Source organism: Thalassophryne amazonica, chromosome 2, assembly GCF_902500255.1.
Source record: "Thalassophryne amazonica chromosome 2, fThaAma1.1, whole genome shotgun sequence".
Taxonomy (NCBI): domain Eukaryota; kingdom Metazoa; phylum Chordata; class Actinopteri; order Batrachoidiformes; family Batrachoididae; genus Thalassophryne; species Thalassophryne amazonica.
In genome coordinates, this window is record NC_047104.1 from 139,997,746 (window position 1) to 140,057,425 (window position 59,680).

At 43.9% G+C, this 59,680-nt stretch overlaps 1 protein-coding gene and 1 pseudogene across 1 annotated transcript; both read right to left on the minus strand.

Annotated features, from left to right (window-relative positions):
• Positions 1–10,966: 10,966 nt before the first annotated feature.
• Positions 10,967–20,762, minus strand: LOC117531600 (retinoschisin-like). The gene is made up of 3 exons (XM_034194742.1): positions 20,489–20,762; positions 11,782–11,977; positions 10,967–11,583 (listed from the first exon to the last, which is right to left on the minus strand). Exons 2-3 carry the CDS (start codon positions 11,920–11,922, stop codon positions 11,431–11,433), a joined length of 294 nt encoding a protein of 97 aa, XP_034050633.1. The 5' UTR covers positions 11,923–11,977; positions 20,489–20,762; the 3' UTR covers positions 10,967–11,430.
• Positions 20,763–25,183: 4,421 nt separating this feature from the next.
• LOC117531594 lies at positions 25,184–52,634 on the minus strand (annotated as a pseudogene).
• Between the last annotated feature and the right edge of the window lie 7,046 nt (positions 52,635–59,680).

Sequence of the window (59,680 nt, forward strand, 5' to 3'; positions counted from 1 at the left end):
GTGAGAGGTTGTACAGCCTGCTGGACGGGAACTCAGCGCCTGGAACCAAATCAATGGCACAATCGTACGGACGGTGCGGGGGAAGGGTGAGTGCCAGATCCTTGCTGAAGACGTCAGCAAGATCGTGGTACTCAACCGGCACTGCCGTCAAATTGGGAGGGACTTTGACCTCCTCCTTAGCCTGGGAACCGGGAGGAACCGAGGATCCTAAACACACCCGATGGCAGGTTTCGCTCCACTGAACCACCACCCCAGACGGCCAATCGATCCGGGGATTGTGCTTTAACATCCATGGGATGCCCAAAATCACGCGGGAGGTAGAAGGAGTTACAAAAAACTCAATCTCCTCCCGGTGGTTTCCAGACACCACCAGAGTTACTGGTGGTGTCTTGTGTGTGAGTAAAGGGAGGAGGGTGCCATCTAGTGCCCGCACCTGCAATGGCATAGGAAGCGCCACCAGAGGGAGCCCTACCTCCTTTGCCCATCTGCTGTCTAGCAAATTCCCTTCTGACCCCGTGTCCACCAGTGCTCGGGCTTGAAGGGTTAAATCCCCGCTCAGGATTGTGACTGGGAGTCGTGTGGCAATTTGTGTGCGTCTCACTTGAATGTCTTGACCCCCTCTTAGCCCAGTCTCTAAGGGCGAGTGTTGACGTTTTGGCCGTTTGGGGCAGTCTCTCTCTGTGTGCTCTGTTGAGCTGCAGAGAAAACACTCTCCACGGATCAGCCTCCCCATTTTGGCCCTGTGCGTTTCCCTAACAACGTCAACAGGGGGAGCTGTTGCCCCACAAAGCGCTGCGGCTGTGGAGCGTGGGGAGGGCGGCCCCTTTTCGAACCCGGAAGGGAGAGGGGCGGCGCGTATCCGGTCACGTCCTTCGCCTCGCTCCCGACGGCGTTCCTCTAACCGATTGTCTAATCGTATAACGAGATCAATAAGCCCGTCTAAATCCCGCGGTTCGTCCTTGGCCACCAGGAGCTCCTTCAGGACCAACGACAGTCCGTTTACGAAGGCGGCGCGGAGGGCAGCGTTATTCCAGCCGGACCTCGCAGCCGCGATGCGGAAGTCGACTGCATAAACAGCTGCGCTCCGGCGCCCCTGTCTCATTGACAACAGCACGGCTGAAGCGGTCTCTCCTCTATTTGGATGATCGAACACTGTTCTGAACTCCCTCACAAACCCATCATATGTCAGAAGGAGCCGTGAATTTTGCTCCCAAAGCGCTGTAGCCCAAGCGCGTGCCTTGCCGCGAAGCAGATTAATTACATAAGCTATCTTACTAGCATCAGTCGCGTACATGACGGGACATTGTGCGAAGACGAGCGAACACTGCATAAGAAAGCCCGCGCATGTCTCCACACAACCCCCGTACGGCTCTGGAGGGCTTATGTATGCTTCAGGGGAAGGTAGGAGGGGTCGTTGAACGACCTGTGGAACGTCACTGTTACGCACAGGGTCGACAGGAGGGAGAGCCGCAGCAGCGCCCTGAGGGCGCGCTTCCACCTGCGCGGCGAGAGCCTCCACCCTGCGGTTAAGGAGGACGTTCTGCTCGGTCATTAAATCCAACCGAGCTGTGAAAGCGGTGAGGATCCGCTGCAACTCACCGATCATTCCTCCTGCGGACGCCAGTGCGCCCTGTTCTTCCATTGGCCGTTCAACAGCCGGTTGACGCCCCACGGGGTCCATGACGTTGGCCGAGATATCCTGTTGTGAAAGTGTAAGTACACGGACCCACAACAGGGGGCGCAAATGAACGGACAGTGGAGTAGGTCAAATAACACACTTTACTGTTGTGAATATGCACAACAAGTACAACAGATTACAATAATGGACAAAGTCAAATTCACACAGGTGTCGTGTGGGCAGGCTCGAAGATAGGAGACGCCTCTCCAAAGTAGAACCGGAACCACACGGTTTCCTCCGCCACCAGACCCCGGGAATACTGGAGCCGCCAAGTCCCGAATTCCCAGGTGGCCACTGCCTCCGCGTGTCGGACCTGGTACTGCTGGCGAGGAATAAAGAACAATTAAAGGAGGGCGCGTTCGCACCCAGGAATCCGAACGGCAGGTAAGCTGCCTCCACCTCTCGTTGGAAAGTTCTGCAATCACTCACAAAAATCACAAAAGTTACTGTCAAGCAGTCAGCTGAGATTATTACCTTCTCGGTAGAAACGATATCTCGGCAAAGAGGTGGAGACGTCGTCCTGCTGATATACTCCTGCCGATCAGATGATTGGTAACAGCTGTTGCAGGTGATGCGTGACAGCTGTCACCCTGGCTGCTCCTGTGAGGCGGCTGCGCCCTCTGGTGGTGGGCCAGCAGTACCTCCTCTTCTGGCGGCCCACACAACAGTATCTCCAAAACCATACATTTTTAGTTGAGGCCAACATGTACAGTAGTGTTCATAGTAGTGCTATGTGACTAAAAAGATTAATCCAGGTTTTGAGTATATTTCTTATTGTTACATGGGAAACAAGGTACCAGTAGATTCAGTAGATTCTCACAAATCCAACAAGACCAAGCATTCATGATATGCACACTCTTAAGGCTATGAAACTGGGCTATTAGTAAAAAAGTAGAAAAGGTGTTCACAATAATAGTAGTGTGGCATTCAGTCAGTGAGTTCGTCAATTTTGTGGAACAAACAGGTGTGAATCAGGTGTCCCCTATTTAAGGATGAAGCCAGCACCTGTTGAACATGCTTTTCTCTTTGAAAGCCTGAGGAAAATGGGACGTTCAAGACATTGTTCAGAAGAACAGTGTAGTTTGATTAAAAAGTTGATTGGAGAGGGGAAAACTTATACCAGGTGCAAAAAATTATAGGCTGTTCATCTACAATGATCTCCAATGCTTTAAAATGGACACAAAAAAAAAAAAAAAAACAGACGCGTGGAAGAAAATGTAAAATAACCATCAAAATGGATAGAAGAATAACCCGAATGGCAAAGGCTCACCCAATGATCAGCTCCAGGATGATCAAAGACAGTCTGGAGTTACCTGTAAGTGCAGTGACAGACACTTGTGTGAAGCTAATTTATTTGCAAGAATCCCCGGTAAAGTCCCTCTGTTAAATAAAAGACGTGCAGAAGAGGTTACAATTTGCCAAAGAACACATCAACTGGCCTAAAGAGAAATGGAGGAATATTTTGTGGACTGATGAGAGTAAAATTGTTCTTTTTGGGTCCAAGAGCCGCAGACAGTTTGTGAGATGACCCCCAAACTCTGAATTCAAGCCACAGTTCACAGTGAAGACAGTGAAGCATGGTGGTGCAAGCATCATGATATGGGCATGTTTCTCCTACTATGGTGTTGGGTCTATATATTGCATACCAGGTATCATGGATCAGTTTGGATATGTCAAAATACTTGAAGAGGTGATGTTGCCTTATGCTGAAGAGGACATGCCCTTGAAACGGGTGTTTCAACAAGACAATGACCCCAAGACAATGACCCCAAGCACACTAGTAAATGAGCAAAATCTTGGTTCCAAACCAACAAAATTAATGCCTCGCAGATGTGAAGAAATCATGAAAAACTGTGGTTATACAACTAAATACTAGTTTAGTGATTCACAGGATTGCTAAAAAAGCAGTTTTAACATAATAGTTTTGAGTTTGTAGCGTCAACAGCAGATGCTACTATTATTGTGAACTCCCCCTTTTCTACTTGTTTTTACTAATAGCCTAGTTTCATAGCCTTAAGAGTGTGCATATCATGAATGCTTGGTCTTGTTGGATTTGTGAGAATCTACTGAATCTACTGGTACCTTCTTTCCCATGTAACAATAAAAAATATACTCAAAACCTGGATTAATCTTTTTAGTCACATAGCACTACTGTTATTCTGAACACTACTGTACCTGGCTGTCAGGGGGACCATCAGTGTGCAAAATATGAAAGAATTTAAACAAACTGTTTTCATTTTATTGATGAAAGTCTGTGCATTTCCGAATATGGTTTCCTTTAAAACTCCACTGCAATTTTCTCCATTTAAAGAGAAGAATACTTACTGGGTTTTGCATGTGAACTCTTCATATGCATGTGAGAAGATGTGTGTACTTGAGACAAAGATTTATGCACATATATATAAATGACAGTATATGGATATGGGAGAAGGAATATGCAGTATGAGTAAGAATGTATTGCTGGGTGACAAATGAAAAGAAAACCATCACAAAGAGTACTATCTTACACCCGGCACAAAGCAGCACACAGCACATACAGCAAGTGTCATTACTAGTTGTTGACTGATATAGTTGTCATTTTCAAGAACAAATCACAGTGAGTAGGAACAACAAAACACAAACAACATAAAGGAAAAAGACACGGACATGGGGGAGAACAAAAGGGGAGACGGGAGCGCATTGAAACCCAAAGTAAGCACAGAGAGACACCTGTACGTTGCTCCACATGAAAATAGACAACACAGAGAAACCACTGGAGTGCTTTGTGGAAAAAAAACATAGTATTCAGGCATTACAGTGAGGGTCAAGAGAGAGATACAGAGTGTAGAAGGTGCAGAGGAAAATACAGTGATGCAGGGGAGAACACCAAACAAAAGAACCCAGTACCATGGCAAACAAAATAGCAAAACCAGATGTTGTGTGTGCGCCCGTCACCCATGTTTGTGCCTTAGGTTTGTGTGTTTGTATTCAGAGCTCTGTCTCCTTCTGCGACTACATTTATATGTTTATTGTCTTCTGCCCACGTCCCTTTTTTATTCAGTGTGTGCACGCCCTTGTCAGTCATCCTTGTGGGTCCCTCTTGTGGTTTTTCCTCTGTCTATGTCCTGGGTCTGTCTCTCTTGTGTCTTTGTGATCAGTCCTCTGTATGGGTTGTCGTTATGTCTCCCTTGTCTCAAGTTCACCTTGTCTTTAGGTGGCACGGTGGCTTAGTGGTTAGCACTGTTGCCTCACAGCAAGGTCATGGGAGCAATTCCCACCTGTGGCCTTTCTGTGTGCAGTTTGCATGTTCTCCCCGTGTCTGTGTGGGTTTCCTCCAGGCACTCCGGTTTCCTCCCACAATCAAAAAGATGCTTATTTAGGGTCTGCTCCTTTCTCTGCCCCTGATCAAGGCAGCAGCATTTCTACATCTGGAGTTGGTCCCCAGGTGCCGGACTGTGGCTGCCCACTGCCGCTAGTGGTTGGATTGTGTCTAGCTGTAATTAGGATGGGTTAAATGCAGAGGACAACATTCGTTGTATTTATACATATGTGTACAATGACAATAAAGGCTTTTGCTCATTAGGTTTCATTATGTGTCCTTAGGTTTTTCATGTTGCACTCTGTTTACTTTTGAGTTCCATGTTTATTTTCTGCATGTGTTCTTTGATTTAGTTTCTAATGATTGTTTATAGTTCACCTGCCTCACACCCTATAACTACTGGGATAGGCTCCAGCTGCCCCCCACCCCCCAGCACCATGACCCTTAATTGCTTAATTGGAGTAAGTGGGTGTAGAAAATGGATGGATGGATGGATGTCAGTTTTTCCACTGTTGCACTTGATATTTTAATTTATTTTAATTTTGTGAATCTCTCTGTTACGTTTTGTTATTGTAATGTTTTTGTTGTGTGTGGGCCGCCAGAAGAGGAGGTACTGCTGGCCCACCACCAGAGGGCGCCCTGCCTGAAGTGCGGGCTTCAGGCACGAGAGGGCGCTGCCGCCATGGACACAGCCGGGGGTGACAGCTGTCACTCATTACCTCTTGACAGCTGTCACCCATCTACTCAACGTCCTCTCACTCCATAAAGACCAGACGTCATCTCCACCTCGTTGCCGAGATATCATACTTCATTGGAGGTAATATCCTCAGCCGTTTGTGATTGTAATATTTGTATATTGTGAGTGTCTGCAGGAGTACTGGTACCTCCGTCGGTGAAAGCTGAGAGAGCGTTGAAGGCACTCTTTTCCCCTGAGGAATCTACAGTACTCTGCAGTTATTGAGTGAGAGGTGGAGGTGGCATTCCCACCGCTGTTGTTACTGGGTGTACACACACCCACACTTGACTGTCTTTGTTCTTCGCCAGCAGTACCAGATCCGACAGTTGGGGACGGTGATCACCTGAGAATTCGGGACTTGGCGGCTCCAGTATTCACCAGGTTCTGTGGCGGCGGAAATCGTGTGGTTCCGGCTCTTCTCAGGACAGATGTCTTCTATCCTCGAGCCTGCCCACACGTCACCTTTGTGGATTGACTGTAATTATATTCTGAGATTGTCTGTATGTTCGTTGTGCACATTTCACAACATTAAATTGTTACTTTTGGCTCATCTATTGGCCGTTCATTTGCGCCCCCTGTTGTGGGTCCGTGTCACTACACTTTCACAACAGTTTTATTTTCTACTCACCTTCAGATGTCTGTTTACTTTTTAGTCACCTCTCCCTGATTTCACACACCTGTTGTTTATTATTTTGTTATGGTATTTAAGCGTTCACCTGTCCTCTGTTCAGTTGCCAACTGTTTCACGCTGTTTGTGAGTATTTAAAGATTGCCTGTTTTCTTCATGTGCTTCTGTGTTATTCCTCGTGTTTTTGATTCATTCCTAGTGATTTTGTTTGGACTGTTTGTCTCTGGTTGGGATTGTTTGCTGCTGTTGGGATTAATAAATCACCTGTTTTTTCATTTAACTGCTGCCTCATTGCTGCCTGCATTTTGGGTTCAATTCGACCTTGCTAATTGTAACACCAGAGAAACTTAGTTACTACCAAGAAGGACATGGAGGGAGAACAAATGACCATCCAGTTGCTTCACATTTCAAAATACCGCAACATCTCAAGTGTGTGATTTTGTTCAAGATCCATGAGGGACACTTTGCAGTTTGCTCTGAGAATTGTAATCTTTGTGGGTCTTTGTGTGGGAATCTGTAGTATAATCTCTTGATCACAAGCACCTTAATCTTCTCAAATAAGTGCTGCACAATGGAGCAGCACAAAAGCTACTTGTATGAACCACTTTCCTTCTTTTCAGACCAGTTATTCTGGGTAAGTTTTTTTTTTACTCAAAAAATATTGCTGCTCTCATCTTTACCAGAAACTGTTTTTCACTGCAAAAATTGTAGTGCCTTTTTGGAAAATTACAGTGCATTTATTGGAAATCCAAAGCCACTGGATACATAAGCCACACTCGTGGTCCTGACCCGTCATAAATGCAACCCCCGTTGCATCCTATGCCAGAGTGGATTTGGACACACCCTAAATGTATTTGTTTTAGATTGTGCACTACTAATTGTCAGAATAGGGCTCTTTGTCTCCTTTGGAATACTCCATGTGGTTGGACAGAAATGAGTGAAATTAGTGGTCCTTGGAGACTTAAACCGAAGGCTGTGACCATAAATAATCCTTTAGGGTTTTTCTTACAGTCTACAGCACCAGCATAGTGATTTAGAACACATGATTTATCATGGCAGAATGTGTTTACAATAAGTGTACAAACGGTTGATAATTGCAACATCGATGAGATAAGAAATGAGATGAGATTTATTGTCATTGTCATTACACGAGTGCAACAACAACGAAATTACATTTACACTTACAACAATTAATCCACAATTATTACTTGTTTACCGTAATAATGACACACATCAGAATTAAAGACAACACATATACATTTGACATTGTTTATGTGTACTAAACTTGAAGCAGTCTGTCATCCAAATTGAGGCAAAGTGGGTGAAGGCTGCAGCAGGAGGGGCCTGCACCGCCCAGCTTGGGGAGTTGAAGGCTGCAGCAGTAAAAAATGCACTGCCTTCGAGGTGGCAGGGAGGAAGCCAGGGTGAGGGGAGTGGAGAGACACGTGGGGGGGTAATAGGGCTGGAGGGAGGAGGGAGGGAGTCATGCATCGTGTGCAGATGAGTTAAGTTTTTCTCAGTTTCTGTCCGTGTGTGTGTAAAGTCTGACATTGCTAGGTAACAGCAGGCTGGGGGGGGGGGGGGGGGGGGGGGAGTGGATAGATGAGAAGGGGGAGCCAAATTCCTTCACCAAGGCCGTAGATCCTTCCAACATCGAGTGTGTGTGTGTGTGTGTGTGTGCATACATTTTAAATTTTCTTAAATTGAGTTAATTTAGAAGTTACATTGTCATTTCTGGTACCATCACTGGTCACAACAGTGAGGTAGAATTGTTAAACTCCTTGTGCACCACCATTAAGGTGGCACCATCGTGCAGCAGTATGATAGTATGTAGTCTGGGGGACACACTCACATGGTCTGTGGGAAACACACAGACTGTTCAGCATTACGGTGCTCCTGCTAAGCCTCCAGGTGGAGGGGGGCGTGATGAGCAACAGCTTCTTTGCATTCAAAGCAGCTGGCACAAAACAGATTTGTAGTCTCAAAAAGTCTTATATGACTCCTTTATTAAGCTGAAAAATAAACATCCAACTCTCTCTATCCATAAATTTCAGTCAGTTTTCCCAAGCTCAGTTTTTAGCTCAGCATTTAATACCATCCTTCCAAGCAGGCTGGTGATTAAGTTGCTGGACCTGGGGGTGTCCCACTCCATTGGCCGGTGGATCTTGGACTTCCTCACAGACCGCTCTCAGAGGGTGAGAGTTGGCCCTCACATCTCTTCGGCCATTAACCTCAGCACTGGCTCCCCTCAGGGCTGCGTGCTGAGTCCTTTGCTCTACACCCTCTACACTTATGACTGCACCCCCTCTCACTTCAGCAACAATATCATTAAGTTTGCTGATGATACTACTGTGGTGGGACTCATTTCTGGTGAGGATGAGTCCGCCTATAGAAAGGAGGTGCAGCGGTTGTCGGTCTGGTGTAGGAAGAACAATGATCCTCAACACCTCAAAGACAAAGGAGATGGTGGTGGACTATAGAAGGAGGAAAACAGTCATCACTGGTCATCGATGGGGACTGTGTGGAGTGGGTCTCTGAATTTTGTTTTCTGGGCGTGTATTTGAGAGACGGCCTGACTTGGAACACAAATACTATGGCTACCATCAATAAGGCACAGCAGAGACTCTATTTCCTGAGGGTTCTCAGGAATAACCATCTGCCACAGAGACTGCTGGTGTCCTTCTATCGCTGCTCCATAGAGAGCATTTTGACCTACTGTCTATGTGTGGTTTTCCAGCTGCACAGTCACAGACAGGAAAGCTCTCCAGAGGGTCGTCACCACAGCCCAGAAGATCACTGGTTGTCTCTTGCCTTCATTAGAGGAACTGTATACAAGTTGTTGTCTCAGGAAGGCAAGAACTATAATCAGAGACCCCTCCCATCCTGGACAATATTTGTTTGAATTATTGCCATCAGGCAGACGATACAGGGCACTTAAGGCCAGAACAAACAGACTTAAAAATAGCTTTGTGGGAAGAGCTATTTGTGCACTGAATGCTGCTGGACCTGCCATTTTATGATTATGATTGAGTGTAGACCTGCAAAATACATTTTATTATATATATATATATATATATATATATATATATATATATATATATATACATGAAAAAAATATATGTCTTCAAAAATGCCTTCATCTCTCCAAGAACCAAATGAAAACATACATGATTTAAGTATTTATTTCATGAAGGAGACAGGTTGAAGGTACAATAAAGAACTACCATGAATAAAATTGATATGCTTTCACAAAGCACCATGGGAAATCAAAACGTTGTCCAAAAATATGAAGAAGAAGGGAAAAAAGGCATTGGATTAAGAATGTTCACTTCTGCAAGTGTATATAGATGACTGACGTTTCATTTTTGAAAATATCAGAAAAGTAGGGTTGGGATGACTAACACTGGTCAACACAAATTGAAACGAAAGCTGCAGTCTCGCACACCTCTTCAGTGCCATAAACGATATTACGGCTCTTGTTCACATTTCAAGAACCTGCTTTCAAAGCTGCTTTTGCGCCAAATTAGTGGCATCAAACTCCTGAGTGAATGAGCAACTTTTGTGTAATCAGTCAATATGGAATGTGCAGATTGCCAAAAAAAATGTGATTCACATTCGGCACCCTGAAATAACCCTAAATCAGTTCTCAGAGTCCATACATTTTTTTTCACTCACTCACTCATCTTCAACTGCTTATCTGGGTTTGGGTCGCGGGGGCAACAGCTCCAGCAGGGGACCCCAGACTTCCCTTTCCCGTGCCACATTGACCACCTCTGAGTGGGGGATCCTGGGGCATTCCCAGGAGGGGTGGAGATATAATCTCTCCACCTAGTCCTGGGTCTTCCCCGGGGTCTCCTCCCAGATGGACGTGCCTGGAACACCTCCCTTGGGAGGCACCCAGGAGGCATCTTTACCAGATACCCGAACCACCTCAGCTGGTTCCTTTTAACGCGAAGGAGCAGTGACTCTACTCTGAGCTCCCCACTGATGGCCGAGCTTCTCACCTTATCTCTAAGGTGAGAAGCCACCCTCCTGAGGAAACCCATTTTGGCCGCCACTTTTTTTTTTGTTTGTTTGTTTCATTAGTTCACTAGTTGGGCACCATTAGTCCTCAGTGACACAGTCTCTGCATGTCTCTGCTTTTGAGAGCTGTGCCTGAAAATCTAATTAACCAACCAGTCGAAAAGAAGAAGATAGTTGTAGTCGACTATGACGTGTACTCACACCAACCCTACTGAAAAACATGAAAGCATCATGAATGTGACTAAACTGTTGGACACCTGGCCTACAATCTGTGACAAAGATGACAATAATAATTCATCATGTTCACTGCAAAACTTCAGTTTCATTCTCCCTCTATTTATTTATGTATTTTGTTATCTAAATTTGATTTGTCTGCAAATATTTTTAAAATGTGCTAAATTGTAATATCTGGACGGGCATTCATTCAAGGGCACCTAGACCCAAAACCCAACTGGGAACATAACAACAAACAATAAAATTCATATGACTGGCTTCTTCCTCTGAAGTAGAAATGCCCCCAACATGTTGACACCGTCTCTATTTCTGGTTGGACGCCACATTTTGATGAACATTTGCAAAAATCCACTCATGGCGAAGATCTCACAGTCTCATTTTTAAAGCTGTGCCTAAAGTACGTAGAGTCGAAAAAACTGAGAGGAGCACAGACTCTGTTGACCGTTAAATATCAGTGAACATTCAAAAACTGTCAGAGAAAGAAACAGATGGCTTGGAAGAGAACCTGTGGATACAACCTCCATAGCAACGCTCCCTCTCCACAGCTAAGCTAATTACCGCTTTGAAATTATGCCATTTTCATCACAAATGGAACAACCTATTGAGAACTCTCCAAATTGAAGCCTGCAGTGCGAGGCCGGTTTGGCAGAGACAATGAAGGACAGAGCTTGTGAGTGTGAATGCAAAAGCTTCAAACAAGCTGAATGCATTCACCACCAAACTGACTCACATTTATTCTATAAACGGTTTAAAGGTTACGCGGAGGCCACACAGATCTTGGGGTCTAAAGAACAGGGTCAGGTGTGGTTTAAGGACAAGGGGGGAGGATGAAGTCACACGCATTTGTTCATGCAGAGCAGCAGCTCGAGGCGCAGAGCGATGCGCGTGTGCCATCCGAGGGGGAGCAGGCGGATATAGCGCGCCGCGATGGGCGGCCGTAGGAGGGTCTGCACAGAGGAGGAGCGGTCAGAGTTTCCGTAAAATACCTAAAGAGGAAAAAGGTGGATGATGAGATTTAACATTTTTATGAATAAACTAATAAACCTAAATCATTTGTGTCTTTTATAGTAATAAATATTGCAATTTAATATTAGGATACATGGCAAGGGTGTGTTTTATGTTGCTGTAATTGTGTATTCCAATCAGTTCTTTGAAAAATGCAACTTTTACTTCAAGTTACTGACCCTGTTGTTTCCGCTCTGGTCTTTGTAATAGATCCAGTTGAGTCTTTCGTCGGTGCGGTACTGAATGCTGTACTTGGTGACCCATTCGTCAGCGTCACAGCGGCCTTGGGTGAGGACCCCAGACACCACCATCACCTCCATCAGGTCAATCTGCAGCCACTGATTGCTGTCCTGGAACTTAGACAGCCACGCACACCTGGAGAGTAACACAACAGTGGCAATTAGATTTTACACACACACACACACGATACCAGATTAGATTAGACAGAATTTTATTGATCCCTTGGGAAGACTCCCTCAGGGAAATTGAGGTTCCAGCCACATTGTATAGCAGCACATAGGGTAAGAAGCACACAGAGTATCAATATAAATATAATATAAATACCAGACATACTGGTTTACTGACTACTACTGTTCCTCTCCTTCCCATCCCCTGTCTTCCTATTAATCCTCCTCCCCCTGAGTGAGGACTTGATAGTCTGATAGTCTGAGGGACAAAGATGTTTTTCCGTCTGTTGGTCCTGCACTTGGGAAGGAGCAGTCTCTGGCTGAAGAGGCTCCTCTGGTTGCTGACGACGGTGTGCAGGCATCATCTGTAATGTCCAGTAGTTAAATATCAGTGACCATCAGTGGAACAGCTACTCTTTTAATGCTGGTACCAACAGGATGCCAGAGTTTTATTGCCATCAGTAACAAAGTTGTTCACTTTAGGAAGTGTCTGAATTTCTTTAAATTAAATTTATTCATAAAGTGACAAAATGCAACATACATCACCCCAAGCCATTTCACATGAGTAAGGCTTAACCCTTACCCCTACCCTGAGCAAGCAGGAGAAATAGGTGAAGTCTGAAGGTCAAAGGACATATAGTGAGTGCTTATAGTGTCTGTATTTTGTGAATTTGAAACGTCAGCATTAGGGGTGGTATCTCACTGGGCTGCAAACAGACTGCAAATGGAATGCGCGAGGGAGCCCCCAAAATTTTGCCAGTGTTTGCATTCTCTTTGCGTGAGTAACGGGTATGCTACTCTCACAACAGAAAAATTACCACAAAACATTTTCTGTGAGTCAGAGAGTGCACAGCATGTGAGAAGTTGATGGCACACTCTTCCATTTACAGTGAGGAAAATAAGTATTTGAACACCCTGTGATCTTGCAAGTTCTCTCACTTAGAAATCATGGAGGAGTCCGAAATTTTCATCTTAGGTGCATGTCCACTGTGAGAGACATAATCCAAAAAAAAAAAAAAAAATCCGGAAATCACAATGTATGATTTGCAAATAAGTATTTGAACACCTGCCAATCACCAAAAATTCTGGCCCTCAAAGACCCGTTAGTTTGCCTCTAAAAAGTTCACATCCACTCCACTTATTCCAAATTAGAAGCACCTATTTGATGTCTTTAGCTGCATAAAGACACCTGTCCACCCCACACAATCAGTAAGACTCCAACTACTAACATGGCTAAGACCAAAGAGCTGTCCAAAGACACCAGAGATAAAATTGTAGACCTCCACAAGGCTGGAAAGGGCTACAGGGCACTTGACAAGCATCTTGGTGAAAAAAAAGATGAACTGTTGGAGCAATTATTAGAAAATGGAAGAAGCTAAACATGACTGTCAATCTCCCTCGGACTGGGGCTCCATGCAAGATCCCACCTTGTGGCGTATCAATGATCCTAAGAAAGGTGAGGAATCAGCCCAGAACTGCACGGAGGAGCTGGTCAATGACCTGAAGAGAGCTGGCACCACTGTTTCCAAGGTTGCTGTGGGTAATACACTAAGACGTCATGGGTTAAAATTATGCATGGCACGGAAGGTTCCCCTGCTTAAATCAGCACACGTCCAGGCCCGTCTTAAGTTTGCCCATGACCATTTGGATGATCCAGAGGAGTCATTGGAGAAAGTTATGTGGACAGATGAGACCAAAATAGAACTTTTTGGTCTTAATTCCACTTGCCGTGTTTGGAGGAAGAAGAATGTTGAGTACCATCCCAAAAACACCGTCCCTACTGTGAAGCATGGGGGTGGAAGCATCATGCTTTGGGGTGTTTTTCTGCACATGGGACAGAACGATTGCACTGTATTAAGGAGAGGATGACCGGGGCCATGTATTGCGAGATTTTGAGGAACAACCTCCTTCCCTCAGTTAGAGCATTGAAGATGGGTCGTGGATGGGTCTTCCAACATGACAATGACCCGAAGCACACAGCCAGGATAACCAAGGAATGGCTCCGTAAGAAGCATATCAAGGTTCTGGAGTGGCCTAGCCAGTCTCCAGACCTAAATCCAATAGAAAATCTTTGGAGGGAGCTCAAACTCTGTGTTTCTCAGCGACAGCCCAATAACCTGGCTGATCTAGAGATCTGTATGGAGGAGTGGACCAAAATCCCTGCGGCAGTGTGTGCAAACCTGGTGAAAAAATACAGGAAACATTTGACCTCTGTACTTGCAAACAAAGGCTACTGTACCAAATATTAACATTGATTTTCACAAGTGTTGAATCACTTATTTGCAGCAGTAACATGCAAATAAATTATTTTAAAAAATGATACATTGTGATTTCCGGATTTTTTTTTTTTTTTTTTTTTTTTTTTGGATTATATCTCTCACAGTGGACATGCACCTAAGATGAAAATTTCAGACCCCTCCATGATTTCTAAGGGGGAGAACTTGCAAAATCGCAGGGTGTTCAAATACTTATTTTTCCTCACTGTACATGACTGGAGAGTAGAGGATGACATTTTTCGGGAATTCCCGTGGGTCACGTGATTCCTGCGGGATTCCCGCGGGATGGGAGTCAAATTTTATCAATCCCGTGATTGGGATGGGACGGGAATAAAAATGAACGGGAGCAGGCAGGAGCAGGAATGGCAAAAATAGATGATGATTTTCATCAAAACGCGTTCACACCGGGTGCTATGAGACGCTACAAATTCACGGGGGTTGCGTGGCGACGGACGCTCTGCTTTTGCTGCGAAAATTCGCCCCAGGGCATCATCAAATGGGAGGAGCTTCCATTCCGCTCACCGGCTCCGGCTGTCAGTCAAGTTAACATGACGGACCTTGATCACACAGAGCGAGCTGTTGTGGAAAGCTCCCAATACAGGGGGTATCATTATTTGCTCCAGGATGAGACCTGTGTGAAGGCTGATAAGGAGGGACAGGATCCGGACTTTTTTTTTTTCTTTTTTTTTTTTCCAGGACCACAATGGAAATAAGTTTGTTTTTTGTGTTATCCTCTGTAATTTGATATACTGTGTTGTGTATTTTCAACCCAGTCTCGCGGCAAGTCATGATTCAACAGCATGAAATATACATTAATGTATTGGTTCGTGATATTGTGATGAAAAGCGCCTCATTTTCATCACAGCAGCACAAATTCATTCTAATTCATTCCGTGATGGCTGCACAAAATTAAAAGTGAAGCGGGGGGTCGGGGGAGTAGGAGTATGGTTAGGTTATGGTTAAGGTTAGGGGTAGGAGTAAGGTTAGTAATAGTTTTAAATCACGAAAATTTGACTCATTTCATGACAGAAAGACGAAAAAAACGTGAGACGGGCTGCGCAGAGAAGTTGCTGTTCCAGGATGTCGAGAAACGCTTCGAGACGATCCAAGAGTCAGCCAGTGGAGGTTCGTATACTGGTCATTCCTGAGACGTGAGAAGGCTATCTGTATCTACTCCTCCTTCTGTGACGGAGGGAAGAGTAGATCTAACGGGACAATAATATTGACAAGACACTGCAGGATGTCACTCTCCTGGACATCATTCTGCAAGTCAGTGAGTGCGCTGCCATCCACACAACATTCTGCCTTTTTTTCTTCTCTGTGGAGTCACTCTAGGCTTTTTATTATTATTTCGTTCTTATAATTTTATTCTTTAATTTACTTATTATTATTTGCAGGGCTTTTCCTTCTGTGGCTACCGTCTGGGGTATTTCCACAGCCTCTTTTCAAATAATAACAGCATAATAGTAGTCCACAGACATCCTGAGCAATTTGTTCACAAACGTGTTGTCATTTCAGTAAGATTCCAAGTAAAAACTCGAAGCACTCGAAGAGCGCAAACCTCCGCCAAGGCCATAGGGTCACTGACGTCACATGGAATACCAATTTCAATTTATTGCAGATATTACGATATGCAGATACGCACTTCACACAGGTAAGGTCTAACCTTACCAACCCCCAGAGCAACAGTGGTAAGGAAAAACTCCCTCTAAGGAAGAAGCCTCAAGCAGACCAGACTCAAAGCGGTGACCCTCTGCTTGGGCCATGATACAAACATAAATTACAGAACAATTCACAGAACAATTCACGGACGAATATACAAGAAATGCTATTGGCGCAGAGGACAGGAGGATCGCCAACACAAATACAGCTCCCATCTCTGGATGGAGCTGCACCTTAAACAGACAGAGAAAAAAAAAAAACAGAATCAGGCATCAGAAAGACAAAAAATACTGTATAATTTGTCAGCATTAAACAACAAGAAACAGAGAAATACTAAGGTGATCGTCGGCCACTAGCCCTAAACGTCACTAAAAGACCCAGAATTTAGGTAAAGTTGAGGCCGCGGCCCGCTCCAATTACTAATAAATGAATTAAAGAGTAAAAAGTGTAAAACAAACCTGTACCAGTATGCTAGCCATATGAAAGGGAAAATAAGTGCGTCTTAAGTCTGGACTTGAAAGTCTCCACAGAATCTGACTGTTTTATTGATGCAGGGAGATCATTCCACAGAACAGGGGCACGATAAGAGAAAGCTCTGTGACCCGCAGACAGCTAGGTAGGGAGGTGCCAGTCCATGAATGATTTTATAGGTTAGTAGCAGAACCTTAAAATCTGATCTCAGTGGGACAGGAAGCCAGTGAAGGGATGCTAAAATTGGTGTAATGTGGTTGAACTTTCTGCTTCATGTCAAAAGTCTGGCTGCAGCATTTTTAACCAATTGGAGACCCCTAATGCCAGAAAATAGAGCATTGCAGTAGTTCCTATTTAGAAGAGATAAATGCATGGATCAGGGTCTCGGCATCAGCCATAGACAGGAAGGGACAAATCTTCGCTATATTTCGCAGGTGGAAGAAAGCAATCCTAGTAATATTTCTAATGTGGAGGCCAAAGGACAACAAAGGATCAAAAATTGCCCCAAGGTTCCTCACTTGTCAGTGTGATGTGTGACACACGAGCCGAGGCTGAGCGTTAACTGGTCAAATTGATGCCGATGTCTCACTGGACCAAGAACCATCATTTCAGTCTTATCAGAGTTTAAAAGTAGGAAGTTTCTAGACATCCAACTTCTCACTGCTGCAAGGCAAGCTTCCAAGGATTTTATGTGAACGAGATTACCAGCAGTTATCGGCATGTATAACTGAGTATCATCTGCATAGCAGTGAAAGGTAATCCCAAACGCCGCAATATGTGCCCAAGAGGTGCTATATAAAGGGAGGAAAAGCAGGGGGCCTAAGACAGACCCCTGTGGAACCCCAAATTTCATGTCACTAAGGTTAGAGGTAGTGTTACTGTACAAAACACAGTGAGAACGACTGGTCAAGTATGACGTCAGCCATGCAAGGGCACTCCCAGTAATCCCAAATGATTTTCCAGCCCTATCAAGTAGAATATGATGATCCACTGTATCAAATGCAGCACTGAGATCTAACAGCAACAGAACAGTAGTGGTGTCCGAATCAATTGTAAGCAGAAGATCATTCACCACTTAGTGAGAGCTGTCTCTGTGGAATGATATTTTCTAAAAGCAGACTGCAGTGGCTCAAAGAGATATTCTCAGTAAGATAGTCTATGAGCTGCTTTTTCCAGAATTTTAGAGAGCAATGATAGATTTGATATCAGCCGATAGGTTTGTCAATACACTAGAGTCAAGATTAGGTTTCTTAAGTAATGGTTTAATCACTGCAGATTTAGGAACAGATCCAGAAGTTAAAGAAAGATTAATCATTTCCACCACAGTCGGCCCAAGAGTGGGCCACAGGTCCTTAAACAGTTTTGTTGGTATAGGATCAAATAAACAGGTTGTGCTTTTTGCTGACATTACGCGTTTTGTCAGCATGCCTAGTGAGACACTGTCAAATTCTGTAACTCTAGGTAATACCTCAGTAGTGACGCCCACATCAATAGCAGGGTGTAGTGGCTGGATTAAGGCATGCCGGGATATGTTTAACCTGATGTCTTCTATTTTCTTCTCAAGTAATCCAGGAAATCTTGTGCTGTAAAAGGAGAGCGAATACAGGTGGTTGTCCATGCAAACAGTGTTGCCACCGTGTCAAAGAAGAAACTTTGAGTTATGCTAGTTTTTGTGATCAAATCAGAGTAGTAAGTCCGCTTTGTAGCCAGTAATGCATGCTTATAGTCTAAGATAGCATCACGCCACGCAAGGTGAATATTTCAAATTTTGAACGGCGCCATTCCCATTCTCGAGCTCTTGCTTTATGCTTGAGGTTCACGCAGATAATCATTGAACCAAGGTGGACTGTGATTTGGGGGGAGCGCGGTTTTAACACAGGTGGTGCAATCATGTCGAGTGTAGTTTTGAGCACTGAGTTTAAAATATCCACAAGTCTGTCTACTGACTGGGTATTTGTCAAATGTGAAGCTAAGACATCAGGCATTCTAGCTTCGAGTTCAGTCTTAGTTGAGGAGTTGATACATCGCCGTAATGATATATAAGGTTGTTGTTCCACTAAACACAGCAGCGAAACTGTAAACTTAATAAGGTGAGTGATCAGGACAACACTGATGTAAGAGGCATGATGTCAATATTCGTGACAGCAATACCACGTGCGGAGAACCAGATCCAGGGTATTCCACTAATGTGCGTCGAATCCCGAATGCATTGCCGAAATCCTAATGCATCCACAATTTCCGTAAACTGATTTGCAGAGGGGATCAGAAGGCTTATTTATATGAATGTTAAAGTCACCAATGATCAGAACCTTATCTACACTAGTTGGACAAGTTAGAGATGAACGCACCCAATTCATCTAAGAATTCAGAATATGGGCCAGGAGGCCTATATACAGTGACAAAGTAATACGACTGATTTTTATTCTTCTGACCATGGCAATGTATAATATCCTGAGCAGAGCGGAAAATCAGATGCTCAAACGAGTGATATTTGTAACCCCCAACAGCTAATAAGCTAAACCTAGATTTATAAATAACAGCAACCACCCCCGCCTTGCTCCGCATCACGAGGGACGTTGACTAAATGTAAATGCTGGTGGACAGGCCTCATTTAAGGGGAGGACAGCCTGTAGGTTTAAGCTAGGTTTCACATAGGCCCAATCATATCTAAGTGATGATCAATAATTAGATCATTGATCAACAAATGATTTTGAGGACAAGTGATCTTATGTTAATGAGACCCAGTCTAAGGACCTTACAGGGTCTCTAATCACCTGCTCTGTGGCCTGCTGTAGATTCTTAATGTTACCCTCCCTGTAGAGCTTCTATCTGTGTTTGCAGACAAGATGGCGGCGCCTTCCCAGTAGGGGTGGAGGCCATCCGGCATCAGCAAGCCAAGGCAGCCCAGAACAAAGGGCCACTTATCAATAAAGCTAAAACCTTGCTGTCTACAAAACTGCGCCAGCCACCTATTTAAATACCCCTTGGTGAAGAGACTATTCCACCATCATTTCCACGCATTCTACCCTCATGTTTCAGATTCAGTGGTTAAACCCTTAGATCTTCAACAAATGTATTTATAAAGAGAAACGCATGAACTACACAAGTCTTTTTTTTTATTTTCTACTAACAAATTTATTCAGTGAAGAGAAACAAATGACTAAATTATTGTTGTGTCGTAACTTAATTTTTGTTCAGCCTTTGTGACCCCGTCTTCATGAAGTTAGATGCAGAAATGTTGAAATTGAGCCTATCCTGCACTGATAAAGAATCCTTAAAAAATTAACTGGATCGGCCGTTGTTCGGAATCATTACCAAAATTTAATAACTTCTAAGTTAGGCCAAGATACAACCTGGTAAAAATTTTCATTGAAATACGTTTGAGGATTTTTGAGAATCCTGCTAAACAAACCAACCAACCAACAAACAAACGGAAGCGACCAAAAAACATAACCTCCTTAATATACATAATCCTTACATAATCTGTAATTCAGTATTTTGTTGCAATTTTGTATCTCCTACTACTCTCCAACGGTCGCAGCCCAATGATACTACCCTAACTGGCTGTGCTGGACAGACTGCTGTTACTCCAGGTAGGTGATTTTAGTGAGAGTAGGGATTAGGTTGAGAGGAGTCTAGAGAGAGAAGAAGCCTAGAGAGAGAGAGAGAGAGAGAGAGAGAGAGAGACATACACTCTGGAGAGAAGGGGAATGAAGGTCATTCAGCTCAACATGGAGAATGAGAGGGAGCACAGATGAGGTTGGGAGTTAAATGTTCAAAGGATGTGGTATAGAGTGGTGAGAAGAGAGTGCTGGCAGGGTGGGATAGATGGAGACGAGTGGCAGAAGTGATTTGTGATTGAACATTCAAAATTCACTGTTGACACTGTGGTAAATCTTACTTTGGGGCAACCATATGAGAAACTTTCACTCTTCACAGTCCCAAAATTTTTGAGATTTTGACAATTTAAGGATATTGAAATAAAATTTTTGCAGCAAGCTTTAATCAAGTTGGATGTTCTTGTAATAAAACCACATGTTGAAAAAGTGTACCTATTGCCTTGAACCTACCCGAAGCCCTGACTGTTGAGCCGGGCCTTGCTCGGGAGCCATGATGAGAACCAGCCAGTGTACTGGTCTTGGTTGGAACAGGTGATCTGGTCTGGACTCACAGACCCAGCTTCGAAACCCAGCGGTCTGTGGTATGGACACTCTGCAGGGCACCAAAGATTAAATTAAAAACATATTTCAACATGAAAGAGGAAATCTAACCAACAAATGGTCATCACTAAGCCTCTCTGAACTCTTAATTGTCCATCTCTTTGTCCTTTCCTCTGTGAACTCCAGCTCATCCTGCCATTACCGCCATGTGACCCACATCCCATCCTAAAAGCCGGCAGTTTAAGCACCCGTGGTGACAGATCGGCAGCATCCATTAGTGCTGACAGATGACCACGCTCTGCTTGCTGTAGATTTATCTCCTGTTTTGATCTTTTAATCTCCTGTCGTACTTCCAGTTTGACATGGAAGAGCAAGCTGGCTCAGTAAGTGTCTGTCATGGAAACATGAATGGATGACATGAGTTTATGAAACAAACAGTGAATTCATGGACTAGACAAATAAGTCCTGTAGTTATTACCCGAGGCCATCAAATATGGCCATTGGGTATTGTGAAGACTTTGCATTCATCTGTCTGTCTGTCTGTCTGTCTGTCTGTCTGTGCTCAGCATAAGTCCAGTCCTATTACTGCCAGAGTCTGCAAATTCACAGGGACCATTCTTGGGACACAGACCTTGGACAAGTTCAAAGATGGCTAACCTTGACATATTTAAAGAGGTATTCTAAGAGGTTAAAAAGTCACATTCTGTTTCAATCTGTTCCATTTTGTGTTTGAGTGGCGGGGGTGACAGCCAATCAGAGTCGAGCTGCACTGTGACATCAGTGGCTGGTCTCTCCAAAATCGCTACGTTTTGCGTGTTTATACAGTATTAGAGGTGGGCGATACCAGGAATTTTGGTATTGATCCGATACCAAGTAAATACAGGCCCAGTATTGCCAATATCGATACCGATACTTTTTCATATTTAAGCTTCATAGATCCAAAGGATCCAAAAGACCTAGGATAGAATTTTGCCCAACATTGTACATGACAACAATATTTTATTATCACAATCAACATTTTTGTTTAAAAAAATATCACTCAAGACAACTTAAAACAAAGTCTCCTGAGGTAGAGGGCTGACAAACCACAATACAAGGGTGCGCTGCTCCGTGTTGTGTGACACAGTGCAGCCCTGCTCTTACAGAGAGAGAGTAGACTTTGATGAATGTGTGCGCAGCAGTCATTGCGCGCCGGAGAGAAAAAAGCTTGAGTATCGATCTTTTTGCATGAGGATCGTTCAATATCAATACCAGCGTTGGTATTGATATTATCAATATTAGGATCAATCCGCCCACCTCTACAGTATATATGTTTCTCATATATTATGTAAACACTAGTGAGAAATAAACACTTCTAAAACTAAAAACTGTTTTTGGAACCTGATAACACCTCTGGAGTCATTTACAAGACACTTTGCAGACGTTCGCGTAACGCTAACTTCCTCTAGCTCAAAGCTAACTTCTTATAGAGTTAAATTTGTGTCATTAATACCTGCAAATGCACGGAGGGTGATCTACAAATATTATTTGATTTGCACAACTTCCGCTCTTGTACCTCATGTATACACACACACACACACACGCACGCCCTCCTGCAGGTGCTGTTAAAAAGTAAATATTGTTTGTCATTGATTGATTGATTGAGGGGCTTTGTTGAACATAAGACAGTAGGATCTTAATAATTATTTAAAAAACTGCAAATTATAAAGAAGAAAACGCTCATATGACCGAGGGTATTTTAGTATTGTGTTATTTTTTAATTCAGCGCCACATTGTGTCTAATCCCAGTATTACACAGCAAACAGCAGCACTGGTGGTGGGATTATATGTTTGAGATGTTTATAGCAGAATACCTGAAGCTGCTATTCAGTCTTTTCAGTTAAACAAAAGGCATGTTGGGGTCACTGACTAAGCAACGAGTTATTCCTAATACACATACGCCTATTGCCAATGCAATAGGGGTATGGCGCCTTCTTGATATCGTTATCATGAATAGCAGAGATGCAGAAGAACATAATAAAACAAGTTTCACTGAAATCCATAGGGGGCGCACCGAGATATGGCCAAATGAAAATCGGCAAATATCGTGTTCTTAACATAAAGTGCGCCAACTATGCAAAAGCGCCCTAATTAAGCCACCGCCATTTATGCAAATTTGGAAAGAACTTGTCCCAGTGTATCCAAATATGCATAAATGAGCAAGACATATTCAGGGCGCAGGCCCTGGGAGGGTCCCAAATGTAGCCCAAAATACCAAAAGTTGTGGCTTGAAGCGACACCTATAGGCGGCGCCCTCAGTTAGCCTTGAAAAATATAACGCTAAATGGGAGAACTCCATCCATACATTCATATACCATAAGATCAATGAGGCTTACTGAGGGTGCACAAAGATATTCAAAGGTCAAAATCCACATTTTGGCTATGTCACTGTTTTGGCCCCTTTAACTCCTACCCTAAAAAGGGTTGTAATTTCCACCCGAAGGGATCTTTGGATAAAAAACATAATTTTTCTGTTTGGACAATATATCTTCCCCTAAAAAAGCTTCAGTGGCCTACTGAAACATGATCTATCACCCCCTTCTATAAACCATTCCACAGTTACAGACTATAGCTCTTAAGTTATGTGCAATATCCATGAGTTATGTAATTATGCCATGGCAGTTTTATTTGTGCAGCTCTTGGAGTCCAAGACAAATTTCCCGGAAGGGACAATAAAGTGTATTGCATCGTATCATATCGTATCGTATCATATCTTTGTGGTGCAGAACCTTACAAAATAAAGCATTATCAACTATTCTAGTGTTCCTTGAGTTGGTAACAATGTCGGGCTTGGACAGCAAAAATGCAGATGATTGGGTGAGTGAGTTAGTCCTTCCCAGCCAGCTTGTGTAGACAATAACTCAAAAACAATTGCTATCATCTTGAAACCCACCAAATTAAAAAGAGCGCAAAACATGTCTGAAGTGATTAGATTGTGTCTGATGAACCAGATGAATGCCAAAAGCATCTTTGTTTTGCTCTGCCCTTCACATCAGCTAATCAGATGCCTCACAGTGCACCCAGAAAGTATTCACAGCGCTTCACTTTTTCCACATTTTGTTAAGTTACGGCTTTATTCCAAAATGGATGAAATTCTTTTTCTTTCCGCAAAATTCTACACACAATACCCCATAATGACAATGTGCAAAAAGTTTTGTTTTGTTTTTTTTTTGTTTGTTTTTTGCAAATGTAAATCACACGTACATAAGTATTCACAGCCTTTGCCATGAAACTAAAAATTGAGCTGCATCCTGTTTCCACTGATCATCCTTGAGATGTTTCTACAGCTTAATTGGAGTTCACCTGGGGTACATTCTGTTAATTAGACATGATTTGGAAAGACACACACCTGTCTACATACAAGGTCCCACAGTTGACAGTGCATGTCAGAGCACAAACCAAGCATGAAGTCAAGGAATTGTCTGTAGACCTCTGAGACAGGATTGTCTCGAGGCACAAATCTGGAGAAGGATACAGAAACATTTCTGCTGCTTTGAAGGTCCCAATGAGCACAGTGACCTCCATCATCCGTAAATGGAAGATGTTCAGATCCACCAGGACTCTTCCTAGAGCTGGCCACCTGGCGTCATGTTTGGAGGAAACTAGGCACCATCCCTACAGTGAAGCATGGTGGTGGCAGCATCATGCTGTTCAACTGCTTATCGGGGGGCGCGGGGCAACAGCTCCAGCAGGGGACCCCAGACTTCCCTTTCCCGTGCCATTGACCACCTCTGAGTGGGGGATCCTGGGCATTCCCAGGGGGTGGAGATATAATCTCTCCACCTAGTCCTGGGTCTTCCCGGGTCTCCTCCCAGATGGACGTGCCTGGAACACCTCCCTTGGGAGGCACCCAGGAGGCATCTTTACCAGATACCCGAACCACCTCCTGGTTCCTTTTAACGCGAAGGAGCAGTGACTCTACTCTGAGCTCCCCTGATGGCCGAGCTTCTCACCTTATCTCTAAGGTGAGAAGCCACCCTCCTGAGGAAACCCATTTTGGCCGCCACTTTTTTTTTTTGTTTGTTTCATTAGTTCACTAGTTGGGCACCATTAGTCCTCAGTGACACAGTCTCTGCATGTCTCTGCTTTGAGAGCTGTGCCTGAAAATCTAATTAACCAACCAGTCGAAAAGAAGAAGATAGTTGTAGTCGACTATGACGTGTACTCACACCAACCCTACTGAAAAACATGAAAGCATCATGAATGTGACTAAACTGTTGGACACCTGGCCTACAATCTGTGACAAAGATGACAATAATAATTCATCATGTTCACTGCAAAACTTCAGTTTCATTCCCCTCTATTTATTATGTATTTTGTTATCTAAATTTGATTTGTCTGCAAATATTTTTAAAATGTGCTAAATTGTAATATCTGGACGGTTCATTCAAGGGCACCTAGACCCAAAACCCAACTGGGAACATAACAACAAACAATAAAATTCATATGACTGGCTTCTTCCTCTGAAGTAGAAATGCCCCCAACATGTTGACACCGTCTCTATTTCTGGTTGGACGCCACATTTTGATGAACATTTGCAAAAATCCACTCATGGCGAAGATCTCACAGTCTCATTTTTAAAGCTGTGCCTAAAGTACGTAGAGTCGAAAAAACTGAGAGGAGCACAGACTCTGTTGACCGTTAAATATCAGTGAACATTCAAAAACTGTCAGAGAAAGAAACAGATGGCTTGGAAGAGAACCTGTGGATACAACCTCCATAGCAACGCTCCCTCTCCACAGCTAAGCTAATTACCGCTTTGAAATTATGCCATTTTCATCACAAATGGAACAACCTATTGAGAACTCTCCAAATTGAAGCCTGCAGTGCGAGGCCGGTTTGGCAGAGACAATGAAGGACAGAGCTTGTGAGTGTGAATGCAAAAGCTTCAAACAAGCTGAATGCATTCACCACCAAACTGACTCACATTTATTCTATAAACGGTTTAAAGGTTACGCGGAGGCCACACAGATCTTGGGGTCTAAAGAACAGGGTCAGGTGTGGTTTAAGGACAAGGGGGGAGGATGAAGTCACACGCATTTGTTCATGCAGACAGCAGCTCGAGGCGCAGAGCGATGCGCGTGTGCCATCCGAGGGGGAGCAGGCGGATATAGCGCGCCGCGATGGGCGGCCGTAGGAGGGTCTGCACAGAGGAGGAGCGGTCAGAGTTTCCGTAAAATACCTAAAGAGGAAAAAGGTGGATGATGAGATTTAACATTTTTATGAATAAACTAATAAACCTAAATCATTTGTGTCTTTTATAGTAATAAATATTGCAATTTAATATTAGGATACATGGCAAGGGTGTGTTTTATGTTGCTGTAATTGTGTATTCCAATCAGTTCTTGAAAAATTGCAACTTTTTACTTCAAGTTACTGACCCTGTTGTTTCCGCTCTGGTCTTTGTAATAGATCCAGTTGAGTCTTTCGTCGGTGCGGTACTGAATGCTGTACTTGGTGACCCATTCGTCAGCGTCACAGCGGCCATTGGGTGAGGACCCCAGACACCACCATCACCTCCATCAGGTCAATCTGCAGCCACTGATTGCTGTCCTGAACTTAGACAGCCACGCACACCTGGAGAGTAACACAACAGTGGCAATTAGATTTTACACACCACACACACACACGATACCAGATTAGATTAGACAGAATTTTATTGATCCCTTGGGAAGACTCCCTCAGGGAAATTGAGGTTCCAGCCACATTGTATAGCAGCACATAGGGTAAGAAGCACACAGAGTATCAATATAAATATAATATAAATACCAGACATACTGGTTTACTGACTACTACTGTTCCTCTCCTTCCCATCCCCTGTCTTCCTATTAATCCTCCTCCCCCTGAGTGAGGACTTGATAGTCTGATAGTCTGAGGGACAAAGATGTTTTTCCGTCTGTTGGTCCTGCACTTGGGAAGGAGCAGTCTCTGGCTGAAGAGGCTCCTCTGGTTGCTGACGACGGTGTGCAGGCATCATCTGTAATGTCCAGTAGTTAAATATCAGTGACCATCAGTGGAACAGCTACTCTTTTAATGCTGGTACCAACAGGATGCCAGAGTTTTATTGCCATCAGTAACAAAGTTGTTCACTTTAGGAAGTGTCTGAATTTCTTTAAATTAAATTTATTCATAAAGTGACAAAATGCAACATACATCACCCCAAGCCATTTCACATGAGTAAGGCTTAACCCTTACCCCTACCCTGAGCAAGCAGGAGAAATAGGTGAAGTCTGAAGGTCAAAGGACATATAGTGAGTGCTTATAGTGTCTGTATTTTGTGAATTTGAAACGTCAGCATTAGGGGTGGTATCTCACTGGGCTGCAAACAGACTGCAAATGGAATGCGCGAGGGAGCCCCCAAATTTTGCCAGTGGTTTGCATTCTCTTTGCGTGAGTAACGGGTATGCTACTCTCACAACAGAAAAAATTACCACAAAACATTTTCTGTGAGTCAGAGAGTGCACAGCATGTGAGAAGTTGATGGCACACTCTTCCATTTACAGTGAGGAAAATAAGTATTTGAACACCCTGTGATCTTGCAAGTTCTCTCACTTAGAAATCATGGAGGAGTCCGAAATTTTCATCTTAGGTGCATGTCCACTGTGAGAGACATAATCCAAAAAAAAAAAAAAAAAATCCGGAAATCACAATGTATGATTTGCAAATAAGTATTTGAACACCTGCCAATCACCAAAAATTCTGGCCCTCAAAGACCCGTTAGTTTGCCTCTAAAAAGTTCACATCCACTCCACTTATTCCAAATTAGAAGCACCTATTTGATGTCTTTAGCTGCATAAAGACACCTGTCCACCCCACACAATCAGTAAGACTCCAACTACTAACATGGCTAAGACCAAAGAGCTGTCCAAAGACACCAGAGATAAAATTGTAGACCTCCACAAGGCTGGAAAGGGCTACAGGGCACTTGACAAGCATCTTGGTGAAAAAAAAGATGAACTGTTGGAGCAATTATTAGAAAATGGAAGAAGCTAAACATGACTGTCAATCTCCCTCGGACTGGGGCTCCATGCAAGATCCCACCTTGTGGCGTATCAATGATCCTAAGAAAGGTGAGGAATCAGCCCAGAACTGCACGGAGGAGCTGGTCAATGACCTGAAGAGAGCTGGCACCACTGTTTCCAAGGTTGCTGTGGTAATACACTAAGACGTCATGGGTTAAAATTATGCATGGCACGGAAGGTTCCCCTGCTTAAATCAGCACACGTCCAGGCCCGTCTTAAGTTTGCCCATGACCATTTGGATGATCCAGAGGAGTCATTGGAGAAAGTTATGTGGACAGATGAGACCAAAATAGAACTTTTTGGTCTTAATTCCACTTGCCGTGTTTGGAGGAAGAAGAATGTTGAGTACCATCCCAAAAACACCGTCCCTACTGTGAAGCATGGGGGTGGAAGCATCATGCTTTGGGGTGTTTTTCTGCACATGGGACAGAACGATTGCACTGTATTAAGGAGAGGATGACCGGGGCCATGTATTGCGAGATTTTGAGGAACAACCTCCTTCCCTCAGTTAGAGCATTGAAGATGGGTCGTGGATGGGTCTTCCAACATGACAATGACCCGAAGCACACAGCCAGGATAACCAAGGAATGGCTCCGTAAGAAGCATATCAAGGTTCTGGAGTGGCCTAGCCAGTCTCCAGACCTAAATCCAATAGAAAATCTTTGGAGGGAGCTCAAACTCTGTGTTTCTCAGCGACAGCCCAATAACCTGGCTGATCTAGAGATCTGTATGGAGGAGTGGACCAAAATCCCTGCGGCAGTGTGTGCAAACCTGGTGAAAAAATACAGGAAACATTTGACCTCTGTACTTGCAAACAAAGGCTACTGTACCAAATATTAACATTGATTTTCACAAGTGTTGAATCACTTATTTGCAGCAGTAACATGCAAATAAATTATTTAAAAAAATGATACATTGTGATTTCCGGATTTTTTTTTTTTTTTTTTTTTTTTGGATTATATCTCTCACAGTGGACATGCACCTAAGATGAAAATTTCAGACCCCTCCATGATTTCTAAGGGGGAGAACTTGCAAAATCGCAGGGTGTTCAAATACTTATTTTCCTCACTGTACATGACTGGAGAGTAGAGGATGACATTTTTCGGGAATTCCCGTGGGTCACGTGATTCCTGCGGGATTCCCGCGGGATGGGAGTCAAAATTTTATCAATCCCGTGATTGGGATGGGACGGGAATAAAAATGAACGGGAGCAGGCAGGAGCAGGAATGGCAAAAATAGATGATGATTTTCATCAAAACGCGTTCACACCGGGTGCTATGAGACGCTACAAATTCACGGGGGTTGCGTGGCGACGGACGCTCTGCTTTTGCTGCGAAAATTCGCCCCAGGGCATCATCAAATGGGAGGAGCTTCCATTCCGCTCACCGGCTCCGGCTGTCAGTCAAGTTAACATGACGGACCTTGATCACACAGAGCGAGCTGTTGTGGAAAGCTCCCAATACAGGGGGTATCATTATTTGCTCCAGGATGAGACCTGTGTGAAGGCTGATAAGGAGGGACAGGATCCGGACTTTTTTTTTTTCTTTTTTTTTTTCCAGGACCACAATGGAAATAAGTTTGTTTTTTGTGTTATCCTCTGTAATCTGATATACTGTGTTGTGTATTTTCAACCCAGTCTCGCGGCAAGTCATGATTCAACAGCATGAAATATACATTAATGTATTGGTTCGTGATATTGTGATGAAAAGCGCCTCATTTTCATCACAGCAGCACAAATTCATTCTAATTCATTCCGTGATGGCTGCACAAAATTAAAAGTGAAGCGGGGGGTCGGGGGAGTAGGAGTATGGTTAGGTTATGGTTAAGGTTAGGGGTAGGAGTAAGGTTAGTAATAGTTTTAAATCACGAAAATTTGACTCATTTCATGACAGAAAGACGAAAAAACGTGAGACGGGCTGCGCAGAGAAGTTGCTGTTCCAGGATGTCGAGAAACGCTTCGAGACGATCCAAGAGTCCAGCCAGTGGAGGTTCGTATACTGGTCATTCCTGAGACGTGAGAAGGCTATCTGTATCTACTCCTCCTTCTGTGACGGAGGGAAGAGTAGATCTAACGGGACAATAATATTGACAAGACACTGCAGGATGTCACTCTCCTGGACATCATTCTGCAAGTCAGTGAGTGCGCTGCCATCCACACACATTCTGCCTTTTTTTCTTCTCTGTGGAGTCACTCTAGGCTTTTTATTATTATTTCGTTCTTATAATTTTATTCTTTAATTTACTTATTATTATTTGCAGGGCTTTTCCTTCTGTGGCTACCGTCTGGGGTATTTCCACAGCCTCTTTTCAAATAATAACAGCATAATAGTAGTCCACAGACATCCTGAGCAATTTGTTCACAAACGTGTTGTCATTTCAGTAAGATTCCAAGTAAAAACTCGAAGCACTCGAAGCACTCGAAGAGCGCAAACCTCCGCCAAGGCCATAGGGTCACTGACGTCACATGGAATACCAATTTCAATTTATTGCAGATATTACGATATGCAGATACGCACTTCACACAGGTAAGGTCTAACCTTACCAACCCCCAGAGCAACAGTGGTAAGGAAAAACTCCCTCTAAGGAAGAAGCCTCAAGCAGACCAGACTCAAAGCGGTGACCCTCTGCTTGGGCCATGATACAAACATAAATTACAGAACAATTCACAGAACAATTCACGGACGAATATACAAGAAATGCTATTGGCGCAGAGGACAGGAGGATCGCCAACACAAATACAGCTCCCATCTCTGGATGGAGCTGCACCTTAAACAGACAGAGAAAAAAAAAAACAGAATCAGGCATCAGAAAGACAAAAAATACTGTATAATTTGTCAGCATTAAACAACAAGAAACAGAGAAATACTAAGGTGATCGTCGGCCACTAGCCCTAAACGTCACTAAAAGACCCAGAATTTAGGTAAAGTTGAGGCCGCGGCCCGCTCCAATTACTAATAAATGAATTAAAAGAGTAAAAAGTGTAAAACAAACCTGTACCAGTATGCTAGCCATATGAAAGGGAAAATAAGTGCGTCTTAAGTCTGGACTTGAAAGTCTCCACAGAATCTGACTGTTTTATTGATGCAGGGAGATCATTCCACAGAACAGGGGCACGATAAGAGAAAGCTCTGTGACCCGCAGACAGCTAGGTAGGGAGGTGCCAGTCCATGAATGATTTTATAGGTTAGTAGCAGAACCTTAAAATCTGATCTCAGTGGGACAGGAAGCCAGTGAAGGGATGCTAAAATTGGTGTAATGTGGTTGAACTTTCTGCTTCATGTCAAAAGTCTGGCTGCAGCATTTTTAACCAATTGGAGACCCCTAATGCCAGAAAATAGAGCATTGCAGTAGTCCTATTTAGAAGAGATAAATGCATGGATCAGGGTCTCGGCATCAGCCATAGACAGGAAGGGACAAATCTTCGCTATATTTCGCAGGTGGAAGAAAGCAATCCTAGTAATATTTCTAATGTGGAGGCCAAAGGACAACAAAGGATCAAAAATTGCCCCAAGGTTCCTCACTTTGTCAGTGTGATGTGTGACACACGAGCCGAGGCTGAGCGTTAACTGGTCAAATTGATGCCGATGTCTCACTGGACCAAGAACCATCATTTCAGTCTTATCAGAGTTTAAAAGTAGGAAGTTTCTAGACATCCAACTTCTCACTGCTGCAAGGCAAGCTTCCAAGGATTTTATGTGAACGAGATTACCAGCAGTTATCGGCATGTATAACTGAGTATCATCTGCATAGCAGTGAAAGGTAATCCCAAAACGCCGCAATATGTGCCCAAGAGGTGCTATATAAAGGGAGAAAAGCAGGGGGCCTAAGACAGACCCCTGTGGAACCCCAAATTTCATGTCACTAAGGTTAGAGGTAGTGTTACTGTACAAAACACAGTGAGAACGACTGGTCAAGTATGACGTCAGCCATGCAAGGGCACTCCCAGTAATCCCAAAATGATTTTCCAGCCTATCAAGTAGAATATGATGATCCACTGTATCAAATGCAGCACTGAGATCTAACAGCAACAGAACAGTAGTGGTGTCCGAATCAATTGTAAGCAGAAGATCATTCACCACTTTAGTGAGAGCTGTCTCTGTGGAATGATATTTTCTAAAAGCAGACTGCAGTGGCTCAAAGAGATTATTCTCAGTAAGATAGTCTATGAGCTGCTTTTTCCAGAATTTTAGAGAGCAATGATAGATTTGATATCAGCCGATAGTTTGTCAATACACTAGAGTCAAGATTAGGTTTCTTAAGTAATGGTTTAATCACTGCAGATTTAGGAACAGATCCAGAAGTTAAAGAAAGATTAATCATTTCCACCACAGTCGGCCCAAGAGTGGGCCACAGGTCCTTAAACAGTTTTGTTGGTATAGGATCAAATAAACAGGTTGTGCTTTTTGCTGACATTACGAGTTTTGTCAGCATGCCTAGTGAGACACTGTCAAATTCTGTAACTCTAGGTAATACCTCAGTAGTGACGCCCACATCAATAGCAGGGTGTAGTGGCTGGATTAAGGCATGCCGGGATATGTTTAACCTGATGTCTTCTATTTTCTTCTCAAAGTAATCCAGGAAATCTTGTGCTGTAAAAGGAGAGCGAACTACAGGTGGTTGTCCATGCAAAAGTGTTGCCACCGTGTCAAAGAAGAACTTTGAGTTATGCTAGTTTTTGTTGATCAAATCAGAGTAGTAAGTCCGCTTTGTAGCCAGTAATGCATGCTTATAGTCTAAGATAGCATCACGCCACGCAAGGTGAAATATTTCAAATTTTGAACGGCGCCATTTCCATTCTCGAGCTCTTGCTTTATGCTTGAGGTCACGCAGATAATCATTGAACCAAGGTGACTGTGATTTGGGGGAGCGCGGTTTTAACACAGGTGGTGCAATCATGTCGAGTGTAGTTTTGAGCACTGAGTTTAAACTATCCACAAGTCTGTCTACTGACTGGGTATTTGTCAAATGTGAAGCTAAGACATCAGGCAGTCTAGCTTCGAGTTCAGTCTTAGTTGAGGAGTTGATACATCGCCGTAATGATATATAAGGTTGTTGTTCCACTAAACACAGCAGCGAAACTGTAAACTTAATAAGTGAGTGATCAGACAACACTGATGTAAGAGGCATGATGTCAATATTCGTGACAGCAATACCACGTGCGAGAACCAGATCCAGGGTATTTCCACTAATGTGCGTCGAATCCCGAATGCATTGCCGAAATCCTAATGCATCCACAATTTCCGTAAATGATTTGCAGAGGGGATCAGAAGGCTTATTTATATGAATGTTAAAGTCACCAATGATCAGAACATTATCTACACTAGTTGACAAGTTAGAGATGAACGCACCAAATTCATCTAAGAATTCAGAATATGGGCCAGGAGGCCTATATACAGTGACAAAGTAATACGACTGATTTTTATTCTTCTGACCATGGCAATGTATAATATCCTGAGCAGAGCGGAAAATCAGATGCTCAAACGAGTGATATTTGTAACCCCCAACAGCTAATAAGCTAAACCTAGATTTATAAATAACAGCAACACCCCCGCCTTGCTCCGCATCACGAGGGACGTGACTAAATGTAAATGCTGGTGGACAGGCCTCATTTAAGGGGAGGACAGCTGTAGGTTTAAGCTAGGTTTCACATAGCCCAATCATATCTAAGTGATGATCAATAATTAGATCATTGATCAACAATGATTTTGAGGACAGTGATCTTATGTTAATGAGACCCAGTCTAAGGACCTTACAGGGTCTCTAATCACCTGCTCTGTGGCCTGCTGTAGATTCTTAATGTTACCCTCCCTGTAGAGCTCTATCTGTGTTTGCAGACAAGATGGCGGCGCCTTCCCCAGTAGGGTGGAGGCCATCCGGCATCAGCAAGCCAAGGCAGCCCCAGAACAAAGGCCACTTATCAATAAAGCTAAAACCTTGCTGTCTACAAAACTGCGCCAGCCACCTATTTAAATACCCCTTGGTGAAGAGACTTATTCCACATCATTTCACGCATCTACCATCATGTTTCAGATTCAGTGGTTAAACCCTTAGATCTTCAACAAATGTATTTATAAAGAGAAACTGCATGAACTACACAAGTCTTTTTTTATTTTCTAATAACAAATTTATTCAGTGAAGAGAAACAAATGCTAAATTATTGTTGTGTCGTAACTTAATTTTTGTTCAGCCTTTGTGACCCGTCTTCATGAAGTTAGATGCAGAAATGTTGAAATTGAGCCTATCCTGCAATGATAAAGAATCCTTAAAAAAATTACTGGATCCGGATCGTGTTCCGGATCATTACCAAAATTTAATAACTTCTAAGTTAGGCCAAGATACAACCCTGGTAAAAATTTCATTGAAATCCGTTGAGGATTTTTTGAGTAATCCTGCTAACAAACCAACCAACCAACAAACAAACGGAAGCGACCAAAAAACATAACCTCCTTAATATACATAATCCTTACATAATCTGTAATTCACGTATTTTGTTGCAATTTTGTATCTCCTACTACTCTCCAACGGTCGCAGCCCAATGATATACTACCCTAACTGGCTGTGCTGGACAGACTGCTGTTACTCCAGGTAGGTGATTTTTAGTGAGAGTAGGGATTAGGTTGAGAGGAGTCTAGAGAGAGAAGAAGCCTAGAGAGAGAGAGAGAGAGAGAGAGAGAGAGAGAGAGACATACACTCTGGAGAGAAGGGGAATGAAGGTCATTCAGCTCAACATGGAGAATGAGAGGGAGCACAGATGAGGTTGGGAGTTAAATGTTCAAAGGATGTGGTATAGAGTGGTGAAGAAGAGAGTGCTGGCAGGGTGGGATAGATGGAGACGAGTGGCAGAAGTGATTTGTGATTGAACATTCAAAATTCACTGTTTGACACTGTGGTAAATCTTACTTTGGGGCAACCATATGAGAAACTTTCACTCTTCACAGTCCCAAAATTTTTGAGATTTTGACAATTTAAGGATATTGAAATAAAATTTTTGCAGCAAGCTTTAATCAAGTTGGATGTTCTTGTAATAAAACCACATGTTGAAAAAGTGTACCTATTGCCTTGAACCTACCCGAAGCCCTGACTGTTGAGCCGGGCCTTGCTCGGGAGCCATGATGAGAACCAGCCAGTGTACTGGTCTTGGTTGGAACAGGTGATCTGGTCTGGACTCACAGACCCAGCTTCGAAACCCAGCGGTCTGTGGTATGGACACTCTGCAGGGCACCAAAGATTAAATTAAAAACATATTTCAACATGAAAGAGGAAATCTAACCAACAAATGGTCATCACTAAGCCTCTCTGAACTCTTAATTGTCCATCTCTTTGTCCTTTCCTCTGTGAACTCCAGCTCATCCTGCCATTACCGCCATGTGACCCACATCCCATCCTAAAAGCCGGCAGTTTAAGCACCCGTGGTGACAGATCGGCAGCATCCATTAGTGCTGACAGATGACCACGCTCTGCTTGCTGTAGATTTATCTCCTGTTTTGATCTTTTAATCTCCTGTCGTACTTCCAGTTTGACATGGAAGAGCAAGCTGGCTCAGTAAGTGTCTGTCATGGAAACATGAATGGATGACATGAGTTTATGAAACAAACAGTGAATTCATGGACTAGACAAATAAGTCCTGTAGTTATTACCCGAGGCCATCAAATATGGCCATTGGGTATTGTGAAGACTTTGCATTCATCTGTCTGTCTGTCTGTCTGTCTGTCTGTCTGTGCTCAGCATAAGTCCAGTCCTATTACTGCCAGAGTCTGCAAATTCACAGGGACCATTCTTGGGACACAGACCTTGGACAAGTTCAAAGATGGCTAACCTTGACATATTTAAAGAGGTATTCTAAGAGGTTAAAAAGTCACATTCTGTTTCAATCTGTTCCATTTTGTGTTTGAGTGGCGGGGGTGACAGCCAATCAGAGTCGAGCTGCACTGTGACATCAGTGGCTGGTCTCTCCAAAATCGCTACGTTTTGCGTGTTTATACAGTATATTAGAGGTGGGCGATACCAGGAATTTTGGTATTGATCCGATACCAAGTAAATACAGGCCCAGTATTGCCAATATCGATACCGATACTTTTTCATATTTAAGCTTCATAGATCCAAAGGATCCAAAAGACCTAGGATAGAATTTTGCCCAACATTGTACATGACAACAAAATATTTTATTATCACAATCAACATTTTTGTTTAAAAAAATATCACTCAAGACAACTTAAAACAAAGTCTCCTGAGGTAGAGGGCTGACAAACCACAATACAAGGGTGCGCTGCTCCGTGTTGTGTGACACAGTGCAGCCCTGCTCTTACAGAGAGAGAGTAGACTTTGATGAATATGTGTGCGCAGCAGTCATTGCGCGCCGGAGAGAAAAAAAGCTTGAGTATCGATCTTTTTGCATGAGGATCGTTCAATATCAATACCAGCGTTGGTATTGATATTATCAATATTAGGATCAATCCGCCCACCTCTACAGTATATATATGTTTCTCATATATTATGTAAACACTAGTGAGAAATAAACACTTCTAAAACTAAAAACACTGTTTTTGGAACCTGATAACACCTCTGGAGTCATTTACAAGACACTTTGCAGACGTTCGCGTAACGCTAACTTCCTCTAGCTCAAAGCTAACTTCTTATAGAGTTAAATTTGTGTCATTAATACCTGCAAATGCACGGAGGGTGATCTACAAATATTATTTGATTTGCACAACTTCCGCTCTTGTACCTCATGTATACACACACACACACACACACGCACGCCCTCCTGCAGGTGCTGTTAAAAAGTAAATATTGTTTGTCATTGATTGATTGATTGAGGGGCTTTGTTGAACATAAGACAGTAGGATCTTAATAATTATTTAAAAAACTGCAAATTATAAAGAAGAAAACGCTCATATGACCGAGGGTATTTTAGTATTGTGTTATTTTTTTAATTCAGCGCCACATTGTGTCTAATCCCAGTATTACACAGCAAACAGCAGCACTGGTGGTGGGATTATATGTTTGAGATGTTTATAGCAGAATACCTGAAGCTGCTATTCAGTCTTTTCAGTTAAACAAAAGGCATGTTGGGGTCACTGACTAAGCAACGAGTTATTCCTAATACACATACGCCTATTGCCAATGCAATAGGGGTATGGCGCCTTCTTGATATCGTTATCATGAATAGCAGAGATGCAGAAGAACATAATAAAACAAGTTTCACTGAAATCCATAGGGGGCGCACCGAGATATGGCCAAATGAAAATCGGCAAATATCGTGTTCTTAACATAAAGTGCGCCAACTATGCAAAAGCGCCCTAATTAAGCCACCGCCATTTATGCAAATTTGGAAAGAACTTGTCCCAGTGTATCCAAATATGCATAAATGAGCAAGACTTATTCAGGGCGCAGGCCCTGGGAGGGTCCCAAATGTAGCCCAAAATGCCAAAAGTTGTGGCTTGAAGCGACACCTATAGGCGGCGCCCTCAGTTAGCCTTGAAAAATATAACGCTAAATGGGAGAACTCCATCCATACATTCATATACCATAAGATCAATGAGGCTTACTGAGGGTGCACAAAGATATTCAAAGGTCAAAATCCACATTTTGGCTATGTCACTGTTTTGGCCCCTTTAACTCCTACCCTAAAAAGGGTTGTAATTTTCCACCCGAAGGGATCTTTGGATAAAAAACATAATTTTTGTCTGTTTGGACAATATATCTTCCCCTAAAAAAGCTTCAGTGGCCTACTGAAACATGATCTATCACCCCCTTCTATAAACCATTCCACAGTTACAGACTATAGCTCTTAAGTTATGTGCAATATCCATGAGTTATGTAATTATGCCATGGCAGTTTTATTTGTGCAGCTCTTGGAGTCCAAGACAAATTTCCCGGAAGGGACAATAAAGTGTATTGCATCGTATCATATCGTATCGTATCATATCTTTGTGGTGCAGAACCTTACAAAATAAAGCATTATCAACTATTCTAGTGTTCCTTGAGTTGGTAACAATGTCGGGCTTGGACAGCAAAAATGCAGATGATTGGGTGAGTGAGTTAGTCCTTCCCAGCCAGCTTGTGTAGACAATAACTCAAAAACAATTGCTATCATCTTGAAACCCACCAAATTAAAAAGAGCGCAAAACATGTCTGAAGTGATTAGATTGTGTCTGATGAACCAGATGAATGCCAAAAGCATCTTTGTTTTGCTCTGCCCTTCACATCAGCTAATCAGATGCCTCACAGTGCACCCAGAAAGTATTCACAGCGCTTCACTTTTTCCACATTTTGTTAAGTTACGGCTTTATTCCAAAATGGATGAAATTCTTTTTCTTTCCGCAAAATTCTACACACAATACCCCATAATGACAATGTGCAAAAAGTTTTGTTTTGTTTTTTGTTTTGTTTTGTTTTTTGCAAATGTAAATCACACGTACATAAGTATTCACAGCCTTTGCCATGAAACTAAAAATTGAGCTGCATCCTGTTTCCACTGATCATCCTTGAGATGTTTCTACAGCTTAATTGGAGTTCACCTGGGGTACATTCTGTTAATTAGACATGATTTGGAAAGACACACACCTGTCTACATACAAGGTCCCACAGTTGACAGTGCATGTCAGAGCACAAACCAAGCATGAAGTCAAAGGAATTGTCTGTAGACCTCTGAGACAGGATTGTCTCGAGGCACAAATCTGGAGAAGGATACAGAAACATTTCTGCTGCTTTGAAGGTCCCAATGAGCACAGTGACCTCCATCATCCGTAAATGGAAGATGTTCAGATCCACCAGGACTCTTCCTAGAGCTGGCCACCTGGCGTCATGTTTGGAGGAAACTAGGCACCATCCCTACAGTGAAGCATGGTGGTGGCAGCATCATGCTGTGGGGATGTTTTTCAGCAGCAGGAACTGGGAGACTAGTCAGAGATAAGTGCAGCAATGTGCAGAGACATCCTGGAACAACGGTTCATCTTTCAGCAGGACAATGACCCTAAGCACACAGCCAAGGCTTCAGGACAACTCTGTGAATGTCCTTGAGTGGCCCAGCCAGAGCTCAGAGAGATTTGAAAATGGCAGTGCACCGACGCTCCCCGTCCAAGCTGATGGAGCTTGAGAGGTGTTGCAGGAATGAGCAAAACTGCCCAAAGATAGGTGCACCAAGCTTGTGGCATCATATTCAAGAAGACTTGGGGCTGTAATTGCTGTCAAAGGTGCAACAACAAAATATTGAGCAAAAAGTGTGAATACTTATGTACACATGTTTTCTTAGTTTTTTATTTTTAATAAATTTGCAAAAATTAAAAAAAACAACACATTTTCAAGTTGTCATTATGGGGTGTTGTGAGGAGAATTTTGAGGGGAAGCATTGAGAGGATCATGTACATTGCTTGTTTTTAATGAAGTGCTGCAATTAGATGAACTGCATGGTCCATGGACTGACAAAACATGATACTGTGATATATTCCACCTGTTGTTGTGAAAGTGTAGGTACACGGACCCACAACAGGGGGCGCAATGAACGGACAATGGAGAAAGGTGAATAACAAGTTTTACTGTTGTGAAAAGAGCACAACCAATACAACAATTAATAATTTGGAGTTTGAAGCCGAAATCTGCTGGTGTCGTGTGGGCAGGCTCGAAGGTAGGAGGCGTCCGTCCTAGTCGAACCGGAACCACCCAGATTTCCTCTGCCACCGAACCCCAGAAGTACTGGAACCGCCAAGTCCCGAATTCCCAGGTGGCCACTGCCTCCGCTCGTCGGATCCGGTACTGCTGGCGGGAAAGAGCACAAACACACAGGTATGGGTGCGACAGCACCCAGTAGACAGAGAGGGGAGAAGCCGCCTCCACCTCTTGTTACAATGAAGCAGGAAAGGTGAGTACTTATCCAAGCAAGTAGCTTTCTGTAGTCAGCTGTCCTGAAAAGGTTTACCAAGGTTTATCAGAGTCTTCAATATGAGCTTGCAGAGAAGGTTACCTTAATCTCAAGGCGATATCTCGGCACTGAGGTGGAGACGCTGTCCTGCTGATATACCTCCGTCCTGAGTGCAGTCAGCTGTGTCCAGTAATGGGTGACAGCTGTCACCCTGGCAGCCTTCGTCGGCGGCAGCGCCCTCTGGTGCCTGGAGCCCGCACTCCAGGCAGGGCGCCCTCTGGTGGTGGTGGGCCAGCAGTACCTCCTCTTCAGCGGCCCACACAACAGGACCCCTCCCTCAACGGGCGCCTCCTGGCGCACGACCGGGCTTGTCCGGATGGCGTCGGTAGAAGTCGGCCAGGAGGGCCGGGTCCAGGATGAAGCCCTTCTTCACCCAGGAGCGCTCCTCGGGGCCGTACCCCTCCCAGTCCACCAGGTACTGAAAACCCCGGCCCATTCGACGGACATCGAGGAGCCGGCGCACGGTCCAAGCCGGTTCCCCGTCGATGATCCGGGCAGGAGGTGGTGCCGGACCCGGGGTGCAGAGGGGTGAGGTGTGATGGGGTTTTATCCGGGAGACGTGAAACACTGGGTGAATCCGCAGTGAGGCCGGAAGCTGAAGCCTCACTGCGGCGGGATTGATGACTTTGAGGACCTTGAAGGGACCGATGTATCGTTCTTGGAGCTTGGGGGAGTCCACTTGAAGGGGAATGTCCTTGGTGGACAACCACACTTCCTGCCCAGGACGATACGTGGGGGCCGGGGCCCGCCGCCGGTCTGCATGTTTCTTCGCCCTCGTCCGGGCCTTCAACAAAGCAGAGCAGGCAGCACGCCACACCCGACGGCACTTCCGTAGGTGGGCCTGGACCGAGGGCACACCGACCTCTCCCTCGACCACCGGAAACAAGGGGGGCTGATACCCCAAGCACACCTCAAACGGGGAGAGGCCGGTGGCTGATGACACTTGGCTGTTGTGGGCGTACTCGATCCAGGCCAGGTGGGTACTCCAGGCCGTCGGGTGCGCGGCTGTCACACAGCGTAGTGTCTGCTCCAATTCTTGGTTGGCCCGCTCTGCTTGCCCGTTGGTCTGGGGGTGGTACCCGGACGAAAGGCTGACCGAGGCCCCCAGTTCCCGGCAGAAGCTCCTCCAGACATGTGAGGTGAACTGGGGACCGCGATCGGAGACGATGTCTGATGGTATGCCATGCAGACGGACGACGTGGTGGACCAGGAGGTCCGCTGTCTCCTGGGCCGTAGGGAGCTTCGGGAGGGCCACGAAGTGGGCCGCCTTGGAGAAACGGTCCACTATCGTGAAGACGATGGTGTTTCCCTGGGACGGCGGGAGACCCGTGACGAAGTCCAGGCCGATGTGGGACCAGGGGCGATGAGGCACGGGCAGTGGCTGTAGCTGCCCTGAGGTCTTCTGGTGATTGGCCTTGCCCCTGGCGCAGGTGGTACAAGCCTGGACGTAGTCCCGGACGTCGGTCTCCAGGGATGCCCACCAGAAGCGTTGCCGGACGACTGCCACGGTCCTTCGCACCCCTGGGTGACAGGAGAGCTTAGAACCGTGACAGAAGTCTAGGACTGCGGCCCTGGCCTCTGGTGGGACGTATAGTTTGTTCTTTGGTCCGTTTCCGGGGTCCGGGACACGGGTCAGGGCCTCCCGGACGGTCTTCTCCACGTCCCAGGTGAGGGCGGCCACGATAGCGGACTCCGGGATGATGGGATCCGGGGGATCCGACGGTTCCGTTTTGACCTCATCTTCGTGCACCCGGGACAATGCATCCGATCTCTGGTTCTTGGTCCCGGGGCGGTAGGTAATCCGGAAGTCAAAACGGCCAAAGAACAATGACCAGCGGGCTTGCCTGGGGTTCAGACGCTTAGCGGTCCTGATGTACTCCAGGTTCCGATGGTCAGTGAAAACCGTGAATGGCACGGCTGTTCCCTCCAACAGATGTCTCCACTCTTCGAGGGCCTCTTTCACAGCAAGGAGTTCCCGATTGCCGACGTCATAGTTCCGTTCAGCGGGGGTCAACCTGCGGGAAAAATAGGCACACGGGTGAAGGACCTTATCGGTCTTCCCGCTCTGGGAGAGCACCGCTCCTATCCCTGAGTCCGAGGCATCCACTTCAACCACTAACTGGCGGCTAGGATCGGGCTGCACCAGAACTGGTGCAGACGAGAAGCGCCGTTTCAACTCCTTGAACGCGGCCTCGCACCGGTCCGACCAGGTGAAGGGAACTTTTGGAGAGGTCAGGGCTGTCAGGGGGCTAACTACCTGACTGTAGCCCTTGATGAACCTCCTGTAGAAATTAGCAAAGCCGAGGAACTGTTGCAGCTTCCTACGGCTTGTGGGTTGGGGCCAGTCTCTCACCGCCGCAACCTTGGCCGGGTCCGGGGCGACGGAGTTAGAGGAGATGATAAACCCCAGGAAGGACAAAGAAGTGCGGTGGAACTCACACTTCTCGCCCTTCACAAACAGACGGTTCTCCAACAACCGCTGTAGGACCTGACGTACATGCTTGACATGGGTCTCAGGATCCGGAGAAAAGATGAGTATATCGTCTAGATATACGAAGACGAACCGGTGCAGGAAGTCCCGCAAGACATCGTTTACCAACACTTGGAAGGTCGCGGGAGCATTAGTGAGACCGAACGGCATGACCAGGTACTCAAAATGACCTAAGGGGGTGTTAAATGCCGTCTTCCATTCGTCTCCCTTCCGAATCCGAACCAAATGGTACGCGTTCCTAAGATCCAGCTTGGTGAAGATTCTGGCTCCATGCAAGGGGGTGAACACTGAATCCAACAAGGGCAACGGGTATCGGTTGCGAACCGTGATCTCATTCAACCCCCTGTAATCAATGCATGGACGAAGTCCGCCATCTTTTTTACCCACAAAAAAGAAACCAGCGCCCATCGGTGAGGTGGAATTCCGGATCAACCCGGCGGCTAATGAGTCCCGGATGTAGGTCTCCATTGACTCACGCTCCGGCCGTGAGAGGTTGTACAGCCTACTGGACGGGAACTCACTGCCTGGAACCAACTCAATGGCACAATCGTACGGGCGGTGGGGAGGAAGCGTGAGAGCCAGATCCTTGCTGAACACGTCCGCAAGGTCATGGTACTCCGCTGGCACCGCCTTCAGATTGGGCGGGACTCGGACCTCCTCCTTAGCTTGGGAGCCGGGAGGAACCGAGGAACCGAGACACTCCCGATGGCAGGTTTCGCTCCACTGAACCACCACCCCGGACGGCCAATCAATCCGGGGATTGTGCTTAAGCATCCATGGAAATCCTAAAACCACACGGGAGGTGGCCTGAGTCACGAAGAACTCGATCACCTCCCGGTGGTTGCCTGACACCACCAGAGTTACTGGAGGTGTCTTGTGTGTGATTGGTGGGAGTAGGGAGCCATCTAGTGCTCGAACCTGCACAGGCGAGGTAAGAGCCACCAGAGGGAGCCCTATCTCCCTGGCCCATCTACTGTCTAGCAGATTCCCCTCAGAGCCCGTGTCCACCAGTGCTGGGGCCTTCAGGGTTGAATCCTCAAACAGGATCGTGACTGGGAGTCGTGTAGCAATGTGGGTATGTCCCACGTGAATGTTTTGGCCCACCCCTGGCCCAGTCTCTAAGGGCGGGCGTTTGGCGTTTGACCGCTCGGGGCAGTCTCTCACATGGTGCCCTATCGAACCACAAACAAGACACGCTCCGTGGGTCCATCTCCTTTGTGCATCTGGTGCCCTAAATGTTGCCCTACTCGTGTCCCTAGCTTCGTCAGTAGGGGGAGCTGTGACCCCACGGAGCGCAGGAACAGAGGAGCGTGGGGAGGGCGGAGCTCGATCGGACCCGGAAGGGAGAGGGACGACGCGTGCCTGGCCACGCCCTTCGCCTCGTTCCCGGCGGCGTTCTTCTAACCGGTTGTCGAGTCGTATGACCAGATCAATGAGCCCATCTAAATCCCGCGGTTCGTCTTTAGCCACCAGGTGCTCTTTTAGGACCAGAGACAATCCATTTACAAAGGCAGCGCGGAGGGCAGTGCTATTCCAGACGGATCTCGCTGCCGCGATGCGGAAGGCGACTGCATAGGCAGCTGCGCTCCGACGTCCCTGTCGTATGGACAGTAATGCGGTTGAAGCGGACTCTCCTCTGTTGGGATGATCGAACACCGTTCTGAGCTCCCGTACAAACCCGGCGTATGACTGAAGGAGCCGTGAGTTCTGCTCCCAGAGCGCTGTAGCCCAAGCGCGTGCCTCCCCGCGAAGCAGATTTATCACATAAGCTACCCTGCTAGCATCAGCTGCGTACATCACGGGACGCTGAGCGAAGACGAGCGAACATTGCATAAGGAAGTCCGCGCACGTCTCCACACAGCCGTCGTACGGTTCTGGAGGGCTTATGTATGCTTCTGGGGACGGAGGAAGGGACCGTTGAACGACCAGTGGAACGTTACTTTCACGCGCAGGGTCCTCGGGAGGGAGAGCCGCAGCGGCGCCCGGAGGGCGCGCCTCCACTTGTGCGGCGAGAGCCTCCACCCTGCGGTTTAGGAGAACGTGTTGCTCGGTCATTAAATCGATCCGAGAGGTGAAAGCGGTGAGGATCCGCTGCAACTCACCGATTACCCCTCCCGAAGCCTCCGCCGCGCCTTGGTCTTCCATTGGCCGTTCAACAGCCGGTTGACGCCCCTCGGGGTCCATGACGCTGGCCGAGATATCCTGTTGTGAAAGTGTAGGTACACGGACCCACAACAGGGGGCGCAATGAACGGACAATGGAGAAAGGTGAATAACAAGTTTACTGTTGTGAAAAGAGCACAACCAATACAACAATTAATAATTTGGAGTTTGAAGCCGAAATCTGCTGGTGTCGTGTGGGCAGGCTCGAAGGTAGGAGGCGTCCGTCCTAGTCGAACCGGAACCACCCAGATTTCCTCTGCCACCGAACCCCAGAAGTACTGGAACCGCCAAGTCCCGAATTCCCAGGTGGCCACTGCCTCCGCTCGTCGGATCCGGTACTGCTGGCGGGAAAGAGCACAAACACACAGGTATGGGTGCGACAGCACCCAGTAGACAGAGAGGGGAGAAGCCGCCTCCACCTCTTGTTACAATGAAGCAGGAAAGGTGAGTACTTATCCAAGCAAGTAGCTTTCTGTAGTCAGCTGTCCTGAAAAGGTTTACCAAGGTTTATCAGAGTCTTCAATATGAGCTTGCAGAGAAGGTTACCTTAAACTCAAGGCGATATCTCGGCACTGAGGTGGAGACGCTGTCCTGCTGATATACCTCCGTCCTGAGTGCAGTCAGCTGTGTCCAGTAATGGGTGACAGCTGTCACCCTGGCAGCCTTCGTCGGCGGCAGCGCCCTCTGGTGCCTGGAGCCCGCACTCCAGGCAGGGCGCCCTCTGGTGGTGGTGGGCCAGCAGTACCTCCTCTTCAGCGGCCCACACAACACCTGTCTGTCCCTCTCTGTGTGCTTCTGTGGACTTCAAGTCACATCTCAAAAGCCACTTGTGATACAGTCTTACTATTTGTGAATTACATAATTCTGCAGACTCTAGTAGAACACTGCCAGAAACTTAACAACCAAAACCAACAAAATTCACCCATTAGTGAAATCTCACTAACCGGTGTGCAGTCTGGGTGTTCAGATGGTTGTCTGCCACATATCTTATCCCTGCCTTCCAGGATGTGGCGCGAATCCTCCTGTTTTTTGTCATTCCACCTACAGTCGGCTTGGCTCGTGCTCATTCGTATTAAGTGTAATGGGGGTCTTAGTCCAGACAGCAGATTTTTGTCTTAAGTTAGAGCCCAACATTATGTTTGATCCTGATAAATACGTTCTCTGAAAATTACCTGAAATGCCTGCTTGACCTTTCACCCCAATGAAATGGCCTTTCCCAGACAGCAAATGGATCCGGGCCGGATGTAGTCCAACATCCGGTACCAATACTGAAAATGGATTCGGTCCAGACAATTTTTGCACCCTGGCCCAAATCCGGCACGGCTCCACTTTACAATTCTGGAACAGATCCGGACCGGATCTGAACTGGATCCGCAAAAGACCAACCGTTTACAGCCCATATCTGGCACAGATCTGGGACAGATGTGGTCTGCATCACGGCACCGTGACAGGAACATGAGGTTAGCATAACGATAAGCAATTTTATCTGCACTCGGCAGAAACTATCCATTAAACTCAGAGCTGTGAAAATGCTGCGAATCATGGGGGGGTGTTAATGTGTACTCTGTAATCGTGATTGTCACTGAGGTTTTTAAAATGCTTATCGCGAAGCGGTTTGTTTCTTTACGACGAGCAAGTTTTAGAAGTCCACGGACACTGATCTGTGTGTTACAGATACAAATCAGTTTCCTTGGATTCACAGAATTTACCCCTGTAAAACTTGTTCCTGCCACGGTGCTGTGATGCGGATCACATCTGTCCCAGATCCGTGCCAGATATGGGCTGTAAACGGTTGGTCTTTTGCAGATCTGGTTCAGATCTGGTCCGGATCTGTTCCAGAACTGTTAAGTAGAGCCGTGCTGGATCTGGGCCAGGGTGCAAAAATTGTCTGGACTGGATCTGTTTTCAGTATTGGTACCAGATGTTGGACTACATCCGGCCCGGATCCATTTGGTGTCTGGGTTCAGTATCAAATTAGCAAAATAGTTTCACTAAAGACACAAGCAACATATGCGTTTGTGAACATACAGATTCTGTGGTGACTGTAGCCTTTAAATACCAAACTTGTAATTTTATGTGGGTGCACATTTCTGAAACATCCAGCAGTTGCCGGTGTTCAGCAGGTGGCAGCCCAACATGTGACGTCTTTTCATATGAACTCCAGAACAGCGCTCCAGAATACAGACAAAACATGTTGGTGCAGTGTTTCGGTTTGCTATTAGTAAGATGCATCACCAAAAAAGTGTTGGTACCATCCCAACCACACGCACCATCACTCTTTACTTCCAGTATTACTCCATGTTCTGTTGTATGTTTTACCTCCGCCAGTGAATCCAATCCAATCCACTTTATTTATATAGCACATTTAACAACAAAAATGTTCCCAGTGCTGCACATACAGTAGAATCACAATAGATAAAACCCCAAGAGTCAAGAAATCAATTAAAAATAAGAAAATTAACAATAAAAATAACTAAAATGTGCAAGATAAATAAATACATACAGCATACAAAAGATAAAACCAATAAAATCTACCAAAATAAAACAAAACCAATAAAACAGAGGACCACACAACTCACGCAGTGTTAAAAACCAGAGAATAAAAGTGGGCCTTGAAGTTGGAGGAGGTTATGTTATCACCCCTGTTTGTTTGTTTGTCTGATTTGAACAGCCTGGAGCCCACAATTTTTCATATATCGTTATAACATTTTTACTGAAGATTCATATGCAGATAAGCAAGAACTGATTCAATTTTCAAGGTCATAGGTCAAAGAGCAAAGTCAGGAAAAATCCCTATCTTTAACACTGAACGAATTTTCAAAAATTCATCACTGTAAAAAAAAAAACAATTTCTTTCATATTTGATAGTGTTATGTAGGATGGTATCCTTTATTAACTGACAAAGTTTGATGTGGATCTGATCAAGATTACAGATTTTGTGCACATTTAACATTGAAATCCCATTTAATGTATATTTTACATTATATCTTAGTCAAGCATGCTCCAATCACTCTCATATTTGAAGGTGATGTGCCGACTGGCACTCACTATCAACTGATAAAGTTGGACCTGGATCTGATCCAGATTGTGGATTTTGTGGACATTTGAATTTAATATTGAAAAGCCCATTTAATGTACATTTTGCATTATATCAAAAGTGTCTCAATCGCTCTCATTTGTGACAGTGAGGTGCAAAGTGGCACACTCAATGAATAGACTAAATTTGATCTGCATCTGATCTGTATTGTGGATTTAGCGGATATTTGATTCATTTTAACTTTGAAAAGCCCTTTTGATTTTTTTGTATTATTTTAGTTCATGAAAAGCCACTTTCTAACAGGACTTTGACCTTGAAAATTTTTTCCAAGGTAAAAATCTGGAGGAGGTTTGCGCTTGATGAGCGCGGTGCTCTAGTGTTTTCTGTATTCATCCACATAGCGGGTATTGTTTTTTCTGTCCAAGGTTGCATAACTTGTTCGCTGATGCTCAAGTGAAGGTAGGTGCTGCATCAAGCAGGTGGCAGACACGTCTATGAGCTTAAACACAGAATGAACACATGTTTTTGTTTGCTTGTTCTTTATTGATTGATTGATTGTTTGATTGGGTGCAAGAAAATTAGCCACCATCTGAACACCTCATCTTCATTATGTGCACTTTATGATTGGTTGAATTACAAGATGATAACTTGTATTGTTTTTGAATTAAGCATTGATGGAATCACTCAACCACCCACTCATCTACATTTTTGCAATACCAACCCTACACTGTTACCAGCACAAGGAAGATGAAACAGCATGTAAATATCACCAGTTAAGTTATGATGATGTCGTGCAGAAGAGAAATGAGTTTGAAAATATTTGACATTAATGTCAATATTTGACAAACAGTCCAAAATAAAATAAAAATTCATTTAAATATATAAAAACCTACTTGGGAAAAAGCTTGTAATGTCGTGGATCATGCACCATAGGAAAGATTTGCCTGATTTTGAAAGATTTTTGTTATCAAAACATTAAAATAGTGACTTTACCTGTGAAAAGGTGGTGTCTACATTGTAAAAGTGCATCTGCACCGGTACATATGGGGAAGTCTGCTTTCCATGTTTGCAGAAATGCCAGTGAAAGTGTCACAGATGGCATTAAATATGTCCCAAACTGTAGCAGGATAGCAGTAAAAGATAAACGAAATCCTGACTTCACATTATAAAAAGTACAATTCTGCAGGTGTGACTTCTGAATTTTAGCAAAACTGTATTTTGGGTGAGACATTTCCATTGGTAGACTGCACGTAAATTTAAAAAAGATATGTGGTGATGTCACATGCAAAAGCCTGACAGACGTTCTAACAGAGATATCTGTATGTCCATGGACACATGAACATTATGTTTGTCCACGGGAGGACAACAAGCAAACACACATGCATCACAGTGGACAGTTGTTAGTTCATGTCCATCCAAACACGGTACATGTTCCCCAGGCTTGACATCCAGACAAGGGCGCAATTTAGAACTAGAAATTGGGGGGGGGACAAAGTGCGAGGCCCACATGGCCGAAGCCCATAGGCTGGGGGTCTGGGGGCTGTTTTAGGCCCCCAGAAGCCAACGGTTTCTAGATAAGCTCAGATGCATTCTGAACATCCAGAACAGTAATTTTAATGTTTTGAGAAGACCATAAAGTGGACACCATTTGACTTGTACAATTTGAAACTGTGGATATAAGTACTTCATTCTGAGAATAGCCAGCATTGATTTTATTAATATCCTGGTGTAAATAAGGTATCACCACATGTGTAGAACTCAAAAAGAATGATAGGTTGAGTTTTCATTAAAAAAAACAACTGCAATGTGGTAAAATGTATTCATAAATATGAAAGAACAGGCTCTTAATAATTATAATAATTAAACTATTGCATACTGTATTTTTTCTCAAGATTTGTTTTTGCATAAGTTTGAAAAAACAACAGATCATAAGTTTAGGATAAATGAAGTGGCACTAATGACAACACTCACGCTGAACATAATTTCACTTGCATAGACTGATTTTGGAGATCAAGCAATAATTGCAGATGGGCTTTCTGAGGTCCCAGATAGCTTTTCTGATTTCCTTTTCTAACTTTCAGAATTTAGTAAATTAGCATATGGTCCATTGATACTTATGTGTAGACACTAGTCCCTAGAGGCAGCTATTTTTGGTTTCAAATCTGGGCAAATGCAGTCCCAGAAAATTCCAAATGTGACAAACAAGAAACAGGTGTTGTAAACAAGTCAATGCTGCTAAAAATACAAACTTGCAGAAACAAAGATACTATTCTGACATGGTTTGTACATAAGACTGGCATAGCATGTTTCAAGTACACATATGTCAGAAGGTGGGGGGACATACCATATTCTGTCCCCCCTGGTTGAAAAGGTGGGGGAGACATGTCCCCCCTATCCCCCACTAAATTGCGCCCATGCATCCAGAACCAGAGATTTCCACAGCCGCTCCTGTGGGTGGACAGACCCCCTGTCAGTTCAGCGCACACACCAACATGTCACTGTGTCTGTTTGCAGAGCCACACTTGTGGGGGCACTTAGACAAATTTCACATCCAGCTCAACAGTGATTGTCTACTGGCTGTTGTCATGCTAATAGTGTGAATGACCACACATTTTCTAAGTGCCAAGCGAGCGGTGGTAAGGCCCATTTACACGAACATGCCTTTGCTTCATGCAATAGCACGAACTGTGTCGTGACGATCCCAACTGCTGTGTTCACAGCCAGATGCTGTTCGTTGTTGTACCGGCTGCCACATGCTCTGCGATGGACGCTGCGCATATAAAACAATTATTTTGTAGCAGATTATTCATTCAGCCGTTTGTGTGCGCAGGCCGCGATGTGACGTGCAGCAAAGGCATGCTTGTGTAAATGCCCCTTTAGATGTTTGTGTGTGTCAGCTGGAATTTGGCCAACACCTGCCAACAGTTTGGCTGACAGTTTTCTTCAGCTCGCCTCTTTTTCGGTTTGTATAATATTTAAAGTTACTTGGTGAACTTGTTTCGTATCGTACGTGGTGCATTTGACAAGACTGAGCTGAAAACGGCTCATCTCGCGTCGGTCAATGTCTCCACTACTGTCGGGTTTATTTATTTTTTTAACCGTATGCTTGCTCTTATTTTGGCTGGTGATATAAATTCAGTTGAAAAACTTTGTTCGTACTTAATGCGGTGCTTTTCAGAAGAATACAGTGAACAAGGCTGACATATTATTTCCCTGTTTGCCATCACTGGATGTTTGCATGAATCACCAACTTCACACAGATCATTAAAAAATAAACAGTCTTACAGACCACTTACACACAGACACGCATGTAGCTGAACACACAAAGTAGCCTATATTAATATTTTTATTGAATATGGCTGCATGCAGTATCTGACACGTTATCACTGCAGTTCATTAAAAAAAAAATGGCCAGTCAAACAACCTCTCTCTCTCCCTCTCACAGTCACTCAATCACACACACACACACACACCTTAATCAGTATTGTTTAACTTTGTGTGGAAAAAAAAATGCCAAGAACGGTAGGGAGTAAAAATAAATAAATTATTGAAAAAAATCACAGTTTGATCATTAAATAAAAAAAGAAAGTTGTGTTGAGTATGACAACTCTTGTTCATGCATACTTAGTGGTTCATAATTTCCTACTACATTGAATGTCCATTCTGAGGCTGTTCTGTTATTCATTCATATGCTTAAGAATATTCATGTTCTGAGTTTATAAAAAACTTGTTCTGTAAAATAGTTCCTTTACTATTGTGATTAAGAACATTTATTTGAATCTCAATTTTGAGGCTGTTCTGTAAATAGTTTTCAAATAAACAATAAATATAGCAACTTCTGGTCAATCCATATCAATTTCAGACTTAAAATAATGTACTGATTTAAGCCCAACTCACTTTGGGTTAAACCTCCTCCGGTTTAGGCCCCGCCCACTAAGAGTACAGACAGGGATACAGATCATTTAGACGGTTGAACAAATACAGATACAGATAGTGGTCTTCTCGCTCATCCCTTATATATATATATATATATATATATATATATATATAGTTTTTCATTATGTTTTTTCATTCACATATTTATTAATTATACTGTATTTGTATAATGAAATATGAAATAATGAAACAAATTAATGAAAAACTTTATATATATATATATATATATATATATATATATATATATATATATATATAAACAGTCTAAATAAAGAAAAAGTGAATGATTGCACATTTTTTGTGTGTATTCATAGGGACTGCTCTCTTGCTGGTGGTTCTTACCTGGCATACAGTCAATGTCGTGCACCATGGGAGAACCAGCTGGAGACTTGATGGGGGAGAAGTCAGTCGGGGATTCTTCATCACAGTCACATTTGCATGACCTGCTGGTCCAAGCCTCTGATACACCCTCCTAATACACACACACACGCACACACACACACACACAAAGCTTTTCTTTACTACATTTTGCAGTAAGTCCCTTCGGCTGCTCCCTTGTTTGCACTCGGGGTCGCCACAGCAAATCCAAGGTGGATCTGCATGTTGAATTGGCACAAGTTTTACACCGGATGCCCTTCCTGACGCAACTCCACGTTACATGGAGAAATGTGGCAGGGGTGGGATTTGAACCCGGAACCTTCTGAACTGAAACCAAGTGCATTAACCACTTGGCCACCACACACAAAGCTTTTCTTTACTACATTTTGCAGTAATGATGATATAATTGCCAACAATTAAAATTCAGTTACTGGATCACTGAACTTGTGATGTTGTGGAGCCAGTTTTAGCACATAAATATCTGTACCCTGTTCATCTAAATCAGGCAGAATCACTCTGTTTTCTTTCATATAAATAATGTCTTCTTTTGTCGTGTTGTTTGTTGTGTTGCATCTTTGTACCTCTTGAGCATAAATGCTGACAAACACTGTTTAGGCAGACAGACAAACACAAAAGAGACAGAGAACACAAAAGATACAGAAGTTATATTTATTTTAAATCTGATCATCAATCTGTTTGATGAAGCACATCAAAAAATTTAAAAAATATATATAACAGAATGGAGATCATACAAGCATGTGGATCACACTAAACGGACACCCGATGTCTTCTCCTGCTTTTAAAACTTGGACAAACAAACACAAATCCTGATTTCTCAAACGCACAATGAAGCAGAGGGCAGAGTGAGAACCTACCGTGAGTTCCCAGCATCAGGACCAGTAACAATCTCTGCACACTGAGCGCCATCTTTCACCCTGCTCCAAAACCAGACTAACACAGAGCGAGTGACTGACAGGAACACAGAGGCTGGATTACAGTAATCCACAGGACACTAATGGATTTATCCAACGTGATCCTGATATGAAAAAGCTCCCCTGCAGCTGTTCACCCAACACTACCACCGCCGTGCATTCTGCTCAAGCTTCATGGAACTATGTGCACGCTTACAGAGGCCACTTCAGACAGCTAGTGAACATAAAAAGCAGTGTGTTTGGATATCTGACAGGTTTGTGTGTGTGCACGTGTGCCGTGACTGTTACTGTGTCTATGTGATGGAGGTGGAGGGTGGTGTTGGCGTGTGCTGGGTCTCTTGGTCCGTGTAATTGACCAGAAGGTGCCTTGCTGATGGGAAACGTGGCACTGCTCTCATGATCTGGCCCACTGGAAAATTCCACAAAGTAGAATTTATCATCAAATCTGTCTTGCATTATTTTGTGCATTATAAATTTATGTATAACAGTATTTTAATTTATAGTAAATCTGACTTTCTAATGAAGTTGCAAAATCAGAGTCTAATGCAAGGCGTCGTAGGGGGCGATGCAAACCCTGCACATATAATAAATGTGGTTTTCCGATTACAGTAACATCATGTCACAATATTTCAGCGATGTCATCATGATGTCACTCATAGTGACACTTCTTGTTTACAAACACTGACGTCACAAGCATGTGCATTGATGTGGCTGGCAAGAACACGTGTAAATTGAGTTCAGGCAGTGATTCGGTGGTCTCTGAATTGGGCAGCGCAGTCTCATTTGAGGGCGGGCGCTAAAGGGGTAAAATATGATGCATATGATGTAATTTTTCTATTTCTTGGGACAGAAACACAGCACCTTCGCTGAGATTTTGGGCAAATTACATGCAAACAAAGTAAAAATGCAAAGAAAAACTGACAATGAGGTGGGAAAGTGGACATGTGTTGTGGTTTGTTTATGACCCAGAACACAAATGTGTCAAGGCAGTTGTGCAGGCAAGAGAATGTAGCTACTCTGGTTAGCTATGAAGGCTAACACTTACTGACACGTTTCCCATTTGCCTCGTCTTCCCTTCTCCACTGGGAACTGAAAAAACCTGCACTTTTTGCGACTGCTTCGGTGATTGCTGCCGAAAACAAAACAGGACACCATTTTTCCGTGTGAAGTTATGCTGTGTATATATTATGCAACGGGAGCGGCTCTCCCCATAAGTGGTCAAATCCCACGATATCACGCAGGGTTCAAATGAGACTGCACTGTCCTATAGGGCAACGCAGTCTAGGTACTCTGTACTATCAAGGGTTCCAGATCTGTCAACAAACCCACATGACCAGATTCATGACATCACGAGAAGTATCGCGATACCACATAATGACCAATGATCAGCTGATCGATATGAGCTTTGGATTATCTCTTTAGCACGATTGGTTGTGACATTTTTGCAAATTTATTAAAAATAAAAATTGGTTGTGACATTTTTGCAAATTTATTAAAAATAAAAACTAAGAAACCACAAGTACGTACGTTTTCACACCCTTTGCTCAGTACTTTGTTGATGCACCTTTGGCAGCAATTACAGCCTCAAATCTTCTTGAATATGATGACACAAGCTTGGTGCACCTATCTTTGGGCAGGTTTGCTCATTCCTCTTTGCAGCACCTCTCAAGCTCCATCAGGTTGGATGGGGAGCGTCGGTGCACAGCCATGTTCAGATCTCTCCAGAGATGTTCAATTGGATTCAGGTCTGGGCTCTGGCTGGGCCACTCAAGGACATTCACAGAGTTGTCCTGAAGACACTCCTTTGATATCTTGGCTGTGTGTTTAGGGTCATTGTCCTGCTGAAAGATGAACCGTCCCCCCAGTCTGAGGTTAAGAGCGCTCTGGAGCAGGTTTTCATCCAGGATGTCTCTCTACATTGCTGCATTAATCTTTCCCTCAATCCTGACTAGTCTCCCAGTTCCTGCAACTGATAAATATCTCCACAGCATGATGCTGCCACCACCATGCTTCACTGTAGGGATGGTGCTTGGTTTCCTCCAAACATGACACCTGGCATTCATGCCAAAGAGTTCAATCATCAGACCAGTGAATTCTGTTTCTTATGGTCTGAGAGTCCTTCAGATGCCTTTTGACAAACTCCAGGCAGGCTGTCATGTGGTTTTTACTAAGGAGTGGCTTCTGTCTGGCCACTCTACCATCCAAACGTCTTCCATTTACGGTTAATGGAGTCCACTGTGCTCACTGGGACCTTCAAAGCAGCAGAAATGTTTCTGTACCCTTCCCCAGATTTGTGCCTCGAGACGATCCTGTCTCAGAGGTCTACAGACAATTCCTTTGACTTCATGCTTGGTTTGTGCTCTGACTTGCACTGTCAACTGTGGGACCTTATACAACCCCTGGCAAAAATTATGGAATCACCGGCCTCGGAGGATGTTCATTCAGTTGTTTAATTTTGTAGAAAAAAAGCAGATCACAGACATGACACAAAACTAAAGTAATTTCAAATGGCAACTTGCTGACTTTAAGAAACACTATAAGAAATCAAGAAAAAAAGATTGTGGCAGTCAGTAACGGTTACTTTTTTAGAGCAAGCAGAGGAAAAAAATATGGAATCACTCAATTCTGAGGAAAAAATTATGGAATCACCCTGTAAATTTTCATCCCCAAAACTAACACCTGCATCATATCAGATCTGCTCGTTAGTCTGCATCTAAAAAGGAGTGAACACACCTTGGAGAGCTGTTGCACCAAGTGGACTGACATGAATCATGGTTCCAACACGAGAGATGTCAATTGAAACAAAGGAGAGGATTATCAAACTCTTAAAAGAGAGTAAATCATCACGCAATGTTGCAAAAGATGTTGGTTGTTCACAGTCAGCTGTGTCTAAACTCTGGACCAAATACAAACAACATGGGAAGGTTGTTAAAGGCAAACATACTGGTAGACCAAGGAAGACATCAAAGCGTCAAGACAGAAAACTTAAAGCAATATGTCTCAAAAATCGAAAAATGTACAACAAAACAAATGAGGAACGAATGGGAGGAAACTGGAGTCAACGTCTGTGACCGAACTGTAAGAAACCGCCTAAAGGAAATGGGATTTACGTACAGAAAAGCTAAACAAAAGGCATCATTAACACCTAAACAGAAAAAACAAGGTTACAATGGGCTAAGGAAAAGCAATTGTGGACTGTGGATGACTGGATGAAAGTCATATTCAGTGATGAATCTCGAATCTGCACTGGGCAAGGTGATGATGCTGGAACTTTTGTTTGGTGCCTTTCCAATGAGATTTATAAAGATGACTGCCTGAAGAGAACATGTAAATTTCCACAGTCATTGATGATATGGGGCTGCATGTCAGGTAAAGACACTGGGGAGATGGCTGTCATTACATCATCAATAAATGCACAAGTTTATGTTGATATTTTGGACAATTGAAAGGATGTTTGGGGATGATGAAATCATTTTTCAAGATGATAATGCATCTTGCCATAGAGCAAAAACTGCAAAAACATTCCTTGCAAAAAGACACATAGGGTCAATGTCAATGAGCAGATCTGATTTGATGCAGGTGTTAATTTGGGGGATGAAAATTTACAGGGTGATTCCATATTTTTTTTCCTCAGAATTGAGTGATTCCATATTTTTTTCCTCTGCTTGGTCTAAAAAAGTAACCGTTACTGACTGCCACAATCTTTTTTTCTTGATTTCTTATAGTGTTTCTTAAAGCCAGAAAGTTGCCATTTGAAATGACTTTAGTTTTGTGTCATGTCTGTGATCTGCTTTTTTTTTTTCTACAAAATAAAACAACTGAATGAACATCCTCTGAGGCCGGTGATTCCATAATTTTTGCCAGGGGTTGTATGTAGACAGGTCTGTGCCTTTCCAAATTATGTCCAGTCAACTTAATTTACCCCAGGTGGACTCCAATTAAGCTGTAAAAGGATGATCAGTGGAAACAGGATGCACCTGAGCTCATTTTTGAGTTCCATGGCAAAGGCTGTGAATACTTGTGTACAAGTGATTTACATTTGCAAAAAAAAAAAATTCTTTTTTTAACATTGTCATTATGGGGTATTGTGTTTAGAATTTTTCTGGAAAAAATGAATTTCATCTATTTTGGAATAAGGCCATAAAATTTTTAAAAAAGTGAAGAATTGCGAATACTTTCAGAATGCACCGTAGTCTCTTTTGTCCTACTGGTTGCAGAGATATGCTGGAATGTGGTTTTCAGATTATATTTGTGTCAACTTTGACCTTTGACCAATGGGCTCGAAATGTTACTCATCTTAATCAAAGACATATTCCTACCAATTACAGTGAAAATCTGCTCAACCCTTTCCAAGTTATTTTGTACACACACTCACGCATGATCAATTACAAACTCATGGCTGTGAAGAGTAAAAATGTAGTTTAATTTCACATTTAACAAACTGTGCCAATATGTGCAGCTACATAGAAATACCAACACCAAAATATCCATCCACCCATCCACCCATTTTCTATACCCTCTTACTCCAATTAAGGGTCACGGGGGGCTGGAGTCTATAACCAGCAATCATGGGGTGTGAGGTATGGTAAATCCGGGACAGGAGTCTTGCAGGGCCACATACATACAAACACATTCACGCCACACCAAAATTTCATTTTGCTCAGAAATAAATGTCTTTTTTTCTGCTATTATGTCATATTGAGTTTCATGATGATACGTTCATGCACACAGAAATGACCAGCATGGACTCAATGCAAAAACCTTCAAAATCTGCCCCCACACAAAAATCTGATTCTGGTCATTTCAGCAGCAATGTGAACATAGCCAGTTCATTTTGAGTTTGAGGTAAAATTGTTAAAACTGAACCTTTGATGACTTTAGGGTGATTGTCACCACTTGGAAGTTCTCAAAATATGAGCAGCAAGAATGTCAATTATGTACAAGTATTTATTGCAACCAGATAATTTTAATATTTGCAATAATTTAAGGGAGCAATGAAGAATTTATCAGGGAAATCACCTGCTGATGTGACTGAAAGAAAACCACCAGACTGTTCTCCGCATCATTGCAGACAACAGTTTTAAAAGTCACACAAAGTGCTGTGAGTGCAAACAATGAACCCTAATTATACAAAGCTGTTTTCACTTTGTGTTCGTTATGATGGCCTTTTTCAACTTGCTGGCAGTACATGTTGTCATTCTGTTTGTGGGTTTGATGTGGCTGAGAAAACACACAAAAAAATGAAGGCTTATGGTCAAGCACCACGCAAGCTTCATCAGCAGATAAACAAGAGGCGTCATGTTTATTCTACATTTATCTTCAGAGCTCACAAAGAGGTCAGAAAAACTTGTTTGGACTGAAAGTGACAGCTGATGTTTGAGTAATGTTATTTTGAGTATAAAACAGGAAACTGCTTTGGATGGAGATGGGCAGGAATGTTATGGGTTTAAGTGTTTTGTGAGTTTTTTGTTTTTGTTTTTTGACACAGGTCTGTCATGCAGGGATGAACAGACCGGTCTTCCCAACCAACCAGTCTGTTTATTCTGAAGTGGTTCTGCTCAGGCTGGTGAGCGTGGAGGCCTCAAGACTGTCAAAAACCAACAGAAGGAAAGTCATCACTCTGCAAGAGATCAGTGCTGCCATTTCACTCGTACGACCCCGGGCCAGTGTCAGAGCTGCTGCATGAAATCCTGGACTAAAAATGATGCATTTTTAATAACTTAATTAAAGATACTTTTTTTTAATACATTATCTGGTCATGCATGTTTTTGTGAGCTCCATGATTAGGTGTGTGGTTTGAGAATGAGGACATCTTAATGCCGTAACACACAGTCCTAATATTACACCACTGCTCTGTGATATGTGTAGGCAGAATGTATACACTCCACACAGCGCCGGGCTTCAAAGTTTTTGCTGCTCTAAGGTGCAAATGCTTTCTTGTGAGTGAGTATATCAGTGCATCGGTGACGTGTCTCACCACACCTCCATTTTTGTACCAGCATACCCATGTGAGCACAAGTGGTAAGAGATAATGAGGGTGCTGCACAGGAAAAAAATAAACTGCATGGGCGGAAGTGGCAATAACAACACCAGGCTCTATGCTATGCTTGATCAGGCGTAAGATGGGGGCAAGATAGAGCAAACCAAAAAAAATCTAAAATTAATCCCTTTTTTCATTTTGGGAGAGTTGCTTCCTCTGTGAATACAGCCCTTCAGGTCACAGTAATGAAGTGCTCCCATGTCCATCTGTTGCCTTCACCTGCTTCATTAGTTCCTTTGTTGTGATCCTGAAATTCTGTTGGACCTTCAGAACAAAGCTTCAGTAATTCCTGGATGTTAATCTCTGCCTCATTTATCATATCTGTGACAAATCCTGTATATTATATTTTTGTGTAATTCTAAGATTAACTGTCATATTGTAGATTTTATTTTTTGAAGATGGTACCTAACAAGGCATCTGACAGAAATCCAAGATTGTGTTCTGGAAACCTTTGGCTTATTTCCACAGAGTCTCCCTACTCTTAAAAGCAAGGCACTGATACTTCAATTATGCCCTTAAATGCAGTCGGTCTGTCCCCTGAATTATAACAATTACTCAATCACAACTTAAATAACCCATCAATTTATGGAATCTTCCATGCTGTTTAAAGCAGCATCATTTTGGCAAAAATAAACTGGTGACCCACTGGAATGTTGTAGCTATTAAATAGTTTTGTATGGTAATAAAGTAGGCATTCTAACAGACTTAAGACACACATTGCTAGGAAAATTAGAAGTTTTTACCCCAAGTATATATAAATTTATATCCGTATGCACTAAAATATGTGTGTGTGTGTGTGTGTGTGTGTGTGGGTTTTCTGTACCTACTTACTCCAATTTAGGTTCATGGGGGGGTGGGGGTGCTGGATCCTGACCCAGCAGTAATAGGGCGAGAGGCAGAGTACACCCTGGACAGGATGTCACATGGCCACATACAGACCAACACTTTCACACCCATCTATTGACAATTTGTTTTTTAATTCACCGAACCGACGTGTTTGGAAGTGGGATGAAGCCAGAGTATGTAGATGATGGGTTGCATAAGTAATGGAATACTTGGGTATAATACCTATAAATCAGTTTTATTGCCAGTTTTCTTCAGACAAGGGGATGGATACTTAATTTCTAAGTCACTGAATATGTCTT

Coding starts and splice junctions, on each gene's coding strand:
- LOC117531600 (XM_034194742.1), bottom strand. CDS start 11,922: ATGGAGGTGATGGTGGTGTCTGGGGTCCTCACCCAAGGCCGCTGTGAC. Junction 11,584..11,781: donor ACCAGAGCGGAAACAACAGG/GTCAGTAACTTG, acceptor TTTCCTCTTTAG/GTATTTTACGGAAACTCTGA.